This window comes from Quercus lobata, chromosome 5 (assembly GCF_001633185.2).
Source record: "Quercus lobata isolate SW786 chromosome 5, ValleyOak3.0 Primary Assembly, whole genome shotgun sequence".
Taxonomy (NCBI): Eukaryota; Viridiplantae; Streptophyta; class Magnoliopsida; order Fagales; family Fagaceae; genus Quercus; species Quercus lobata.
Window position 1 is genome coordinate 74521143 of NC_044908.1, and position 67087 is coordinate 74588229.

At 34.7% G+C, this 67087-nt stretch overlaps 4 protein-coding genes and 1 long non-coding RNA gene across 8 annotated transcripts; all 5 read right to left on the reverse strand.

The window, feature by feature from the left end:
* Nucleotides 1–7820: 7820 nt before the first annotated feature.
* LOC115991458 lies at nt 7821–11301 on the reverse strand. Its single transcript, XR_004092189.1, has 3 exons — nt 11223–11301; nt 10808–10860; nt 7821–7904 (listed from the first exon to the last, which is right to left on the reverse strand). It is a non-coding gene; the product is annotated as an uncharacterized LOC115991458 (long non-coding RNA).
* Nucleotides 11302–13684: 2383 nt separating this feature from the next.
* LOC115988394 (F-box/LRR-repeat protein At3g59190-like) lies at nt 13685–15883 on the reverse strand. 2 transcript variants are annotated; one of them, XM_031111939.1, is made up of 4 exons: nt 15780–15883; nt 14372–15352; nt 14079–14231; nt 13685–13984 (listed from the first exon to the last, which is right to left on the reverse strand). In XM_031111939.1, exons 2-4 carry the CDS (start codon nt 15335–15337, stop codon nt 13703–13705), a joined length of 1401 nt encoding a protein of 466 aa, XP_030967799.1. In that variant the 5' UTR covers nt 15338–15352; nt 15780–15883; the 3' UTR covers nt 13685–13702. The 2 variants fall into 2 exon arrangements, with proteins under 2 accessions (XP_030967799.1, XP_030967798.1); XM_031111938.1 differs by having other exon boundaries at nt 14357–15352.
* A 5014-nt stretch (nt 15884–20897) lies between these two features.
* Nucleotides 20898–23762, reverse strand: LOC115993073 (F-box/LRR-repeat protein At3g58900-like). Its single transcript, XM_031117353.1, has 4 exons — nt 23617–23762; nt 21604–22615; nt 21350–21505; nt 20898–21258 (listed from the first exon to the last, which is right to left on the reverse strand). The coding sequence occupies exons 2-4, from the start codon at nt 22597–22599 to the stop codon at nt 20914–20916; spliced, it is 1497 nt and encodes a 498-aa protein (XP_030973213.1). The 5' UTR covers nt 22600–22615; nt 23617–23762; the 3' UTR covers nt 20898–20913.
* A 13167-nt stretch (nt 23763–36929) lies between these two features.
* Nucleotides 36930–39793, reverse strand: LOC115992286 (F-box protein At4g22280-like). Of its 2 annotated transcripts, XM_031116439.1 has the most exons (4): nt 39644–39793; nt 37888–38896; nt 37611–37766; nt 36930–37517 (listed from the first exon to the last, which is right to left on the reverse strand). In XM_031116439.1, exons 2-4 carry the CDS (start codon nt 38878–38880, stop codon nt 37272–37274), a joined length of 1395 nt encoding a protein of 464 aa, XP_030972299.1. In that variant the 5' UTR covers nt 38881–38896; nt 39644–39793; the 3' UTR covers nt 36930–37271. The 2 variants fall into 2 exon arrangements, with proteins under 2 accessions (XP_030972299.1, XP_030972298.1); XM_031116438.1 differs by lacking the exon at nt 39644–39793 and having other exon boundaries at nt 37888–39629.
* Nucleotides 39794–45085: 5292 nt separating this feature from the next.
* On the reverse strand, nt 45086–47649 carry LOC115992850 (F-box protein At4g22280-like). Of its 2 annotated transcripts, none has more exons than XM_031117084.1 (4): nt 47383–47649; nt 45845–46847; nt 45561–45719; nt 45086–45466 (listed from the first exon to the last, which is right to left on the reverse strand). In XM_031117084.1, exons 2-4 carry the CDS (start codon nt 46829–46831, stop codon nt 45149–45151), a joined length of 1464 nt encoding a protein of 487 aa, XP_030972944.1. In that variant the 5' UTR covers nt 46832–46847; nt 47383–47649; the 3' UTR covers nt 45086–45148. The 2 variants fall into 2 exon arrangements, with proteins under 2 accessions (XP_030972944.1, XP_030972943.1); XM_031117083.1 differs by having other exon boundaries at nt 45086–45469.
* Nucleotides 47650–67087: the final 19438 nt, after the last annotated feature.

Below are 67087 nucleotides of genomic sequence, written 5' to 3' on the forward strand. Positions count from 1 at the left end.
TCATGGACGCTTTCTCGGGTTATAACCAGATCCGCATGCACGAGGCCGATCAGGAGAAGACTTCGTTCGTAACCAGCCAAGGACTATTCTGTTACAAAGTAATGCCATTCGGCCTGAAGAATGCGGGGGCAACATACCAAAGGCTAATGAACAAGATGTTCGCGCAGCAAATCGGAAGGAATGTCCAAGTCTATGTCGACGACATGCTGGTGAAGAGCCGGAAGGAGGAAGACCACCTAGAAGATCTTAAGGAAACATTCGGTACGCTTCGATCTTACAACATGAAACTCAATCCGGGAAAGTGCGCATTCGGCGTAACGGCAGGCAAATTCCTAGGGTTCATGGTATCCCAGAGGGGGATTGAGGCTAACCCGGACAAAATCCGAGCCATAGTAGAGATGGCCCCCCCGCGAAATGTGAAGGAGATACAAAGCCTTAACGGCAAGATAGCGGCATTAAACAAATTCGTGTCGAGAGCCACGGACAAGTGCTTGCCCTTCTTTCGCACATTAAAGAAATCCTTCGAGTGGACGGACGAGTGTCAGCGAGCGTTCGAGGAATTAAAGGCATACCTATCTTTACCACCCCTATTGAGTCCCTCGCAACCTGGTGAAGAACTTTTCCTCTACTTGGCTGTCTCCTCTGTCGCCGTCAGCGCGGCCTTAATTAGAGAAGAGGATAATGCACAGAAGCCTGTATACTACGCCAGCCGGGCGCTCCGCGGTGCCGAAGAAAGATACCAACCTATGGAGAAACTCGCTTTTGCATTGGTCACGGCGGCTCGCAAGCTCAAACCCTACTTTCAAGCCCATACCGTGAACATAATGACCGACAAGCCCTTGCGAAAGGTACTGAGTAATTCTGAAGCCGCAGGTCGACTGACGCTGTGGGCAATAGAATTGAGTGAGTTTGATATCAAGTACCGTCCGCGTGTGGCCATTAAAGGACAAGCTGTAGCCGACTTCATAGCAGAGTTTACGCGTGACGAGGACAAGGGGGCAGAAGAACCCCCCCAGTGGAGCATCTATACCGACGGATCATCCAATCGGCGAATTGGAGGGGCCGGCATAGTATTGCTGTCACCTGAAGGAGACAAGATCGAATGTATGGTCCGTCTCGACTTCCCCATTACCAACAATGAAGCAGAATACGAAGCGGTGGCGGCAGGACTCGACCTAGCCAAAGCCGCCGGAGCTGAAAGTGTGGTCGTTTATTGCGACTCTCAAGTCATGACCAATCAAGTAAACGGAGATTATGAATGCAAGGGGGAAAGGTTGAAGAGATATCTTGATCAAGTAAGGGCGAGAGTCAACGGGCTAAAAGCGATGGTTGTCCAAATCCCCAGGGGAGAAAATGAGCTCGCCGATCAGCTAGCCAAAGCCGCTTCAGCAGAACATATGACGACACCGGGTAATGTACTTTCCTTTGTTCAACTCTTTCCACTAATAGACCCCGACAACATGCAGGAGATACGTTCCGAAAGAAACTGGACTACACAGATAACTTCATACTTGAAGGACGGGTTACTGCCACAAGAGAAGGAGGCAGCGAGAAAGCTAAAAGTCCAAGCGGCAAGGTTTGTCTTGATAAAAGACATTCTTTACAAGAGAGGTTTCTCCCGCCCTTATCTAAGATGCCTCGGGGTTGAAGAGGCAGACTACGTAATGAGGGAAGTACATGAAGGGATATGATGGAACCATTCTGGATCGCGGTCGTTGGTGCACAAGCTGGTACGAGCTGGGTATTACTGGCCAACCATGCAGAAGGATGCTGAGTCTTACGTTAAAAGCTGCGACAAATGCCAGAGGTTTAACAATTTTATCGGACAGCCAGCTGAGGAGCTGACCCCTATAACGGCTCCATGGCCGTTCGCTCAGTGGGGACTAGATATCATGGGACCTTTCCCAACGGCGTTAAGGCAGCTAAAGTTCTTGGTAGTGGGTATTGACTACTTCACAAAATGGGTAGAAGCGGAGGCCTTGGCCACCATTACAGAAAAGAACATTAGAAGTTTTATTTGGCGGTGCATCGTATGCAGGTTTGGTATTCCTAGAGTCCTTGTCTCAGATAACGGGAGGCAGTTCGACAACGGCCACTTCCGGGATTTCTGCACACATCTAGGAATAAAAAACCACTACTCATCACCCGCCCATCCTCAGGCTAATGGCCAGGTTGAAGTCACGAACCGATCCCTGCTAAAGATTATCAAGACTCGGCTCGAGGGGGCAAAGAGCATATGGCCCGAAGAATTGCCGAGCATACTGTGGGCATACAGGACAACGGCGAGGACTCCAACAGGAGAGACGCCATTCCGACTGACATACGGGAGTGAGGCGGTCATCCCAGCAGAAGTTGGGCTCACAAGTTATAGGGTTCACAACCATGACGAAAGTAGGAACGACGAATCTATGAGGCTACAACTGGACCTGATAGATAAGGTAAGGTCGGCGGCGGAGCAGAGAATCGCTAGATACCAGGATCGCATGGCCAGACATTACAACTCCCGGGTCCGACACAGAACCTTCCAAGTAGGAGACCTTGTACTCAGGAGGGTCATAGGTGCAACTAGAGACCCTACACAGGGAAAACTCGGCCCCAACTGGGAAGAACCTTATAGAGTCACGGCATGGAAAAGGAAAGGAACATACCACCTGGAGACAACAGATGGAGAGAAGCTACCGCATCCATGGAATGCCGAGCATTTGAGAAAATACTACCAGTGATAGTAACACGGCGAACGGCAACCAATTTTCTTTTTGGCTTTTTAAGCTTTTTATAAGTTTTTCTTTTAACTGTGTTTCTTTTGCTACAATCTTGTCGTGCCTTTTTTAAGCCCAAAGGGGCAGGCACTTTTCCTTTACGCATCTCTATAATTAGATACAATTATGATCTTCTACTTGGATGTCATTACAATTGTCCACAAAGTTAACGAAAGCTAGTTAAAAGTCCACGAGACGGACACAAAATAAAGTCCACAAGATGGACGGAGCATCCCACAGGGATGATAACATCCTACGGGGATGATAACTTAAAGTCCGCAAGATGAACGGATATAAAATGATGTCCACAAAATGGACGGACCACCTTACAGGGATGATATCATCCTACAGGGATGATTACTTGAAATCCACAAGATGGACGTCCGACGGATCGTCCCAGAAGGATAACTACATAGTCCACAAGGTGGACGGATCGCCATAACAGTAAAAGAACGTGTCCGCAAAGTGGACGGACGACGACCATATAAGAACTGCCCACAAAGTGGATGGGTCACCGAAAAGGTGAAAATATTTTGCAAAGTCCGTAAACCGGACGGTGTAACTGCCACAAAATGGACGGACGACGACCATATAAGAACTGTCCACAAAGTGGACGGATCACCGAAAAGTTGAAAATATTTTATAAGTCCATAAATTGGACGGTATAGCCGCCACAAAGTGGACGGATCACCCAAAACGGTGAATAATTTTACAAGTCCATAAAGTGGACGGATCACCCAAAACGGTGAATAATTTTACAAGTCCATAAAGTGGACGGTATAGCCGCCACAATGTGGACGGATCACCCAAAACGGTGAGTAATTTTACAAGTCCATAAAGTGGACGGTGTAACCGCCACAAAGTGGACGGATCACCCAAAACGATGAATAATTTTATATAAGTCCATAAATTGGACGGTATAACCACCACAAGGTGAACGGATCATCGACTCGATAAAAAGCTACCCACAAAAGTGGACGGACCATAAAAACGGCTGAAACAATTATGCTCCCAAAACGGACGGTTCTAAAACGCCCACGAAGTGGACGAACAACAAGACGATAAAGGTCAGCCACCACAAAGTGGACGGATAGTATATCCTATCCGTAATAGACGGGTCCGATTAGAGGTGAGAAAAGCTTTTTAAAGTGGACGGATCAACAGACCAGTTTGTCCAAATTAACACTTAACATACAAGAAGACGGAGAGAAAAATCCTTAACGGATACAAATACTTAACCAGCAACAAAAATATGCGTAAACATATAATGAAAGAAAAATATTGTTCGGTACAAAGGCTAACTTAAAACAAATCGTCTTCAAAGTACTAAGAACATATAAAAAAGGGGACGGATCCTCCTCAACATTTACAAGAGATTAATCTACTTTCTTGGGGTCGGCAACAGGAACCTCCTTCGGCACAGCGGACTCTCCATCACCCTGAGCTGTTTCGTCTCCGAAGAGGTCCTCCGTATTTTCTGAAGCGACGGGCAGAGCAGATGTCTGATCTTGATCACTGACGGTTATCATGGACACGTCCAAATCTGGGTAGGCCTTTTTTATCTGACGGAGTGCATCGTCAAAGCCTTGAAGGAACGATCCCCCCAGCTCCTTCAACAAAGCCTCAGAGTCGCGATACTCATTGACGGCGTCCTCCCTGGCCTGACGGAGTTTCTTCTTCAAATCCTTTACCTCATCTTCTTTACCCTTCAAGGCCTTCCCAGCTTCCTCTGTCCTCTGTTCAAACTCTTTCCTGGTCTTCTCAGACAGTTCGAACTTCTGCTCCATTGTGGACTTCCACTTATGTAGTTGGCTAAGCTCCTCCTCCGTCTGCCCAGCTTTTGACCGTACACGTTCCAGAGCCACTTCACGGTTGAGGCAGCGGTCCATCAAGCCCTTCATCATAACCAAGGACTGAAATAAACAAAATTAAAAAGGTGTTAAATAGAAAACTAAGAAGAGTGGACGAACATACAATGACGGATAAAAAAGGTTACCTGTGCAACGGCGAATAACCCCGTCTCCCCCATTGCCTCCGTCGAATGATTCACCAGATCCTCGTAATCCTCTGCGGAAATTATCGACGAAAGCTTCTCCAAAGCAAACTTCGAGTCGTCACGGAGAAGGGGAGGGGGCTTCTCCTCGCTGACGGGTGGGGCTTGCATTAAGCCCTTACCGGATCCATGTTTGGCTGGGGTGACGGTCTTAGCACCCTTAGCCATCAAGCCCACAACGGGTTCCAATGAAACCTTCGGCTGCTTGTATGGACGGTCAGACTTTGGCGGCTGCTTCCTCTTAGCCGACGACCCCGGCACCTTGGGAACCACAATCTCACCCGTCTTCTTTTGCTCGACGGCTAGAGATTTTATCATTGCCCTTCTCTTTGCGTCGTCCATTTCTGCAATACAGGACGGATGAAAATGTTTTCTCAAATTGAAGGCGAATTTCAAGAGTAAAAATTGACGGACTCACGTTTGTGTATTCTTTCGTCGTATCTAATAGCCTCTTGGGTGGGCTCAGGATCGTCACAGTACCAATGAATGGTCTTCGGATTCACCAATTTAGCCCAGGTCCTTTCCTCCGGCTTAGTTTTTCTGCAAACCTTTTCAAGGAAACTAAATTCCTCGAGGCTAACTTGCGGGCGCCGTCTACCTGCAGAGAAAGACGATTAAGATGTACACATAAAAATGGACGGATATGAAAAGTATTGCAAAATTAAGACGGGTGCATACACGATTGATTTATCACTGCCCAGGTTGTGTCAACGGGCAGGTACTCCGTCTCCCCTGGACGGTTCATCCATCTGTCACCCTCCAGGAAAAAGTAACGACTCTTCCAGTCTCTATTTGAGTCTGGGGTCTCAAAGATCACCTTCAACAAGGAGCTCCGACTAGCAAAACTATACATCCCCCTTGACCCAGAAATCTCGTCTGGACGGTAACAGTGAAGAAATTCACGGACCGTCAGTCTCCTTTCTCCATTCGACATTGCACCATAAAGAATCTCCATGGCTATGAAGACCCTCCAGGCGTTAGGAGATATCTGTGTGACGGACAACCCTAGATAGTGCAAAAGTTCCCTATGAAGTGTAGAGAGCGGGAACCGAAGTCCTGCCTTCAACGCTTGCTCGTACACTCCGACACCTTCTACCCTTTCATAGTAACACTTCTCCGACACATAGGGTAGACAGATGGAAATGTAGTCCGGGATTTGGAAGTTTGTTCTAAAAGTGCTGAAATGTCTCTCCCTGATGACGGATGTGAACCTATGCACTGTCCACTCTGGCAACATGATGAACTGCCTTAGTCCATCAGCACCTACAACGGACTCCAGTGCTTGATTCCCGTCGTCATCAGAACCCTCTATTTCAACTATCTCCACATCCTCATTTGTTGAGGACGAAGAGAAGGCAGACGGACTCCTATCTTCGCCGGGGCTCTCTTGGTCTTTATGACCGGACGGGTATACATCTTCGTATTCCGTCCCGTCACGAACCACCGAATGGTTACTTGACGCACTAGACATTTCCTACAATTGACGATGAAACCTAAGACTGACGGGTTTGAAAGCATTGACGGGTATAGTAAGCCTAACAACAATGCAAGGACGGAAATGTAACTTGATTATGGTATTAAAGTAAATACTTACCACACTTGGCGGAAGATGGGTGACGGTTGTTTTAATCGGTAGATACTCGTCCTCGACGGAGTGCTCTGACAAGGTTGACGGCTTCGCTCTGACAGACGATTTCTGGTTGAAAATTGTGAAAATGGGAGAGTGAGGCGCCTTATATATATATAGGAGATGCACCGAAGACGAAACGACGCTTCAATCCTATACAACGGCCATTCAGAGATTGACACGTGGCATGCTCAATAAATGTTGACAACCTGTCAGCATGCATCAACAGATTGTACCCTTCATGTAACCGTCAACTTGATGAATCTTCTTCTGACGGGTTGATCCATCTGGAACCGTCCTCCTATCTTGCATGAATCCGTCAATCAGTTTAAACCTTCTTTTTGTCTCACGGATCCCATTCCGTCATACCCCTACGTTAGGATCGTCACCCCATTGATCCTTTGACCTAAAAGCGGACGGACCATTGGGGTGAAGGGGGCAACTGAAGATGATAAAATATAGAGCCTGATTGGCCTACCTTAATGGGCCTGACGGATTGGAACTGTTGGGCCTGTGTAAAGATGGTCCCACGCGCTTTGAAGGCCCATCGCTGACAGACATAGTAAGGGCCCGTGATCCGAAATCTCTATCGCCTAGAAAAGCCCTAAGATCCAAAAAGGGAAAGCCTTGCTCACCACGCTTTGGAGAATTTGTATTAGAGTCCCACATTGGAAATATCTGGAGGTCAAGAAGAAAAGCCAACTCTCTACCACTATAAAAGGACTAACACTTTCGCAAATCAAGGTACGATTAATTGACCCTCTCTAGCGCTCTAAAAGTGAAGAAACGAATTCTGACTTGACCTTCGGAGAGTGTTTGGCCGGCACCACACCGGTGCTCTCTAAAGGTTTTCTTTCGATCGTTCTTGTTGTGCAGGTTCGCTTTGAGTCGCGAGTACGGTGTGACCTATTGGTGACAATTTCCAACGTCATCACCTGTGAAACCATTCACAATAAAGATCTCTGAGACAAAAGTGGCAAAGCATCTACTTGATAATTCCATCCCCTCAAAATTCTCAAACCGATTTCCACAAACCAAGAGTCATGACCAACTGAGTGTCCTTACTTTATAATCTCCCTCTGTTATCTCCAGCCCACATAGATAAATATAAATTTCACACATTCCTTAGAGACAGAGAAAAAATCACAAAAGGATTTTCCCAGATTCTCTTTATCTCCTGAGGTTCTGATGAGCATTGTTATGCAGAATTGAATGAGGGAATGAAGGAAAGTGAGGTTAAAGCGGATCTCATTAGAACAATTTGAAACCACAATGCATGTAGAAAAGATCCAAGGAAACTCAATAGAAAATCACCAAATCACCATAAGGGATGTTGGTGCAATTTTACCTGTAGTAAGAAATTAGCACCAGCAACAGTGCTAGCTATTTCATCCACTATATCAAAAGTAATGTCGAGTCTATCTCTGAAAACATCAGCATATTTATATGCTCCACCACCTGTGGCCTATGTGAATAGGAAAAAGTAATTAAAAAAAAAAAGTTATACAAACAAGGAATAAAGTTCCAAAAACCATATTAGTAGTATTTACTAAAATCAGTTGCAACTGGGTCGCAATATAATGGGAATGTAAATATTAAGATTTCAATTTAATTATCTTCTGTTAATTTTTTTAAAAATATTGTCAGAATTGGCTAAATTCATCCCTCAAATGCAAGGTTAATTATCAAAAAGAATTTGATTAGTTATTCAAGAGATTTTACAAGGATTGGAAAGTGGTTCTCCTCAATCTCTTCAATCAAAAGTAGCATGTATGTGAAATAGCGTTTCAGGGTATGAGTTAAAAAATCAATTATCAGTGAAGTTCACAAATGGAAAGACATTAGTAGAATAACAATTAACGGGACAATCAATCCTTCACAAAAATTTAGCAAAACCAAAAGCACAAATAAGACACTTCAGCCTTTCATTATCAACACCCAGCGAGCTATGCATATTTAAATTTCAAGGGGTGGTGCAAGCAGAACCCAATAAATCCGAGGTAGTTCAGAGAAATATAGGAAAAACGTATTACTCCTTCCCCATAAAGCTTACAGGCCTTGAACTGGAAAATTAAAAATAAAATTAAGCTCAAGTGCTTCTTGGGCCAGAACTTTTAGACCCAGTTTGCCTTTCATCTATAAAAGTCAGTTCCTGCACTGAACCTTGCAACTCTGTCTGCTTTTCTCCTAGTTACAAGGTCAATAGGAACCTATATCTAGATTTCTAAAATCTAAAGTAAAAAAGATTACAATACCCATAGTGAAATTTTAGCCAATTATCTATAGAAGATCTCCATAAAACATAACTTCACTGACTAATGAGACCCATCATGTAAATACTATTGGGTCAGTTCATGAGGAAACACTAAATTCCTTTACAAACCTCTGATATCTCCTATCACAATCAGATTATTTTCCTTTTCTCAAATCTCTCTCTCACCACTCTTCTTTTCTCTCCTTCAAACCTAATACCTCATTCTTCACAACTTAATTAGTATCATCAAAACTACTTGTGGTGAGAATGTGAGACAGAACCTCAGGCATATCTCATGTTATGTGGTTCTAAAGCAATGAACAAAAATAATTGGGGGGGGGGGGGGGGGGGGGGAAGAGATGTGTACAAAATTGTTCATTTCTGCTTATGTAGACTAAATTCATCAATCAGATGAGGACAAATATCAACTATACAGAGAACAGTTCATGGAGATGAAGCAAAAAAAAAAGGAAGTAAATAGACTTGGAGGGTCATGTCCTAATGTATTACTAATTGTCTTCCTTGTTTTGTGGTTGATAGAACAATAAACTCCTACATTCCAGTTTTCATCAACCTATCAATAAATAAATAAAGAGATATCTAAGATAAGGTAAAAAAATCACACAAGGGGGGGGGGGGGGGGGGGGGAGAGGAGTGCAGAGACTTAGTCTCCCATGAAAATAAGCTGTGGGGTTTGGAAAGAATCAATGATGTTCATGCTAAAAAACTCAATACTTGAAAGTAGCCTGAGATTTTTATTTATTTATTATTTGGATTTTTGGTTCCAACTATTCAGCATGAGAGAACCCAAAAAACAGTTACCATAATGCTTATTGGTCAACTTGCTTATGATTAATAAACTAGCATGGAAACACTAAGAAAAGATCCTAAAAGGATAGTAGATAAAAGCAAACATGGACAAATAAGTTCAAGCAAGGATCATGTTACATCAAGAAATCAGGAGTGATATTGCTAAAAAAACAAGCAGCAATTGATATAGCTTCAGTCCAAGAAGAATCAAAGAACATCCAAAGAAAATAAGAAGGCGCTGAAGCCTATAATCTTTGGTTTTTTTGTAACTGTCACAATCATTTTAATCCCTATCTTAAAGTAATAGAAAGTTATAACGCCATATGCATTACTGCACTTCAGCAGAATACAGACACATATGAATGAGCCATCAACTTTGCAAGTTTTGTTGCTTGGAGAATAGTAACCTATTGGTGAAACTTTGAAAATGTGTTTGTGTCTGGGTGTGTGTTGGGGGGGGGGGGGGGGGGGGGGGGGGGGGGGACTGGGGGTGTGTGTATGTTTGTGTTCCTAAGAATGGTATAATTGCTATGGCAAACTTGACAAAGTACTAGAATCAAAGTTCTAATATGCCAACACTCTCATCCAAGTGAACAGCGATGAAAGGCAAGATACTATAGTCATAAAGGAAAGATACTAGTTCTGCATATAGAACATAAAATGTCATTAAAATTTTGTCTAAGATTTTATTTAAGGCATCTCAGGCAACCTCCCTTACTAGAAAACTATGGACTGAATTACGTCATGGCATTCTAGAACATTTCAAACTAAACGATTTTGCTTCTCAGTTGTATTACACTACTCAAGCATTTAAAAACACGTGATTTCAGTGAGAATAAGAAAAAAGTATAACGCAAGGAGCACAATCAATTTTATTTCATAATTTATTATGTTTCCATGTCATTTTTGAATTTTGAACATGTTTTCTTTTTAAATTTGATCTGTAATGTTGAGGATTTTATAGGATGTTTTTCAGCCTATCAAAAAGACTCTCTAGCAATAATTTGAGACTTGGCAATACAAATTTAACTTTTCTGATTGGGGAATGTTTCTCTTGCTTGTGGTCATTCCAAGCACCCTTAGGCCTTAGGTGGTGAAGCCTAAGGTTTTCAGGAAAAGTCTGGTTTCAGCTTAAGATTTGTTCGTGCTATCTTATTTTCCCTAATTTCTATTTTCCAAACTAATCTGTCCTGCATCAGAGAAATTTCCACACAAGTTTGGCAATGTCTACAAAGTACAAACATAAGAAGAGAATACTCATCAAACTATTGCACACACAGAACAAGTCCAAGCATGAAGTTTACCTTAATAGTCATATTTTTGTGAAATCCGGTTGGTTGCACATCTGAACTCTCTCCTGAAAATGAAAAATTTATCAACTTTAAGAAACTATACACATTGTAAGACCAACTATCAAAATAGGTTAATATCATCATCACAGAAAGTTGCAAAAAAAAAAAAAAAAAATCAAAAGGGTTCAAGGTTAAGAAACACAATTGCTAATTTTATAGTTTGATTTTGAAAGTAGCGTGTTCCAGTTTGCTAAATTAGTAAAGTCTATTATCGTTGAATAAAAAATCTGGGGTTCAAAGTTCAAAACCCGCTTACAGCAAAAACCAATTGGTCTATTGGTTTGACTATAAAGAGAAATGATTATGTGTTAGATGCAATAGGTTGAAATTTTGTCGAAAAAGTATAGTTTGAAAGTGGAAATCGTACCAGCAAAAAAGAGACGTTGAGAGTGAAGAAACTGAATCCATTGATTGAGAAATTTAGTCTCAAACTTAACGAAATTTAGGGTCCCATCAAGAATATGGCACTCTATTGAACCATCGCTGCAGCTTGTCATGCACTTCTTGTTCTCCCTTACAAGGTATACTACTTTAACAAGTGTTCCTGAACTCAGAAACAAAAGCCAGTACTTAAAAAAATAGTTAAAAACTTTCATATTTAGAAAACAAAACAGGGAATCTAGCAATAAGAAAAAGCATTTCAAAAACCAATAAATAAAGCAAATTATTACCTCCAATATCTAGAGATATAAGGGAGCTATCATTATCAATGGGAAGTTTGGGAAAAAGTAGTGTTGGATTTTGGTGATTGAATGGTTGCTGCTGAGTGATTAGACCATTGAATCTAAACCCCTCCACCTCCTCTAGTTGTTGACACTTGGAGCGTTCCATGGCAATGTACCTACACTACAAAAATTCTGTATTGTGGATTTGGGAATTTTTTAGATATGTTTAGGATTGAATTTGAACCAATGACGAATGATGATCGAACTAAGACACCAATTGATTTTTGAGGTTTGAAACTTTGAACATGGAACCCAGTTCTCTTGTTTACAACAAAAGACTTTACGCAATCTTTCTAACAACTGGTTAAGATATGTACAACAAAAGATTTTACCGAAAACTTGTTAGATATGCCGTTTTTTGGATTGGGAGGAGCTACTGGCCAAGGAATGGGCCCTACGCAATCTTTCTCTCTCTTTTTTGGGTGGTTCTTTGTATTTTCCTTTTTTTTTTTTTCTTTTTTCCTTTTTCTTTTTTTTGGGATTTTTTTAACCAATCTTAAAATTTGAAAAAAAAAAAAAAATAGAGGAAGGCCAGAATGAATTTTGAGAAGGATACATATAATTTTTTTTTTTCTCAAGTCACTAAATTTTAGTATGATTTATTATTTTTTCAACACTATTTCAGCAATATTCATGAAAACTTTAAAAAGTGTGCCTTAGCTTTGCCATCAAACAGGCTTGCTTCAAGTAATATCTCTTGAATCCACCGGAATATAAAAGAAGAATTTTTCAGAAATTTTGTTAATGAGTAAACCGCATTGCAGAGGCTACAATTTAGGAAAATGAACCCTAGAACTACCATCTATATTCCTTAAGATGGCTAGAAGATATTGAAAATTGTAATTTGTGTGAGGAAAATTGACCAAAAAATGCATAATTGAGAAAATTACAAAATCAAATTTTGACAAAAACGGCTAATTAAAGGCCTATGTAGAGGAATCTGCCTGAAAAGCAATGTAGGTCATCATTGATCTAATAGTCAATGAGTTTTGATCCTCATGATTATTCCCTTCATCTCATTAAATTTCACGCCAATGATTTCCTCTAATACTTGCTACTTTTTGGATTTCTTGCGTGTTTTCTTCTAGTGATCACCCTATACAAAGAAAGTTTGTATTGTTTGCTCTACATCAATAAACTTTTGTGCATGGCTAATCAAAATTAGTTATTTTCTATATATTTCTCCTAATGTTTTTAAGTTTTCTTTGGCAATACTGATGGACTAATAATCAGAGAATTTGCATGACATGATATTTTATAATACCCATATTTTGCATTAATAATTGTCAATTTTTGTGAAGAGCAAGACTTAAGTATAGTATTTAGGTATTATTCCTTAAGTTCTCTTAAAATTCAGGCATATGGCTTTTTTCTCATGGAATGAAAGATTATTTTTTAATTAAGTAGCCACATGGCTGAATTTTAAGAGAGGAACCTAAGGAACAGTACTTAAAGTACTATACATAAATTTGTCCTTTTGTGAATATTAACCTGATCAATTTTCAAAGAATTTCCTTCAAGCAAAAGTGCATAAGCAGGAATGATGTCACCAAGTTTAATAATTAAGCGATGCTCGAAATACAACAAATTTTACTACATAAGTTTTACATATAAGGTGTCACAGATAAATAAATAAATCAAACATTCATTTTGCTGAATCACTCCCTAATTCGGCATTATTTTACCCAACATCCTCTCTCTCCTAAATAACATCACACCTGCCAGAATATATTCTACCTGTGCCAAAAAAAATTTCTAGTATTAGAATATATTCTATCAACTAGTAGATCCACATCCAAGTAATTTAAGGTCTACAGCAACTGACCATGTAATATAAATTTTCGGCCTAGATGTTTGATGGAAACTAAATTTTGCATTGCACATCACAAGGGTGATGCCTGAAGTTCTCAAAACATGAACTGTACAGCTTGAAATAGTTAAAGCTACTTGGGAATCAGATTGCAAAAAGAAATAAAGAAAGAATCACAAAATCTGGTAGGATAACAAAGGCAAGAGGTAAATTATATAACAAATTATAAAATATGCCATTATTTTTCATATGTCAGATAGCATAATATGGAAACTTGAGAATGGTGATCTACAATTGAAACCCAAGAAACATTCAGCAGAAAAATATTGAACAACTTGACCCTTTAGGGAACGACAGTATTTGGGCAGAAATCTCCTTTAGCTTCATTATGTCCCCACTGCATTCAAAATCAAATGCATCAAACGAAATGCTAATCCTCTTCAAAACTGACGCAATTTTAAGCAAAATCTTTATGGCATGAATCTCTTTTTCATCTCCAGATAAACCAAAAATATTGATAGTCTTGAGGTGGGTCACGAGACACGAAGGCATTCGATCCAATATCGAATCAAAAATTCCATGATATGTAATCCCCTACATGGTTAACAAACAACACAAAGTTAGTGCAGTGGCAATTCAACAGTGGTCAGGGCACTGTATCAAAAATTGCAGTTCAAAAAACAGTTACCATTGCTAGTTCAAGAAAGTCAAGACAAGGAGAGTTCCGAAGCATGGTCAGTAGACGAGAAAATTCAATTGGTAATTCACTGCCCAAAGTGAGACTGGTCAAATTGTTGAAAACAGGAAGAAGGGGAAATAACTCCTCTGCATAATTGAGAACCTACAATAACACAAAACATCACCATTAAAAAGTTTCAGGTGAGCCTCTTAATAAGTGAATAGATAAAAGGAATCCTTGCTACAAAGGGATTCATTTACACAAGTAATTAGCAGTTGTGAACATACCTCGAGAGAACTAACCTGTAGTCTCAGCTTTTCTACATTACCGAGCCCATCTAGAAGCTTATATAGACGATGAGCATCTTGAACATCTACGTAGAAATCTTCATCATCTCTTTGAAAGACTTCAATAGATGCATCAACAACTGAGGATGAATTTAATAAGCAGAAATCATTTAGGTGGTCACCACTGAAAGAAAAAGATTCCAAACTATTACCAAAAATCTTAACTTGACAACTGTTTGATTCATTCTGACCATCTGCGTCAGCATTCAGGTCATCTTTATTCTCATTTGCATCACTAATATGTAGAATTCGAAGCATTGGAGGAGCGATATACACAGCCTTGACATTATTCCAAATGCAGTCAATTATAAATAACTCCTCCAGAATTGGGCAACCTGAGAAGAGCTGTTGTGTTGAATTATCATCCGGAAATATAACTTCCATAAGAATCAATTTCTTGAGACTTGGAAAACTGACACTTGCAGTAGGGAGTTTGAGGTAATGGAACATGGAAAGTGTCAACTCTTTTAATGATTCACATGTAAATAAGCGAGGCGTCAATTCTAATGATTCCTGAAAGTTTGCAAGACCCAAATATAACACCTGAACCTTATGCTTCACCACAGCACTTATCCATGAATTAATGCGATGTATTTCACATTCCACATCACATGAAAGAGAGAAATCTTTTATATTTGAGGAATCACGAAGTGCAAGCGCTCTTTCCACAAAATTCATGAGCATCGTCTTCCTATCCGGTTCCTCTTCATAAAACTCAAGTTTGGGAATGGATGTCCATAGGTATTGCCATCTTTTCGATAATATGCTTGTTCTGACAGCATCTTTGGTTGATAGGTATGACAAAATGTGCTCAAGAATTGCATCTGGTAAGTTGTCAATACCGTTTCTGCTCTTAATAGCATTCTGTTTCTTTCTGAACTTTATCTTCTTGACATTTTTTAATTCAAAACTTACATCCATAATTTCATGATTTTCCTACACCACATTACCCATTGTCAGATTTGTCTTTAGAATTCATAACAGCCCCTTTTGAGTTCTAAAATAAAATATAGATTCCTAAAACAATTTTTATGAACTCCTATCATGGAAAACTAATAAAACAAAAATTAAACATTCTAAATCCAACCCAACTTTTTATTATTATTATTATTATTGATCTGTTCGCCACAACAAATAGAAGAAAAACTAAAGCAAACCTCATTAGTGAATGCTAATCTATCACCCCATGTATTTAACAATTATCCTGAATTCATCCAAGAAAATTGAGAACCCATCCAAGAAATTCATTCAATAATGGAAACCACCATTAATTACCATCAAAACTAAGTTCAGAGACCCACATAACAATTTTTACTTATTTAAGCACAAAACAGAAATTAAGAAACATAGTATAGAAACTGACCTGAAAGCACCCTGGTATGTAGTCTGGATGTTGACCCAATTCCTGAGAGTACAAAATGTAGATTTTGTTATGGATTCACTTGTACCCAAGTTTAAGTATCTTCCTCTCTGTCTTCTATAACTGACTAACTACTCTCAGTAACTGTTCCAAAAATCATAACTGTGGAATGGTATTGGACTTTTGGTGGGCTTTTTAATCGTAGGTTCTTGGCTGAAAAATATTTATTATCAAGTGTACCATATAACATGTATGCAAAATAACCGTATCAACATTTCATTATCCTTCTCAAAAAAAAAAAAAAATCATTATCAAATGTTATCCCAAAAAAAAAAAAACCATATCAACATATTGCTACTATTAGGGTATTAGTGGGTGGTTATTTTTGTGTACTTTTCTCTTATTTGCGAGAAGTGCTACATCTATATGATATTTTTATGACACTTTCACAACAAATTATAAGTGATTCGTTGTTATTGATTTTAATTTAGAAATGTGCTACGTCTACAACATTTTTACAACAAATCATAAGTTGTTAGTTGTTATTAGTTTAAATTTGAACCTGACAGTAAAATTACTTTTTTGGCCTAACAATAACAACTAGTAACAACCTATCACTTGTGATTTATTGTGAAAATGTTGCAAAAATATCATGTACATATCATTTCTCTTTAATTTAAATCTGTCTCATAAATTACTTTTTTGCCTACTAATAATAATCAGTAGCATTTGCCACTTCAAATTTATTGTGAAAATTTTGTGGATATAACATTTCTGTTTATTTATTGGACTTTGATACAAACCCGACGGTTGATAACAAATAGTCTCTTTTCATGTTTAGATTTGGGATTGGGTTTGATAGGACGACAGTGAATGGTCCCTTTCTATTAATGGTTTCGAAACTTAGAAAGGCCTTACAGAAGGATGACGACTTCGCCTCTAAAGTAAATAGGCATTTTATTTTGGGTTACTGACACCAATCACATTGTTACCACAATATAAAGTCGCCTCTACAAATGTTAAAAACAAATGAGATCTTTTTACTCATTCTGGACTTTCAGTCAGGTCCACGTTTTTAACTTGGGAAGCACGGTCGGTCTTTTTTTATTTTATGTGTGTAGAATTCAATATGATTTAAGTTATAAAATAGATTAGCAATGAATTCTTTTGTGTCTAGACATAGCAAAAGGTTAAGACTTGGCAATGAGAAGTAGGAAAAAGCAACAACTATAAATACAATAGTTTCTCAAAAAAAAAAAAAAAAAAAAAACTACAAATACAAAAAATGCATAAGTTCAATTGGTAATAATAAGTAGGAAAATACCTCACCAGCAGTTTGAAGTGTTATTAGTAATATGCTTTCCACCTTTAAAAAGGGATAGAGTATGTACATTCTACAATAGAATGAAGAGTAATTATTAGGCGCTTTCGGAACATTGTGACACAGCACTCCTTCTGTCTTTCATTTGCCTTGTATTGAAGATTCCACTAATTAAATTTATTGTGAGATCTATCGTAAATATGAGACAAGGGAGCGCCATGTCACCATGCTCCTAGAGGTAAAATTCAAGTATATCATATCTCAAGTAGTGTGTTTTCGTTCAAGTATATCATTTCTCAAGTAGTGTGTCACCATGATCCTAGAGTCCATCCTCGTCCTTAGTTCCTCTTGAAGGACCTCTAATGGAACCCCGAACGTGTATTGCTCGTCTGTAGTGTTCCCTCCACTACTACTACTATCACTACTGCTACTATTACTACCACTAGAGCCACTATCACTAGAGATATCATGATACTCATCTATCTCCCTATTATCACTATTGCTAGACAAAGACACTATGATTTTAGACATTTTGAAAAAACTCAAGGAAAACCTAAAGACGAGATGGAGAAGATACCTGGCTCTAAACGAAGAAGGCCTAAGGACACAGGAAGACTTCTAGATAAGAATGGTAACAAGCGGGTTTCTTTATGCCCGGACCCGACTTGCAGGCCTATACCCGGCCTGTTTAATAAATGGGTTTTTTTGTTGCACTAAACCTGCCCCGTCGGGCCCCACAGGGCCTATGGCCCCTAGCCCAAAATCACAATCCCAGAAATCAGAACAAACCCAAAATAAAAAACCACAAAATATACATGTAATTTTCTTGGCAATCACAGCATTTTCTTGGCATCCAAATAGATGCCAAGATCTAAGAAACCAATCTATACAAAAAAATCCAACAAATTACAAATCCCAAAAATTTTGCAAACCCAGAAATAAAATTAGCAAATCTGAAAATCCCAGCAACAAAACACCAAAAAAACCCAACAAATTTGGCTCACAAAAAAAAAAAAAACCACACTAATTGTGGATCTATGATGGGTGAGGGGTGGTTCACGGTGGATCTGTAACAAGCGAGGTGCTTGATTGTGGCTGGGCTTGTCGGCGACGATTTTCTTGGATCTTGTTTTCTAGGCTTGGTTTTGGCTGTGGTGGCTTGGGTGAGTTGCTAATTTGGGTGGCTTGGGTGAGTCGCCACCAGTCGCCGATCTCTATTTTCATTGAGTGCTTGAAGCGTTAAAGCTGGTGCTTGATCGCTTAACGGAGCACTTGAGGGAGGGCGGTGATAGGGCTTGACCGACGGTGACAGCTTGGGCCGACGGTGAGATTGAGAGCCAGTGAGAGTGAGTGGGAGAGGAGAGTGGGCGACTGATGAGTGACTAAGTGTGTATTGTGAGATGAGAGAGGGTTAGTTTTAGGGTTTATAAGTGTATATATATATATATATATATATATATATATATAAGGGTTTTTTTTTGTAATTGTATTAACTTATAATCGGGTCGGGTTTTTATCGAAACCTAGACCCGACTTGGACCTGTTTCGGGTTTTTTTTTTTTTAAACCCAAACCTAACCCTATTTTTTATCGGGCCGAGTAAAACCAGACCCATTAGGGTCAAGTCGAGCCGGGTACTCGCAGGTCAGGTAACAATTGTCGTCCCTACTTCTAGACGAGGCGCTAGACGACAAGTGTCAAAGAAGAAAAAATGGAAAATGTGAAAGGGTAGGAGAGGAATTCTACTATTTATAGACAACAAAGCTGGTCATAGGAAACAACACAGCCAACCAGAAGAAGCCACTTGGTACTTTTCTTAAAGGACGAAGCGACATGACTAATGAACTTCAGGATCGCGCCACATGTCAACAATCAAAGGTAAAATTCAAAAATTCAAAAAAAAAAAAAAATTTGATAGACAACACAAGGACAAGGGAGCAACTGATGGCGATAAACAAAAGTATTGCTTGTCCTTGTCTCGTTGTCCAAAGAAAGCCACACTTATATCAGCTCGTCCAAGAACGAGAACATACAAAGACACTCATCCATTGACGACCGAGTTATACAGTGAAGGGAGCTCTCCATAGACGAGTTTATCTACAGACGACAAGTACATGGGCGAACAAAATATACTTGATGAGTTTTGTGGAAAACCTTCCATTAGATTCACATAAACAAAATACAACACGTTGCTTGATACGTGGAAGGAATTCCATGTACTACGCTCCATATAGCCCATTTTCTTTATCAATCACCAACATCACCCATGATGGTGATGGATCCAAGTAAATAGACTCACATCTAACTCTCTATAAAAGGGGTAAATCTTATTCATCCAAGGTAAGTTCTAATCATTCACTATTTTCCATTCTTGTGTCCTAGAGAAAAAACTGACTTAACCGTTAGAGAGTCTTTGGCCGAGTCACACCGGTTACCTTTGACATCCTTCTCTTTCTTTTCAGAATTCACAGCCATTACCAAGTCCGAAGTATTTCAACTTACTAATTTTCATGCATCATCAACAATCATTTACCTTTGTGTTAACCTGTAATCTCTTTTCCAATGAAAGCTTTCAATTTATCCTCCCCAAGTCTAATTTCATACACCTTCATCCATTTAGGAGGCGTTTAGTTTGCTGTAATGTGTCTTTAATATGATGCATATTACGATGATGTAACATTAAGATTTTTGGTTTATTTTATTTTTTCTAACATTATCATAATCTAAAATTAATTACAAAATATATTATATCACCTTAATCTCATCACCTTCCTAAACAATATAATGTTGTATTCTTGTATTGAGATTATATTAATATAAAATTACAATAATGTAATATTACAGTGTAATGTGACCTCATGGCAAACCAAATGCCCCCTTATTTGTTTCTTTTACTACCCCAACTGAGTGATTGCATTCACAAAATCCATATGGCAGTATGTTAGTCCTTTTGGTCTTTTCACTAGAAGATTCTGCCATAATTTCTTTGAGCAATTACATTTTAAAGTTGTTCAAGCTTCTCTCTTGTTACATCTTTCTAGAAGACCTGTTCCAAGATCAGTATCTGCCTTATTCTATCTCTTTAAATGCCAATTGTTGAAATGAAGATGATTTGTATGAAGCATTGCATTTTTCTTTCAGATCCTTAAGTCCACCCAATCTATAGTGGTTATCACCCCTAGTTTCTCCAATGCCTAAACTCTTTTAAAGAAGAATAATGGTTGAAAGAAATATCCAATTCCTAGTATTTCCCCTCCTCTCCATTGGCCAAAATATAAAGAGAAGAATAAAGGAGACAGCACTGTGCACTTAGTAGAAACTAGAGCAGCACGTTTAAGAGATATCTTACTCTATTTCTGGCCAAGGAAACATAAAACGCAATTTAAGCTGCATATTGTAGGTTTGAAACTTAAGTAGGTGTTTCAATATCCCAAAAAACCAATATAATGAGAGGAGTTGGGACTTTGACACACCATAGATCTCCCTAGGACAAAAAGAACCAAACAATAAAAATCCTAGAGTATTAGAATTTATTCTACCTAATGGTAGATCCACATCCAGGCACCTTTAGGAGCACGACAACCATTACGTAATATGAACTTTGAGCCTAGATGTTCAAGGGAACAAACATTGCATTACATGTCACAAGGGTGACACCTGAAGCTCTCAAAACATAACTGTATAGCTTGAAGGAGTTAAAGCAACCAACACATTACTTGAAGAGTCAAAGAAAGAGAATCACAAACTTTGGCAGGATGACAAAGGCAAAAGGTAAATTAGGAAGTTAAAAAATATGCCATAATTTTTCATGTGTCAATTAGCTGCAATTTGGAAACTTGAGAGCGGTGATCTGTATTTGATTGAAACCCAAAAAGAAATCTACTGCACAGCTCATTGACCCTCTAGGGAACAACAGTATCTGTTTATAAATTTCCTTTTGCTTCTTTAAGCCCCCCCTGGATTTGAAATGATAATCATCACAAACAATGACAATCCTCTCCAAAACTGATGCACTTTCAAGAAAAATCTTTACTGCATGCATCTCTTTTTCATCTCCGCGAAATTCAGAAATTTCAATAGTCTTGAGGTGTGTCACAAAACATTTAGGCACTTTATCCAATACCCAATCATAGTTTTTATCATATCTGGGTAGGCAGAACACCTACATGGTTACCAAACACAAAATTAGCTACAGTAGTAATTTATAAGAGGTCGGGACACTGTAACAAAAGTTGCAGTTCAAACAAAGTTACCATTTGAAAATCAAGAAAGTCAAGACAAGGAGAGTTTTGGAGTATGGTTTGTACTGCTCCACAAGTAAACAAGGATTCCACACTTTCCAAGCTGAGTCTGGTCAGTTTGTAAAATACAGGCACATGGGCAAATAACTCTTCTGCATGATTCAGAACCTATGATAACAGAAAACATCTCAACAAGTTTCAAGTGAATAGAAATGACTGCTACAAAGGGATATATTTATTCATGTGATTAGCAGTTGGGAACATACCTCAACAGTACCATTAGATACTGTTAGCTTTTCCACACTACTGAGCCCACTAAGAAGCTTATAAACACGATGAGCATCTTGGTAACAATCTACTTCATTTCTTTCAAAGACTTGAATAGACACATCAACTATTGAGGATGAGTTGTAGAAGCAATAATCATTTATGAGTTCACCATCAAAAGAAAAAGATTTCAAACTAGTTCCAAAAATCACAACTTGACAACCATTAAAATCATTCTGATCATCTGCGTCAGCATTCAGGTCATCTTTATCATCATTTTCACCATACTTTTCAGTGAATAAGTATCTATCACTTATGAACAACCTTTGAAGCATTGGAGAAGAGATACAAACAGTCTTGACATTTTTCCAAATGCAGTCAACTATAGATAAGTTCTCCAGGATTGGGCAACCCGTAAAGAGCTGTTGGGTTGAATGATCATCAGAAAATATAACTTTCCCAAGAGTCAATATCTTGAGACTAGAAAAGCAAATACTTGAAGGGAGCTTGAGAGAGTGGAACATGTGAAGTGTCAATACTTCTAATGATTCACAAGTAAATAAGCAAGGCGACAATGCTAACAATTCCTGAAAGTTTCTAAGATACAGATTTAACACTTGAACCTTATGCTTCACAACAGAACAAATCCACGAGTTAATGTGAGATGTATCATATTGCACATTACATGACAGAGAGAAGTTTTTTATATTTGAAGGATCATGAAGTGCAAGCACTCTTTCCACAAATTTCATAAACATCAACCTCCTATCCAGTGCCCCTTCATCAAAATCAAGTTTGGGGATGGATGTCCATAGGTATTTCCATCTTTTTGATAATATGCTCGTTTGGATAGCATTTTTGGTTGAAAGGTATGACAAAATGTGCTGAAGAATTGGGTCTGGTAAATTGTCAATTTCCTTTCTGCTCTTATTAGCATTCTGTTTCTTTCTGAACTTTTGTTTCTTGGCCTTGTCCAAGGGAAAACTTACATCCATAGTATTGACGATTCTCCTACACCACATAACCCATTGTCAAATTAGTCTTTAGATGTCATAACAGCACCTCTGTTCATTCTGAAAAGAGTTCCAGAGAAGGATACACTTTTGCGTATGCCATTGAAATATTGACCCATAAAATAATTTTCAGGAACGTTTTGTGAATCTAACAAAGATACTTTGCAACAACAACAACTACAATAACCAAGCCTTTAGTGAATGTCATTGGCATTGCTTGCGCTCGTTTATGAGGAGAACCTGGGTTTGAAGCCCTCTTCCTCCATTGTTATAACTATCAAATTATATAAATATATATATATATATATATATATATATTTCCTAAAAAATTTTAGTTGGCTATAGATGTATTCTTTTCCACAATTTTATTTTAATCCGTTTGTTTCGATAAAAAATCATGTGTAAGAATAGCTTTTCGCATTTTTTAATGTTTGGTAGTATAAAAAAAAATGAGTAAAAATGAAAACTATCTCTAATAATCATAAAAAGTATAGCTTACTTTTCATAAGTTTTTATCTACTAAAATTTTTAAGAGATCATTCTCTAAAACTCATTTAAGATTGTTACCAAATGAAAATGAGATAGTTTTATAAAAAATATTTTTCAAAAAATGACTCATTTTCTAAAAAACATTAATGTCAGAACAACAGATCCAATTAATCCTCAACAACCATAGATGCTTATTAATTATATATATATATATAAAAATGGAAATCTTCAACATTCTGAATCCACCCAAATTTTTTTTTCTTTCTAATATTTTCTGTGCTTCTCTTTCCTCAAAACAAAATGGAAGAAAAACTAAAGCAAACCTAAAATACTAATCCCTCACCACCATGCATTTACCGATTATCCAGAATACCCATAAAGTTTCCAAGTCCTAAACTTTCTAAGCAAAGTGAGAAAAAAATTCACTCAACATTACCATCAAAACTAAGTTCAGAGACCCACATAGCGATTCTTATTCATTAGCGGGCAAAAAAAAAAAAAAAAACTGACCTGAAATGAAGCAGTCTTATTTATGGTTCTGAAAGTTAACCCAGTTCCTGAAAAACACAAAATGAGTCAAAAAAATATGTTGGGTTTGGATTGATTTTTTTCACTCGAACCCCAAGTTGGGAGTATCTTTCACAGAAATCTGTGTCTTTATTTGGGTTTTTTTTTTTTTTTTGCTGAATTTTATTTGGGTTTATCTTTAGCATTTGAAGTGCGGGAGCAAAAATATATTTTAGAGGTTGAAATTTATTAAGACGAATTATAAATAAAGAATAAAAAAGTTGTATAAAATTACTCCATGTCCTATAAAACTTCCCACTACTCCATTACGCAACTAAAACTACCCCATGTTCCTATAAAAAAATAAAAAAAAAATACCCCATGTTCTTAAAAAAATAAAATAAAATAAATAAAAACCTACATAGAAAAGCAGCCTCATTTAAGCGCAAAGTATATTTAATGAGGCTAGTACTATTGTAAGGAGATATTGATGTGTTGTGTCGTTACTAAAACATGATGACTGTGATTCGTCCCTTTAAATTGTTTTGAAACACATAGATGCAGTATCTATACTACTATTTAGATCTTTTTTTAAAATTTATTTATGGTAGTTATCATTTTTTGTTTAAGCCCCTAGATTACGATATTCATCACAAACGATGACAATCCTCTCCAAAATTGATGCACTTTCAAGAAAAATCTTTACTGCATGAATCTTTTCTTCATCTTCATGAAATTCATAAATTTCAATAATCTTGAGGTGTGTCACAAAACATGTAGGCATTGGATCCAATACCCAATCATAATTTTTATCATACCTGGGTAGGCAGAACACCTACATGGTTACCAAACAACACAAAATTAGCTACAGTGGCAATTCATAAGTGGTCGGGACACTATAACAAAAGTTGCAGTTCAAACAAAGCTGCCATTTGAAAATCAAGAAAGTCAAGACAAGGAGAGTTTCGGATTATGGTTTGTACTGCTCCACAAGTAAACAAGGATTCTACACTTTCCAGGCCGAGTCTGGTCAATTTGTAAAATATAGGCACATGGGCTAATGACTCTTATGCATGATTCAGAACCTATAATAATTGAAAACATCACAACAAGTTTCAAAAAAATCTACATATCCACAATAAGTCTGCCTAATATTTTAAAATTTTAAAACACCAAAGATTAGGCCTTCAAAAAATTCTTATTATCCACAATAGGTCTACTTAATATTGTTTTTATTTTTACAAATAACCTGATATATATCAACTAACTTTTTAAAAATTTTATACATAATTTAAATAATATAAAAGGGCTAGTAATATATTAATTAAGATTTTTTTTAATATAATAATTAAGTAAAAATATCATTAACAATAAACATAAACATGAAAAAATTATTTTTTTAATTTGACAAACATGTGTTATTATTTATTTAAATAGAAGCATAGAAAAATACGAAAATTTCAATGTCAACATTTGAATTATATAATGCATGAGCTACAAGCTCATATTATGTGGCTTCGAAATTAGTGGAACACTTCGCGATACTATTAGGAATCACACTTAGAAGATCACTTATTAGTATTTATATAATGCACATATGTAAAAGAAGTCAAATGATTATAAGTTCAATATTATTAATGATCATGGATTTACGGTTTTTAGCTTTTTGATATCCCTAAAATAGGATCTAAAGCTTCACCCTAGATTTCCTTACAAATTGTTTGGATTTGGGTGGGAGTTTAAATGTTTGTGGGGATTTTACACAAATTTCTTTAATACATTTAGTACTTCATTCCCAGTATCGAGGGTTTCTTCTCTCCCAACAACAAGGATAGTATAGGAGATCAATTAAAAAAACATTTGATAGGATAAATACATACCACAATTGCAATAATAATAGTGGCAAAGTGTACAATTTTATATTTTAATTTAAATAAAATATTACATTTCAGAATGTCATTTAATTTTAGTTAAATAATTATAATTTATTTTATTTTACTTTGTATGTTTATTGTCATGCTTTGCATATAATCGTGATATTTGGCCAATTTTTACACATACCCTTAAAAAATAACACTTGCTTAACAATGCCTTAACTACTTACGTTTGTTTGATTAAACAAAGAAAGCCAAACGACGAAACCAAAATATAGAATAAATCAAAGAAGTCAATTTCGTACCAGAGGTTGTTTTGATTTGGTTAGAGGAACAAAGTATTTTAATATCAATTGATAATGATGTATAGTTTTGGGATCACTACTATTTATATACTTTCAAACATATGTTTTTAATTATGTACATATGTATGCATTTATTTTTATGTTTATAGGAATGAACGTTATCAATGTAGAATTACCAAGCCCTATATGATAGAATGGTTACATATGAAGCTTGATAAACCATATATCACCTCGTGTTTAAGTGGGCATGATATAATAATAATAATAATAATAAACTCAGCAAGACTACATGTTTTTATCCACATACCATGCACACATGGAGAAATTTAATCACATGAAACGTCCATGCACCCAATAGAAATTAGAACATCATATACTCCCTTTTCTAGCTAGCCATGGGCACACCAAAAAACGTTTTAGCTACTTATTGTAACTTGAGTAGGTGTTTCAAAATCCCAAAACCTAAAGAATGAAAGGGCCTGAGACTTGTTATTCACCATAAATTTCCTTACGGTAAAAATAAGTAAAAAAAAAAATCGTAAATATTTTATATATAGGTGTCTATAAATTTGGTTGTAATATATGTAAGTTTACTTTGAAAAGTAAAAATGATAGATTGGTTTTGAAATTAAGGTTTTCTTAAAAGTCACTTAAGTGAGCCTTATGTGGTTCATTGTTGATGAAATACTGATTAACCAACAAATCACTTTTTATGGTGTTGATCGGTGAGGAAATAAGCCTGTGTGAGCGAAGTTGAGCGGGGAAGCTGATTGAAACCTAGTCCTGTCAAGCATCATTAAAGCGTGCTTGAGTAGAGATCAGTAAGGTATGCTTAAGCAATCCCTAGGTAAAAAGTTTTATTTTTTTTTATTTTTTTTTATTTTGTAGAATATGAGTTTTTCTTGTCTCAAGCAACTACTAAAGGCCTTAAAATGAATTTTGGGACTTGAACCAACAAAGTTGACTCTCCAAATTCATAATTTTACCAAACTTTTCCACCAATTACCAATAATTTAACAAAATATTCTCTTAAGTTGCTACTTACAGTATTCTTGGCTTAATTGTACCCCACAGACAAATTGGCAATAATCTTTTAGCGACACTTGTGGTAGGGGCAAATATTTTCTAAGAACAACGTTGATTTGTGCCTCTAAGTGATTGTGCAATGGTTGTAATTATAATATCAAAATTTTGAAAACTTCTTATACAATCAAGAGTGTAATGAGGCTAACTTCAAAAAATTAACACCAAAATAGCATTGAAATCACAAAATTATGTTTTGCAATCATTTTCAATTGGCATTTTTTGTTTTTAGTTTTTCTTTTTTTTTTTTGGGTTTAAAAAGCTTCATAAAATTTAAATGTTACTAAAATGTTTAGATGAGTGACTAAAATATAATCAAATAAAAAAATTAGAAAAAGAAAAAAATTGGAAAGGTGGTAAAGAGATAAAAGAATTAATTACCATCTATGTAAGGAGAAAATTCTGGGTGAGACGGGCATATACGACAGTCTCACTCTCACCTAATACCTTCCCCTATGTAAGAGTGGGGAATGGAATTGGTGGAGCCAATGCCAGGATTAGGCTTGTACCGGAGGCTAGAGAGGTATTCAATTTATGGGCCTCAATCATTTACAATTCACATTAAGGCTATTCTCTAAAGGAACGTCTTTTGAGTTTTCATTCTGCAGTTTTCTCCTTGCTAGTGATTCATCTCCATCATCTCTCTCGTTGTTGGGGGTGATACTGATGGTTATATTTAATATCCAAATTGTAATTGTTGCATTTACGGTGTTGAGAGTTAAACCTGTGTTTGTATAACCCTTAAATTTAGGATTTTAAAATTTTTAGTTTTACTTATTTATATCCCATGAGTTTCAAACCTGTAAATGAGTAGAATGGTGGTATTTTGGGATAGAAAAGAAAAATTCAAAAAAAGGAAGTTTCTTGAATAGTAGTATAGAGTATATAAGAAAAATAACATGTATACAAAATTTGAAAAACGATAATGTAACGTTTACTCAATGACCAACCCTACTAATAAGTAATAACCTTAGAATATATAATAAAACTTATCACTTCCATAAAATAAAAATAAAAGACTTATCACCAAGTAACAAAAAGAAAATTGATTAATTATTAGTTCTTTTTTTAACTGTATTTCAAGTATAATACAAAACTTATCACTTCCATAAAATAAAATAAAAACTTATCACCAAGTCACAAAAAGAAAATTAATTAATTATTAGTTCTTTTTTAACTATATTTCAAATATATTACAATTTGAAATGGCACATTAAAAGATTTGTTTTGTTTTTATTTTTTATAGAATAGAATTTCAAATGATGACTAATTTTATCACAAGACTAAGATACTAGTCAATTTTAAATAAATAAATAAAAATTGAGAGATAATTACATAGGCCCCAATCATTTTGTACATGGGAATGTGTAATTTAGCTATAAGAACCTTGACATTATGTCAAAATTTTAAAAACTACTTAGAATTTAAAATCTAATCCTAATATAACTCAAAGTCTTACCTAAAACCGAAACCCAATAGAAATAGGAAATAAAATCTTAAAGCGAAAAAAATAAGTTTCACAAAGTCCTAAACTAAATGAAAAACTAAACATTAATAATAGGCGAAACTACACTGTTGGTCCTTCAAATTTATCCTATGTGCGCAATTGGTCCCTCAAGTTTCAAATAAGTGCAATTTGTTCCTTAAGTTTTCAAAATGAGCCATATAAGTCCTTCTGTTAACTTCCGTTAGTAATGTTGCTTACATGGCTAATGGAATAATGATCTATAATTTTTTTTAATGACATGGCATTTCTTTTTATTAACAAATTAAAAAAATAAATTTACACGTAAAAGAAATCTAACCTGTTCCAATCAATTCTATAATTACACTATCTTCGTCTAAATACAATTAGAACAAGAGAAGGTATTACTAAAGTTTATATGCAAAAATGGCCCCAATACCACTGGTAGAAATTGCCAAAACAACTTAATCTAAACAGCTTAGCTAATCAGATTTCTAAACAATACTAGAAATTAACATATTCCTATACCATGCAAAAGAACCTATCAAACTCAACAATCGTTATCCCTGAGACCCTAACTTCTCAACTTCTCAAAGTCACCAAGAGCTTCCATTGATCTTTGCCATAGACACATATAGCCTTTGACGTAACACATTCTTTCTCTCTGCAACTTTTATTCTCTTCATTTTCTGTGTCCCAACCTCCATATCTGAACCCCTGTTTTCTCTCTTACACATACATATGCCTTTTGACACTCCAACAATCTTCAAAAAGTCTCTAAAAAGCATAACAGCACAAGAACCATATTCCTATCCATAGAATCCAGTCACTGCCGCCACCACCACCATCACACCTCTGCCCTGCGGCTTTGCCGAAAGTCGAAGTGAGATCCAACCACCCCACCAAGTCGGAAACTCCTCTGTCTCCGGCCACCAAAAACAATTGTATCGTTCAGTTGTTGCGAACACTGTAGTCGTTCTCATCTTCTTCTTCTTCTTCATGATCGATATCGAGCTCTTTGTCTTTGCTTTGAAAGATAATGGCCGGCTTGGAACGGTTCAATATCGCTATTGTGGGTTTTACTTGAATTAGAACAGGTCAATTTTTTTTTTTTTACTTGTAAATACATTTTTGTAATTTTTTAATAAAAAAGTACCACGTAATTAAAAAAAATGATATGTCATTATTCCGTTAAACACATAAGCAACATTACTAACAGAAGTTAACAGAAGGACTTATATGACTCATTTTGAAAACTTAAGGGACTAATTGTGCTCACTTGAAACTTACGGGACTAATTGCGCATACAGAGTAAACTTGAGGGACCAACAGTGTAATTTCGCCTTAATAATAATAGAGTCTTGTCCCAATTAAGTCTGTGTGTCTAGTATCCGCTATTTATATCCTCAATCTATAACTACAAAAATTAGGTCCTTTGTAGTTGTACTCTGGTTAAATAATGTATTATAAACCCAGTTTAAAATACTAATATTACTATTTTCGTGTGTATTCTAATAAGTATTATTGTTTACTCAAAAAAAAATTTACAACATTAAAACCAAATAAAGTACAAAAAAATAAATTAAAATTAAAATTAATTTCCAGAACACTCACACAGTCGGTGGAACTCAGTCGGTTTAACTTGCAAACCCTAGCTTGGGGACCAAGCTAACGCAATCTTATAAATTAATTCTCTCGTTACTATGTCTTAATTCGTCTAACATAACTCAGTCGGTGTTGTTGTTCTTGTTCTTTTTGTTGTCGCTGTTCTACTCTCTTTGTGAAATCTTCCGATAATCTACCATGACGGATGCGCTGTTGAAGTGGGCTGATCAAGAATGGAGTGAAGGAAACCAAAAGAAAGCCTACGAACTCGTAGAGATGGCCATCAAACTCGACCCTTATTTTGGAGGCGTGGCCAAGTACTACACTGCCTTATATATCCACCATGCCGGCGAGTTCAAGAAGAACAGGGTCGGCGGAGTTGATCTCTACGCAGTCCTCGGCTTCACGGCTGCTGATCACCTATCAATCACTCATGACTCCATCAAAGAAAGGTATTGCAAGTTCGCAAAGTTGGTGCATCCCAACGAGTTTCCCTCCCCAATGGCAGATGGCGCTCTCAAACTCATGGACATGGCGTGGGCGATCCTGGGTAACGAGTATAGCAGAGAAGACTATGATGTTTGTGTTGGTCTTCGTTGTCCAAAGCCAAGGAATATTGATATAGTAGAGGAGACTAGGAGTACTACTACTGATCAGAGGCCAAAGGTGGTTTATGTGAAAAGGTGTGCTGTTCTTGCGGCTAATCAGTGATCGGATGGTCCGAGTAAAAAATAGGATTATTATTTTCCTTCTTTGTATCTGTACAAAGAAAAAGATAAGAGTGAACGAGTATCTTGTATATATTTATGTAAAGATTCTTTGAATATTCAATGAAATTTTAGATGTTTTTAGCAAATTTTCATAGCAAAACAAATTGTCCGCGGTTTAGCAATACATTGGTTATTAATAGTGATGTGCATCTAATACATCAATCCAATTAAAATTTATCCAACCCAACTCAATGTTGATTTTTGTGTATTGATGATCAGTTACGTTGGACCTACTTTCACCCATCACATATATAATTTTATCTTATAACCTTTATTTAAGTTTTCTAGTTTGATTTATTTTGGTATTTTTTTTAAAATTGTTTTGATGACTTTGTAAATTTGTAACATAATTTAGACGTATTATTTAATACAATTTTATTTTTGAAACAACTATGGTGCTGTTGATCATGAATGCATTAACTCGTAATTGAGTATGCTCTAAGTCTCTGACCTTGTGAACTGCATTTAGGAAAAGAATAAAATTCCAATATCATGTCTCTCTCTCAAAAGTACAAAATATTTTATACAAAATTTTAAGTATGTTCTTATTTTTAAGATGGTGTAGAGATAAAATGAAATTTCCCATATTTCCTTATTTCTTAAATTTCCTCAGTGATTAATTTAAATTCATAGGCAATTTGGCCATAAATAAAACAGATATATCATATAAGAAAGTGCCATAAACTCGGCATCTGTCATGATACCAGCCCACCATAACATCACCTGTCACAAGTCACAAGTAAAATTTTTTCATGAGACTTGGTAGATCAATCAAGTTGGAAAAAGGAAAATTATGCTGTTACAGAAACAGAACATTTGTACTTGCTGCATGAATTAGATTCTCAATTACGGATCTTTTAGCTAAGTTGTTTAAAGAAGATTGGGGATACTTATTCCTAATAGCTGAATGGTTCAATACTTCAAGAACTCTTAACTGCATGGTCTAGCTAGTCATCTGCTTGGATATAGATGGTATATGTCATTGACTAATCTCCGCTTTTCATTGTCCAAGGCCACTTTTCATTGTTTTCAATAGCTATTAAGTTTCAATTTATCATGACCAACGTGAAGGAAGATAAAAATCTCAGCAACGAATGATAAGGTTGCAAAGTCTGCATTAATTGTTAGACAAATTTAAAATTTAGCAGAAGACAAATGGATTCAAATGGCCAGAATGACTTCTAAGATCGCATACTTGGTAGTAGTGCTGAAATTACTGCAAATGGATTCAATTGGCCAGAAAAACTTATGTTCAGACTTCACACTTTACACTATTGGGAGTCTTCTACATTTAGTTTATCTTAAATTACTGCAAATTTGAGTAATCATGTGTTACATGGGAGTGAAGAGAGAGGGACTATTGATCATCATATAAAGATTAGGATTATGAATTATTGGAACATCCCTGAGCATGAGTATGGTCTTGTTCTTAGCTTGAGTGGAGGGTCTGCTTTTAAATTGCTAGCTGAATCATACAATGGCTTTAGAGTGCTACAGAGATAGGTGCTAAGTGTATGGTGCATTGTTCAAATGGCCAGCATTGAAATTGTTCTCCACTATGTTACAAGCTTAAACAGGACCGGAGAACGGAAAATATGTTATGGGGATATGCTCATGTATTTGAGCTAGTCCACATTCTACACAGAAAAGGAAGAAAAGTAGGAAAATGAAGAAGAATAAGAGAGAGTTAGTACTTAGTGGTTGATTTTTTCCATGGGTTTAGTTGTTAGTGGGTCTGTGGGTGTACTCGGATAATTTGGGCTTTTGCTGGACAAGCTGCAGCATTTAAAATGTTTGAGACAATTAAAAGGAAGCCACAAATAGATGCTAAGGACACTAGTGGCCTTAAATTTGATGATATTCATGGAGATAGAGAACTAAGGGATGTGTGTTTCAGTTATCCTTCAAGACCTGAAGTCTGAAGAACAAATATTCAATGGATTTCTCTTTCAATGCCTGGTGGTACAACTGCTGCTTTGGTTGGACAGAGTGGAAGTGGGAAATCAACAGTTATCAGTTTGATTGAGAGATATTATGACCCGCAAGCTGGAGATGTTCTTATTGGCAAGATTAACCTCAGAGAGTTCCAACTAAAATGGATCAAACAGAAAATTGGCCTCGTCAGCAAGGAACCTGTATTGTTACTTGTAGCATTTAAGACAATATCGCCTATGGGAAGGACAGTGCAACTACTGAAGAGACAAGAGTTGCTGCTGAGCTTGCCAATGCTGCTAAATTCATAGATAAACTTCCTCAGGTTTAATTCTTCATCTAATCTTTCATTTAAAATGATTTATTAGTTTGCAATTCCTCGTGGAATTTTATATTTTTTATACATGATTGTATTCTCATGTTTTTATTTACTCTCTCTGTAGAAAGATAAACATATATGTGAATTGAGTTTTACAGAATTTAAAGTTTTTCATAATGTGGTTTTGTGTCTGACGTATTCAGGGACTAGACACTATTGTTGGTGAGCATGGAACTCATCTATCTGGGGGCCAAAAGCAGAGATACCATCTAGGTAATCATCACCAATTAGTTTTAAAATGTTGAATTATTTCCTTATCATTGTCTTTTTGTATTCTATATAAACCCTAGCCTATACGGGTTCTATGTAATGCATCTAAAATTATATCAATAAAGTTTCATTTAACTTATCCTACATATATAGTATTAGAGCAGGTTGATCCAGACCTATGAATAATCTTTCATAGCTTCAGCATTTACATTTTTGTTACCCCCAAACCTCTCATCCAATGAATGCTATATCTATCCTCCCCAAGTCCAACTACACACACTTTCATCCATTCATGCATTCACAAAATCCATAAATGTAATTTTTTTTAATCGTCTTTTTATTTGAAGATTCTGTCACATCAATTCTTTGGGTATTACACTTTGAAGTTGTTCAAGTTTCTCTCTTGTTACATCTTTCTAGAAGACATGTTCCAAAATCCGTATCTGCCTTATTCTCTCTCTTTGTTTGAATGCCAATTGTTGAAATGAAGATGATTCCTTATTCTCTCTCCAAAATCCATTTTTATTTCAGATACCAAAGTCCACCAAATCTATAGTGATTACATCCATAGTTTCTCCCCATACCTAAACTCTTTTAAAGAAGAAAAATAGTTGAAAGAACCATCCACTTCCTAGCATTTCCCCTCCTCTCCATTAGGCCAAAATATATACAGAAGAATAGAGGAGACGGCACAATACAAAACTACACGTTTTAGCCCAACCAACATACCATCCATACAAGGAGAGATTTAATCACGGGATATGTCCATGCACTTAATAGAAACTAGAGCAGCATATTTAAGACATCTCTTACTCCATTTTTGGCCAAGGGCACATAGAAAGCAGTTTAAGCCGCATATTTTAAGTTTGTAACTTGAGTAGATGTTTCAATATCCCAAAAACCAAAATAATGAGAGGAGCTGGGACTTGGATTCACCATAGATCTCCCTATGATAAAAGAAACAAACAATAAAAATCCTAGAGTATTACAATTTAATCAGCCTACTGGTAGATCCACATCCAAGCCCTTTCAGGTGCACAGCAACCAATACGTAATATGAATTTTGAGCCTAGACGTTCTTGGGAACGAACATTGCATTACACATCACAAGGATGACACTTGAAACTCACAAAATATATCTGCATAGCTTGAAGGAGTCAAAGCAACCAACACATCAAATTACTTGAAGAGTTGAAGAAACAGAATCACAATAATTGGCAGGATGACAAAGGCGAAAGGTAAATTATGAAGTTAAAAAATATACCATAGTTTTTGATGTGTCAGCAACAATATGGAAACTTGAGAGTAGTGATATGTATTTGATTGAAACCCAAAAAGAAATCTATTGCACAGCTATTTGACCGTCTGGGGAACAACACTATCTGTTTATAAATTTCCTTTTGCTTCTTTAAGCCCCCCTGGATTTGAAACGGTATTCATCAAAAACAATGAATATCGTTATTGTGACATAAAACATTATTTATTCCCACTCATCATACGGGTCTGCGACTAGTATATAATAAAACTTATCACCAACACCAAGTCACAAAAAGAAATTTGATTAATTATTAAATCTTTTTTAACTGTAAATTTCAAGTCTAATACAATTTGCAATGGCACGATAAAGGTGTTTTTTTTTTTTTTTTTTTATAGAATAGAATTTCACCAAATAGGGTTCACTTCATGATGATTGATCTTATTATATGACTAAGACACAAGCCAATTTTTGCAAAATATTTAAAAGCTTCGTTTATAGTTTAACTGAGTAATTGCTTGGAAAATAATGGTATACTTTTAGCAAAATATTCACAAAGTCCTAAACTAATAAATGAAAAACTTCACATCAAAAAAAAAAAAAATAAATGAAAAACTAAACATTAATAATAATAGATTCCTGTCCCAATTAAGCCTCTTAAAAATTACAACATTAAAACCAAATAAAGTACGGAAAAAAAAAATAAAAATAAAAATTAATTTCCAGAACACTAACACAGTCGGTGGAACTCAGTCGGTTTAACTTGCAAACCCAAGCTTGGGGCCCAAGCTAACGCAATCTTATAAATTAATTCTCTCATTACTATGTCTTAATTCGTCTAACATTACTCAGTCGGTGTTGTTGTTCTTCTTCTTTTTGTTGTTGCTGTTCTACTCTCTTTGTGAAGTCTTCCGATCATCCACAATGACGGATACGCTGTTGAAGTGGGCTGATCAAGAATGGAGTGAAGGAAACCAAAAGAAAGCCTACGAACTCGTAGAGATGGCCATCAAACTCGACCCTTATTTTGGAGGCATGGTCAAGTACTACACTGCCTTATATATCCACCATGCCGGCGAGTTCAAGAAGAACAGGGTTGGCGGAGTTGATCTCTACGCAGTCCTCGGCTTCACGGCTGCTGATCACCCATCAATCACTCATGACTCCATCAAAGAAAGGTATTGCAAGTTCGCTAAGTTGGTGCATCCCAACGAGTTTCCCTCCCCAATGGCAGATGGCGCTCTCAAACTCATGGACATGGCGTGGGCAATCCTGGGTAACGAGTTTAGCAGAGAAGACTATGATGTTTGTGTTGGTCTGCATTGTCCAAAGCCAAGGCATATTGATAAACCAGTCGAGACGTCAATGACTACTGCTGATCAGAGGCCAAAGGTGATTTATGTGAAAAGGTGTGCTCCAGAAGGGGTGTAGAGTCTGTAGACTGAGCAAGGCCAAGAGAGGTTTTGGGGGTATAGCAAGTAAAATAGATAGGAATTTTTTTTTTCGTTGTTTGAAATTTCCTATTAGTTTTCGTCTGTACAAAGAAAAAGATGGAGTGAACGAGTATCTTGTATACATTTATGTAAAGATTCTTTGAATATTCAATGAAATTCTAGATGATTTTAGCAATATTAAAAAATAATAATTTCCATGGTTTTTTTTTTTTTTTTTTTTAATTTCCATGGTTTTAATAATACATTAGGGTGTTCAGGTTATTACTTATTAACAGGGATGTGCATCTAATCCACAAGTTGGAATCTTATTAATAGTCCTAACTATATATACAACTTTATTTAGTGCTTAGTGGTTGATTTCTTCAATGGGTTTAATTGTTAGTGGGTCTGTGGGTGTATATCTATCATTTCTTTGGGCATTACATTTTGAAGTTGTTAAAGTTTCTCTCTTTTTGTTTGAATGCCAATTGTTGAAATAAAGATGATGTGTATGAAGCATTGCATTTTTCTTTCAGATACCAAAGTCCACCAAATCTATATTGGTCACTGGTCACATCCTTAGTTTCTCCAAATACCTGAACTCTTTTAAAGAAGAATTATGGTTGAAAGAACCATCCAATTCCTAGTATTTCACCTTCTCTCCGTAGGCCTGTCCTACATGTTTTAACCCAATCCACGTACCATCCATACAGGGAGAGATTTAATCACAAGATATGTCCATGCACTAAATAGAAGCTAGAGCAGCATATTTAAGACATACCTTGCTCTATTTCTGGCCGAGGGCACATCCAAAGCAGTTTAAGCTGCATATTGAAGTCTGTAAGTTGAGTAGATGTTTCAATATCCCAAAAAACCAATATAATGAGAGGAGCTGGAACTTAGATTCACCGTAGATCTCCATAGGATAAAAAGAACCAAACAATAAAAATCCTAGAGTATTAGAATTTATTCTACCTACTGGTAGACCCACATCCAAGCCTTTTAGGTGCACAGCAACCATTATGTAATATGAATTTTGAGCCTAGATGTTCATGGGAACATAACATTGCATTACACGTCACAAAGGTGACACTTGATGACCCGAAGCTCTCAAAACATAACTGTATAGCTTGAAGGAGTTAAAGTAACCAACACATTAAATTGCTTGAAGAGTCAAAGAAAGAGAATCACAAAAGGTAAATTAAGAAGTTAGAAAATATGCCATAATTTTTCATGTTTCAGTTAGCCGCAATATGGAAACTTGAGAGCAGTGATCTGTATTTGATTGAAACCCAAAAAGAAATCTACTGCACAGCTCATTGGCCCTCTGGGGAACTCAGTATCTGTTTATAAATTTCCTTTTGCTTCTTTAAGCCCCCCCTCCTCCCTTTGGATTGCAACATATTCATCACAACCAATGACAATCCTCTCCAAAACTGATGCATTCTCAAGAAAAATATTTACTGCATTCATCTCATTTTCATCTCGTGGAAATTCAGAAATTTTGATAGTCTTGAGGTGTGTCACAAAACATGCAGGCACTGGATCCAATACCCAATCATAATTTTGATCATATGCAGGTAGGCAGACCACCTACATGGTTACCAAACAAAACAAAATTAGCTGCAGTGCCAATTCATAAGTGGTCAGGCACAGTAACAAAAGTTGCAGTTCAAACAAAGTTACCATTTGAAACTCAAGAAAGTCAAGACAAGGAGAGTTCTGGAGTATGGTCTGTACTGCTCCACAAGTAAACAAGGTTTCCAGACTTTCCAAGCTGAGTCTAGTCAATTTGTAAAATACAGGCAGATGGGCAAATAACTCTTCTGCATGATTAAGAACCTATGATAATTGAAAACATCACAAGAAGTTTCAAGTGACCCCCTTAAGAAGTGAATTGATAATAGAAATGGCTGCTACAAAGGGACACATTTATTCATGTGATTAGCAGTTGGGAACATACCTGAACAGTACCATCATATATTGCTAGCTTTTCCACACTACTGAGCCCACTAAGAAGCTTAAATACACGATGAGCATCTTGGTAACAATCAACTTCGTTTCTTTCGAAGGCTTCAATAGATGCATCAACTATTGAGGATGAGTTGTAGAAGCAATAATCATTTATGAGTTCACCATCAAAAGCAAACCATTCCAAACTAGTTCCCAAAATCACAACTAGACAACCATTTGAATCATTCTCATCTGCATCAGCATTCAGGTCATCTTTATCATCATTTTCACCATATTTTTCAGTGAATAAGTATCTATCACTTATGAACAACCTTCGAAGCATTGGAGAAGAGATACAAACAGCCTTGACATATTTCCAAATGCAATCAATTATAAATAAGTCCTCCAGGATTGGGCAACCCGTAAAGAGCTGTTGTGTTGAATGATCATCAGAAAATATAACTTTCTCAAGAGTCAATCTCTTCAGACAAGAAAAACTAATACTTGAAGGGAGCTTGAGAGAGTGGAACATGTGAAGTATCAATACTTCTAATGATTCACAAGTAAATAAGCAAGGCGGCAATGCTAACGGTTCTTGAAAGTTTCTAAGATACAGATCTAACACTTGAACCTTATGCTTCACAACAGAACGCATCCAACCATTAATGCGAGATGTATCATATTGCACATTACATGACAAAGAGAATCTTTTTATGTTTGAGGGACCATGAAGTGCAAGCACTCTTTCCACAAATTTCATGAACATCATCCTCCTATCCGGTGCCCCTTCATTAAAATCAATTTTGGGGATGGATGTCCATAGGTATTTCCATCTTTTTGATAATATGCTCGTTCTAACAGCTTCTTTGGTTGAAAGGTATGACAAAATGTGCTGAAGAATTGGGTCTGGTAAATTGTTGATTCCCTTTCTGCTCTTATTAGCATTCTGTTTCTTTCTGAACTTTTTTTTCTTGGCCTTGTCTAAAGGAAAACTTACATCCATAATATTGATGATTCTCCTACAACACATAACCCATTGTCAAATTAGTCTCTAGCTATCATAACAGCACCTTTTGGCTTTTGACATTCTGCAAAGAGTTCTAGAGAAGAATACGCCTCTGGGTATGCTATCAAAGTATGCATTCATAAAAAAATTTTCAGGAACTTTTTGTGAAAATACCATAAAGGATTTACAACAACCAATCCTTATTCCCAAAAGCAAATAGCCTTGTAGCCCAACGGCATTGCCTGCTCTCCTTTGTGGGTTCTAAGTCCCCTTCCTCCATTGTTATAATGATCAAATCATCAAAAATAAATAAAATTACTCCCAAAATTTTGGGGTAGGCTATAGATGTATAATGAATTATTTTCCACCATTCTATTCTAAATCCAATCCTCTAACACATAGAAGATTTTATTAAAAGAATAATAATAATAATAATAAATTGAAAACTAATATTGGAAATTTTCAACATTCTAAATCCAACCCAACTTTTGTTTTTCATTTCTAATATTTTCTGTGCTTCTCTTTTCTCAGAACAGATGGAAGAAAAGCTAAAACAAACCTAAAATACTAATCCCTCTCCCCCATGCATTTACCGATTATCCTGAATACCCATAAATTTTCAAGCCCCAAACTTTCTAAGCAAAGTGAGAAAATTTCACTCAACATTACCATCAAAACTAAGTTCAGAGACCCACGAGGCAATTCTTATTCATTTGCGGACAACAAATACGTACAATAAAATAAAAATAGAGGAACTGACCTGAAAGCACTCTTATTTATGGTCTGAATGTTAATCCATTCCCTGAAAGAACAAAATGAGTCACAAAATGTTGGTTTTGGACTGGGTTTTCACTTTTCACTCTACCCAAGTTGGAGTATCTTTCACAGAACTCTGCGGTACTGGTATGCTTTGAAGTATGGGAGCAAGAATATATGAAAATTTTCATATATTTTTGCTCAAACCTTTTTTTTTTTTTTTTTTTTGGCTCAAACACGGTTTTGTGAAATTTACCCGGTTTATTAATACTTAATAGCATTCTAATCTGCAAAAATTTATGGTATTTTAGTTTAAGAAATTACTTTATTTATTTTATATACTTAAAAATTAAAATAATTCATGTTAAATTATTTATTTTACATTGCATTTCATTAAAATATAAATTTTTTAAAAAAATAATTCACGTTTGATTATTTATTTTAGACTATATTTTGTTAAAATATAATTTTTTTTTAATTTTTTTTCTTTCTTTATATAAAGTACGTAAAATAAATACAAAATAATTAGTGTCATCAACCACATTGTTACCACTAAATTTGACAAAACTGTTGGTTAGTCCAACATGGAAATCAGATTGTTATTTAGTCATCATTCGCATAGGAATAGGATGCTCCAAGCCTACGTTTTGGCCCATTTAAGATGTTAAAAATGGATAAAATTATCGGGTTTATTTCGTGGAATTCATATAGTTTCACCACAATGTTAGTTTTTTTTTTTTTTTGAATCCAAACTTCCATCACTTTAATGCCCCTGCATATGTTATAAGTTCACGTTACTGAACTCAGCATATAGTCTAAATTGGGAAATTGGTTTTCATGGAGTCCATGCAATCATTTGATAGAGAAAAGCAAATATCATCTACTATGAATAAAATGATAAATTTATATGAATTGAATGGTTTATGTACACTTACATGATTATTTAAATTTAAGGTACATTGCTTAGAGTCTTGTGATTGAATTGACATATTTTAGTGTTTCCTAAAGAGACGTCCAGAATTTAAATCACCCTCCCCTATTGTAACTATCGAATTATCCAATAATAATAGTAAGGAATGTCCTTATTTAATAAAATTTCATAAAACTAAATTTTAATTCACATCCTTAATATTTGAGGTAATTTTGATTTGCTCCTTAGTTTTAAAATTTAGATTCATACCCCTAAAATAATTTATCAATTAAAACTACCCCTACTATCCATGTGCGTTGATGACTAATCTCCACCCACCCCCATTTTCCTTCCCTCTCTCTTTTCACACCAACCAAACAACTAAAAATCTCATTTTCCTCTCCCATTTCATCCTCTATTTTCCATTCTTTCCCTTTTCACCCAAGAAGGTGAATATTTTTTTTATCTAAATTGTGTATTTTTTCTCATAACAAAATTAGAACATTCTACCAAAAGAAAAAATAAGGGAAAATGGGAAATTAGATATAAAAAGATATTTTAAAAAGTGTTAAATATTTTGTTTATGGACAAAGTTTGGAGCCTTGAGCTCCAACCTCCATAAAAAGATGACAATTGTCCTTATCATATACAATGCACATGACTATTTAACCTAACCAACCAAGAGAGTCATGTGTATTGCACATAACATGACTTATATCATTTTCCTATTGGTGGTCAAAACCCAAGGCTTCAAACATGTTTAAAGAAAAAAAAAAATATATATATATATATATATAAAGTTATTTATTTATTCATTTATTGACATGGACAAAACAACATAATATTTAAGAAACAACTTACTAAAAGATATGGATACAAAAGCTTCTTCCAAACGTTCACTAATGTTAGGAGTACGGATCAAAACATTAATACTTTAGGGAATAAAATCAAAATTATTTTAAATTTAATGACGTAATCTACAATGTCACCATTTCCTAATTAATATTGTTGTTTTTGGATAAATACAATAAGATTTCAACCTAATTAATATGAAAAATGATATGTCTACAACATTTCTACAACATTTTTACAACAAATCCTAAATGGCAAGTTGTTACTAGTTATTATTGTTGGGGCAAAAAAGTAATCTTAGCGTTAGTTTGAAATTTGAACCAATAACCACTAACCACCTGTGATTTGTTATAAAAATGTTGTAGAAATGTTGTAGACGTAGCATCTCTCAATTAATATTACTCTTTAGTGAATGCAAACTCTAACAACTTTTTTTTTTTTTTTGGGAAAGTTTACTCAAATATAGATTTTCTTTTAAAAAAATTATCCATAAATAATTAAAAGTAATGATTAATTAATTTTCTTTACAAAATTATCCATAATTAATTAAAAGTAATGATTAATTAATTTCATCACATTTAAGATTATAATTACATTTTTTCAAAAAAAAATTAACAATCTAACATGATTTTATACTAACTAATAAGCAACTTAACAAAACCTTTCAATTCTTAAACTAATATTTTTTTTATGAGAATTTCTTAAACTAATATGATATTGAATTAAAACTTTCTAAGAGTGATATCATAACTAAAATTATGGTGTTTAAGACATTAAATATATAATACACTTTTACTTTGTTAGCCAACTCTAAATCATGATCAACAAAGTACTCTTAAGAAAGAGATACATTAGGGTGAGGCTAGATAATCTTTGAGCTTGGAAAATATTTTAAAGCTTTAAGACATGAAAGATTAGGCCTTCAAAAAAATCTACACATGCACTATGGGTCAGCTTAATATTTTTTTTATTTTATAAATAGTGTAATAAATACCAACTAACTTGTTTCTATTTTTAAACATAATTTAAAAGGGTTAGTAATACATTCATTAAGAATATTTGTTTAATATAACTCTTAATCAAAAACATCATAAATATAAACATAAACATGAAAATAAATATGTTTTATTTGAACCCACAAATTTATGTTATTGTTTATTCAAATAGAAGCATAGAAAATATGGAAATTTCAATGTCATCATTTGAATTTTATAAAGCACAGGCTACAAGCTCATATCATGTGGCTCCTAAATTAGTGGACCACTTTATGATACTATCATGAATCACACTAAAAGATCACTTATTAGCATTTATATAACGCGTAGGTGTAAAAAAAGGCAAATGGTCATAAGTTCAATATTAATAATGATCATAGACTTAAGGTTGTTAGCTTTAATGTCCCTTGAAATTGGATTTAAAACTTCACTCTAGATTTCCTTACAAATTATTTGGGTTTTCTCCTTATGATATTTATTATTTTGGTTCTCGAAATCAAGCCGCCAGGGATATCAATAGAATAAGTATATACCATACAGTTGCAATAACAATAGAGTCCAAATGATCCAGAGTCTAAACAACATACCCACAAAATTAAAATCCCACAGTAATTGTCAAAAAAAGAAAAAATACAACAGTAATAAAATGGGTTTAGCTTATTCATAGACGTACCCTTTATAACATGAACGTTAAATTTTGCAAGGACAATCGTGTCATTGTATCAACAGATTATCCCCTCGCTTATCTTAAAGAGAGCTGCTTGAAGGAAGTACAGTTCAATTGAGATACTACAGTTTGAGATGGCAACCCCAGCAATTGATGAGTTCCTAGTTATTCTGCTTATAATGATTATGAAGTCATTCAGTTGTAGTGTCTTGGTAAGGCTGAAGTAATCATTGAGGAATAGTCCAGGGTGTATAATTTTATATTGTAATCTAAATAAAATATTACATTTCATAATGTCATTTAATTTTAGTTAAATAATTATATTTTACTTTGTATGTTTATTGTCATTCCTTGCTTATAATCGTGTTATTTGGCCTATTTTTACATATACCCTTAAAAAATAACTCTTGCATAACAGTGCCCCAACTTTTATTTGTTTGGCTAAACAAAGAAAGTCAAAGCAAAACCAAAATATAGTATAAACCAAGGAAGTCAATTTCATACCAAAGACTGTTTCAATTTTGTTAGTGGAAGAAAGAATTTCAATATCAATTAATACCGATTTATCATTTTGGGGTCACTACTATTTATATACTTCCAAACATATGTATATGTTTTTAATTATGTATTTATTTATTTTTAATTATGTTAATAGGGGTGAACTTTATAAATGTAGAATCCACCTCTATGTAAGAGAATGATTACATATAAAGCTAGACAAACCATATACCATCTCCTATTTAAGTGGGCATGATATAAAAAAAAAAAAAAAAAAACACACACACAATATGATAACAGAAATGGAACTTTGCAAGACTACATATTTTTAACCACATTCAATCCGCACATAGAGAAATTTAACCGCATGATATGTCCATGCACCCAATAGAAATTAGAACATCATGTATAAGAAAAATCTTACTCCATTTCTAGCCATGGACACACCGAAAGAAGTTTAGGCTACATGTTATAACTTGAGTAGTTGTTTCAAAATCCCAAAAACCAGAAGAATGAAAAGGTCTAGACTTGGTATTCACTATATATTTTCCTAGGGTAAAAAGAACTAAAAAATAAATATTTTGTATATATAGGTATATACAAATTTGGTTGTAATATATGTAAGTAAGTTTACTTTGAAAAATAAAAGTGACAAACAGGTTTTGAAAATTAAGGTTTTTTTGTGAGTCACTTGAGTGAGCCTCATGTGGTTTATTGTTGACAAAATACTGATTAACCAAGAAATCACTTTTTATGGTGCCGATCGGTGAGTAAATAAGCTTGCGTGAGCAAAGTCGAGCAAGGAAAGTTATTGAAACCTAGTTTGGTCAAGCATCATTAAAGCCTGCTTCAAAAGCGCTTAAGGCATGCTTAAGCTAACCCTAGGTAGAAAGTTATTTTTTAAAGTTTGTAGAAGACGAGTTTTTCTTGTCTCAAGTCGCTAGCAAAGGCCTTAAAATGATTGTTGAGGCTTGAACCAACCAGGTTGACTCTCCAACTATGCCTTTTGAAGGACCATGCCCCCATTGTTTATAAATAATACTTCCAAACTATTTTTTTTACCAAACTTTTCCGCCAATTACAAATAAATTCACAAAAGTTCTCTTAGGTTGCTACTTATAGTATTCTTGGCTTAATTGTATCCTATGGACAAATTTGCAATAACCCTTTAGTGACACTAAAGGTGGGGGCAAATATTTTCTAAGGGCAACGTTGATTTGTGCCTTTAAGCCATTTGTCCAATGTTTGTTTCATTGTTTACCATTTGAGTTCCAAAACTAGAGTGCTAGCATTTATTCCACCTTCTGGTAGATCCACATCCAAGCACTTTTTAAGCTCTACTACAACCATGTAATATGAATTTTGAGCCTAGATGTTCATTGGAATGAACGTCGCATTGCGGGTCACAAGGGTGACAGTGACACCTGAAGATCTCAAAACATATACTGTACAGCATAACCTAGTTAGAGCAACCTACACATCAAATTGCTTATTGGAGTCAAAGAAAGAACCACAAAATTTGGTAAGATGACATAGGCAAAGGTTAATAAAGAAGTTTAAAAATACGGCATAATTTTAATGCGTCAGTTAGCCACTATAACGTGGAGCCTTACAAATACCCAGAAGGAAATGTACTGTACAGCTCCTTGACCCTCTGGGGAACAACAGTATCTGTTCAAAAATTTCCTTTTGCTTCTTCTTTAAGTCCCCATGGGATTCGAAATAAAATTCATCACAGATAATGACAATCCTCTTCAAAACTGACGCACTTCCAAGCAAAATCTTTACTGCATGCATCTCTTTTTCATCTCCACAAAAGCCAAAAATTTCGATAGTCTCGAGGTTTGTCACGAAACATGAAGGCACTGGGTTCATTATCAAATCATGATTTCCACAATAGCAGACCTGCTACATGGTTACCAAACAACACAAAATTAGCTGCAATGTTGATTCAATAGTGGTCAGGCATTATGATACAAGTTGCAGTTCAAATAATTACCGTCCCAAAACTAAGAAAGTTAAGAGAAGGAGAGTTCCGGATTATGGTCAGCAGTGCCTCAAGATCAAATTCTATTGGAAACACACTTTCGAAACTGAGACTGGTCAATTCATAAAATACAGGCAGATGGGCAAATAACTCTTTTGCATAACTGAGAACCTATGATAACAGAAAACATCACAACCAAAAAGTTTCTGGTGAGCCTCATAATAAGCGAACAGATAAAAGGAATGGCTGCTACAAAGGGATACATTTATTCATGTAATGAGCAGTTGGAAACATACCTTAAGAGCATCAACATCTAGTGTCAGCTTTTCCACATTACCAAGCCCGCTAAGAAGCTTAAATACACGATGAGCATCTAGGAAATCATATTCTGCGTCTCTTTCGAAGAATTGAATAGACGCATCTACTATTGAGGATGGGTTGTAGAAGCAATAATCATTTATGAGTTGACCATCAAAAGAAAAGGATTTCAAACTAGTTCCAAAAATCACAACTTGACAACCATTAAAATCATTCTGATCATCTGCCTCAGCATTCAGGTCATCTTTATCATCATTTTCATCATCTAATAGGTATTTATCAGTTATGAAAAACCTTTGAAGCATAGGAGAAGAGATACAAACAGCTTTGACATTTTTCCAAATGCAGTCAATTATAGATAAGTCCTCCAGGATTGGGCAACCCGTAAAGAGCTGTTGTGTTGAATGATCATCGGAAAATATAACTTTCTCAAGAGCCAAAAACTTGAGACTAGAAAAACTAATGCTTGAAGGGAGCTTGAGAGAGTGGAACATGTGAAGTGTCAATACTTCTAATGATTCACAAGTAAATAAGCATGGCAGCAATGCTAACAATTCCTGAAAGTTTCTAAGATACAGCTTTAACACTTGAACCTTATGCATCACGACAGAACAAATCCACGCGTTAATGTGAGATGTATCATATTGCACATTACATGACACAGAGAATTTTTTTATATCTGAAGGATCATGAAGCGCAAGCACTCTTTCCACAAATTTCATGAACATTATCCTCCTATCCAGTGCCCCTTCATTAAAATCAAGTTTGGGGATGGATGTCCATAGGTATTTCCATCTTTTTGATAATATGCTTGTTCTAACAGCTTCTTCGGTTGAAAGGTATGACAAAATGTGCTGAATAATTAGGTCACGTAAATCGTCAATTTGCTTTCTTCTCTGCTTAGCATTCTGTTTCTTTCTGAACTTTCGGTTCTTGCCACTGTCTAATGGAAAGCTTACATCCATAATTTTGCAGATTTTCCTACACCACATAACCATCTGTCAGATTTGTTTTTAAATTTCACAGCAGCACCTTTTGACAGTCTGAAAAGAGTTTAAATGTAGAATAGGCTGCTGGATATGCCATAAAAATATAGATTCCTCAAACAATTTTTAGAGACTCCTTGTGAACCCCTCTAAATCACAATGAAAATTTTTAAAATGGGAAAAACTAATATTGGAAAATTTTCAACATTCTTCATCCTACCCAACTTTATATATTTATCTTCTTCCCTCTGCTTCTCTTTTCCCACAACAAATGGATGAAAAGCAAAAGCAAACCTCAATACTCATTTCTCACACCCAATGCATTTACAGATTATCATGAATACCCACAAAGGTTTTCAACACCTAAACTTCCTAAGCAAAGTGAGAGAACACATCCTTCAAAATAGCTCAATAAAAGCCACCATTACCATCAAAACTAAGCTCAAAGCCACACATTTTAGCAATTTTTATTCATTTGATGCAGAAAAAAAAAAAGCATTATAAAATGAAATTATAGCATAGAAACTGACCTGAAAGAGCACACTTATTCCTGGTCTGAATGTAACCCAATTCCTGAAAGTTCAAAGAGAGTTCGAAATCACGGTTCTTGGTTTGGGATTTCACTTTTTTAGTGGTACCAAGTTATGGAGTAATCTTCCACAGAGCTCTGTTTGGAAACTCAATTCCATAAAAATCAGAACTTTATTTCCTGTAGAGCGCTTTGAAGTGTGGGTACAAATATACAAGAAAGCCCTTTGTTTTCCCGCATTTTTAATTTTTAGGGTTTTTCTACTGAGTTCTGACTTATCATTTTTTATTCTTTGAATTTTTTTGAATCGGAAATCAGAAAAGGCCTTATAGGAACAGGGTTATGCAACATTACCGCCGCAAAAGGTCCGTTTGATTGAAGAAGTGAAAAAATAAGAGGGTAAAAAATTGTGAGAATATGCAAAAGTGAGATAATAGAAAAAAATATTAATTTTCCTCATTTTTCTTTGGTTAGAAATGGAAAAATTGAGAAATAAAAAAAATGAGTTTATATAAATTTATGCATATATCCTTACTAAAAAAATAATGCCCAATTAAAACTCAAAAATTGATAAACGACCAAAAAAATGAACCACCTAAATTTAGTATAATAAAAAAATCATGTCCATTAAAAAATCACATCTAAAGCAAAAAAAAAAAAGAAGGAGGCAGGCAACGCCTGCCCAATAAATCAATGGTAAAAAGAAGAAAAAAAAAAAGGATAATTACAGCAAACACCTGGGGTTTTGCCCGTTTTCACTTTACCTACCCGTGGTTTAAAACTTAACACTTTGCTCACCTGAAGTTAGTCCCGTTAGCCTTCCGTAACCCACCTCTCCGTTTGCCATTAAAAAAAACACATTTTTAGGCAAAAACAAATATAACAAGAATCAAAAAGTTGTTTGTTTTGATTGCTTAAGAACTTCTATAAGAACATATTGAAGGAATAGCAAACCACGAGATAATTTGAGTTCAAAAACAACATTATTGAACAAAATAAAATGAGAAACCACATTACCCCATCACGATTAAACTCAAAAACAACAAAATCCCAAGAACAAACATAAGTGGCAGCATAAATTAAACAAAACCACAATTTCGCAACAAGAACATAAGATTTATAAAATACCCAAAAACTCAAAATTCCATACAAACAAGCATTATTGAAGTAGAACCACAATAACCCAATAAGAAACAAACAAACAAAAAAGACCTAAAAGCCGAATCATTATAATTACCACCAGACAACAAAAACCCAGGAAATAAAAAAGAAGAAAACCCCATTATAGGTGTGAGTCAGACCGTTTTGGCATCAATGGTGTGCTTGTCCTGAAGAACCCTATCGAGAATGGAAGGATTTGCAAAGACAACAAAGCCAAAGCCTCTGGGTCTACTAGTGGTCTTGTCTCTCATAACCACAATCTAGACCACATCACCATAGTTCTCAAAGTACTCCTTCATCTTTTCCTCAGTGGTCTCCCATGAAATCCCACCTATGAATAGCTTCCCCTGATCTGAATCCATTTCCAACAATCCATCGACAGGCACTCTTTTCCATTACGGTAGTTCGGCGCTTCAGCAAACCGCGACAACCCATCAAGCCCAAGCCCATCTTTGCCGTCGTTCGGTCTCGTCGGAAACGACCGTATACAGAGACAAAACGACAGCAAAAGAAGCGACACGAGAAGAAACAAAACAACAACGCTTAATCTGAAAAGAAGCATTACTAGGTTTTTTGGGTTTTTTCCATTGTGGGTTCTTGAAGAAGAAGAAGAAAGAGATGGGTTTTGGAGATTGGGTATAATGAAGTCTAAGGCTATAATAAATTTCTTTCTCCTTCTTCTTCTTCTTTTTGAGAACTTCCATGAGAGGTTCTTAAGCAATAAAAAACCCTCACTTTTTTATCTTTGTGATGTGAACTTCTATGTTGTTGTGAAATTGTTGATATTGTTATAGATTAAAAATAATTTCATTGAGCCATTTGATTGGTGTGTTGTTCCTCCACTTTGTGTTCTTGAAGTTCATAAGTAATGAAAAACCCTAGCTTTTTTATTCTTGTTATATTTGTTTTTGCCTAAAAATGTGTTTTTTTAATGGCAAATGGAGAGGTGGGTTACGGAAGGCTAACGGGACTAACTTTAGGTGGGCAAAGTGTAAAGTTTTAAACCACGGGTAGGCAAAGTGAAAACGGGCCAAACCCCCAGTGGGTTTGCTGTAATTATCCCAAAAAAAAAAAAAGAGGCAAGCAACGCCTACCCTGTAAATAAAAAAAGAAAAAAAAAAGTGCGAAGAAAAGCAACTTGGGTGAAGGTGCAATTGTACTTAGAGTCTATTTGGATATCGCTTATTTTGCTAAAAATTGAAAACTGAAAACAATAAAAAAATAATAATAAAAAAGTTACTGTTCACTCTACGATTATTGTTCATATGCCTTGGTGCACTATTCATGGAGACATGAACAGTGCACCAGGCGCTGGTCCAAAAAAAAAACTGAAAACAAAAAAAAGGCCAAACGCAGGGAGTATCCAAACGCATACTTAGGCATTTTCGTCTAAAAATGATGTCCAATTTCTCTCCATTTTGGAGAGAAAACTTTTTGGTGGGTTAGGGGAGAAAACACCTGAGTCCCACTATTTATTTTCCTTCCTCCCCACCCAACCAAATACACTCCAAAAAAGTTTTTCTTCCCCTTTTCTCTCCAAAGTTTTCCATCCACCCTATTTCACCTCCAAACAAATACACTCTAAAACTATATAGTTTTTTATATACTAGCCTCTAAGCATGCACTCACGCGCGTGCTTAGAGGCCCTTCTATTATTTTGGGAAAAAATTAATAATTTGTATCTATTATAATTTGGAATTACTACTGTAGGGTCACAATTTGGAGCCCAAGCCTAAGAGGTATGGGGTCTTGGTCCAAGAAGCCCAGAAACAATGAATTTGTAGAGAATGGGCCGTAGAACTAGGTCTTAGCAAGTTGGACAACGGTTAGTATTGGGCTATACAACGATTGAACACAAATAAAACATGCTAACGTCCATAGATCTTTAGTCCGAGGAAGTTAAATGAATATATATTGATCATTGTTTGAGTATTATGGCTGTTTATATTGCTACAGTATTCTCTTTCCTTTTTTCTCCGTCCCCTTCCTCATGGGGACTCCCCCATCTTATATAGTTTTCTTGAAGCCATCATGGTCTTACACTTGTCGATCATCTAAATCCTTACTTGAATACTTGTCCCATCAGACACCCCCTTTCAATTCATCACGTCCGAGGAGGAATCACGTCCGAGGAGGCATTCCTCCTCGGACCGTCCTCCAAATGCCCCTTGTCTATGAGAGCTAAGTCGGAAATCCCTTTAGCAACCATTTCCTCTCCTCGGACTTTACTAATCGTCTCGGGTGAGGCCCAATGCCCGTTACATGATTTGGAGTCTTTGCCCCTACAACTACATTTTTCAATCACAAAAATACTTAGGTGTGTGATGAAAAATTATTTCACCTGCTAACGCATAATACTCATTACACCTCTAGGTTTTTTTGTAATTAGAAAATATAGTAATTCTAAATTATAATGGATGCAAATTATTAACTTTTTCCCAAAAAAATAGAAAAGCCTCTAAGCACACACTCACGCCCGTGCTCAGAAGCTAGCATTCCGTAATATCATCACCATCAAAATAGATTGTGGTGAAGAATTAAAGAAAATGGGATTAAAAGAAAAGAAGGAAAGGGGGATAAATATGGAGCAGAGAAATCGAAGAGGAGAGGAAATATAGAAATATCGGGTTGGGATCTGAATGTAACGAAACAAAAAGGGAAAGTATAAAACAAGGAGCTAGCTCCTAGTTTTAGGGTCCGTTTGGTTTCAGGAATGGAAATGTGAGAGAATAGAAAATAAAAAGAGGATAAAAAAGTGAGAGGATAGAAAATATTTTAGTTTTCCTTCTTGGTGTTTGGTTTAGGGTCCGTTTGGTTAGGAGGATGGAAAAGTAGGATAGAAAAGTGGGAGAATAGAAAAAATTTTGGTTTTCCTCATTTGTGTTTGGTCGGGAGGGTGGAAAAGTGGATGAATAAAAACTTTTTTGTTTGTTGAAAATAAAGTTTACATAAATTGACCATTATGTCCCTATTAAATAAAATAAAAGATAACACATTATATTTTTTTAAAAAAGGTTTTTGTTAACGGGGTTGTTTAGCACCCGTTAAAATTGATTTTTTTTATTAATAAAGTATTGTTGCTTTTCGGGAGTAGAAAAAACTTGGTAAAGTAGCAGTTAAAGTGCCAGAGGAGCATAAAAAATCGCACATTTTACAACATGACCGAAATACCCTTTTAAATTTCTTCCCTCTTCCTTTCCTTTACCAAAATTTTCAACTTGGTTTTGTACTCTCTTTTTTTCCCAAATCTACAAAACATCCACTCAAATGCCCCAAATTTCAAACCCAAGCCAAATTGTCAAAGCATTTTCACATCCCTAATTGAACCCAATCACCAAAACAACCTAGATACAACCAAAAACGGAGGAAGGAAAAAGTAGAAATAAAGGCAGAGAGAAAAAGGGGACGCCAACGGTCACTAGTGGTGGTGGTGGCGTAGGTGAGCACCTCTACTAGAAACAGTGGTGGAGCTCAAGGGTTCGGCCATGGCTGAGACGAGAGAGGGAATCCGAGATAGCAAAGAGAGGGACTGAAACGGATCTGGTTATGGAGGGTTACAAATCTAGTGGGTGCGATGGTGGTGGTGTTTTTGTTTCTTGGATTGAAGCATGATAAAGATTGAGAAAGAAAGGAGTGAGACAAGAAGAAGAAGAATGAGAAGAGAGCAGTTTCAGACGTAGCAAAGACTAAAGAGAGAAAATTGAGAAGAGTTAAAAGAAGAAGAAGGGTATTTTGTCTTATAAGTAGCAAATTTAACTTTTTAAAAATGTTTTTCTTTCCTTAGTAAAAATAGCTCCACGTGTAATTTATTTATTATTAATTTCCTTCTTAACAGGTGTTGTGCAGCACCCGTTAATAGGGTTAAAAAAATTATGTATAGATAGACACTAATTAAAGGATAAAAAAAGCATAACAAAATGTTTTCAAAAAAAAAAAAAACAACCAAAATTAACGAGAAAATAAACATATGAGCACACAACAACAACCAAAAAAAAAAAAAAAAAAAAAAACCTACACATCCAAAAAAAGTCAAAGAAAGTAAAAAGAAGAAAAGAAAAAAAAGCTACGTTAAGACAAAAGAAAAGAAGAAAAAAATAATAAAAAATGAAAACCATCACGTCAATATAAAAAATAAAAATAAAAAAAAGGTCAAGGAAAAAAAAGTCAACACGTCAGTAATAAAGGAAGAAAAAATGAAAGGAAAAAATAAAAAGTGAAGACATTGGAGATTTGAAGGTGAATTTTAAGGGCATTTTTGGAAGCTCGTTTCATGAGCTTCTTTCTCTCGATTTTCTCTCCATTTTGAAGAGAAAGCTTTTTGGTGAGTTAGGAGAGAAAATACCTAGGTCCCACCATTTATTTTCCTTCATTCCCATCCAACTAAACACACTCTAAAAAAGTTTTGGGTAAACTACATTTTTGGTCCCTAATCTATACACCATATTTCAATTTGATCCCTAACCTTTCAATTGTGTCAATTTGGTTCTTAACCTTTCAATACCATATCAATTTAGTCCCTACCATTATCTTTTGGATGAAAATTGATAATGTGTATAATAGTCAAAATAAAAATTAGCTTCCGTTGATGTGAGAATAAACTAAAATTTTATTTTGTCCATTTATCATGTTAGCAATTTTCATCCAAGATATAACGGCAGTGACTAAATTGACACAATATTAAAAGGTTAGGGACCAAATTGACACAATTAAAAAGTTAAGGACTAAATTAAAATATGGTATAAAGGATAGGGACCAAATATGTAGTTTACCCAAAACTTTTTCTTCCTATTTTCTCTCCAAAGTTTTCCATCCTCCCTATTTCACCTCCAAATAAACACACCATTAAGGTGAAAAAATGAAAGGATAAAAAGTGTAGTTTGTATAGATATACTTTTATGTCCCTACTAAATTATAATTAAAAATAATAATAAAAAAGGGATGAACCCAAAAAAAAAAAAAAAACCAAAGTAGGAAATGAAATATATTATTAAAAAAAAAAGTTACGGTTGAACAGAAAATGACCCAAAAAAAAAAAAAAAACCAAAGACAAAACCCAGTTTGCTTAAAAAAAAAAAAAAAAAAAAGAGTAAACAAAAGGCAAAACTACACTATTGGTCCCTGAAGCTTACCACAATTGGTCCCTCAAGTTTGAAATGAGCACAATTAGTTTCTTAAGTTTTAAAACTGAGTTGTATTGGTCCTTTTACTAACTGCTGTTAACGGTGTTACTTACATGGCTAACGGAACAATGACTTGGTATTTTTTAAAATGATGTGGCATGTTTTTAATTAAAAATTTAAATAAAAAAAAAAACAGTTTCCACGTTATATGAAATTGAAAAATCAGACTGGATTAAAAACAAATTTGATATTTGTTTAACAAAGGCATGACGGAGAGAGAGAAGGGGAAGCAAGAGATTAATAGCCACCAGAACTCAAATGGAATTTCCAACACAAGCTCTTTTTTTATAATTAAAAAAATTCAAATCTAGAAAACCACTCCACTAACTAATAGTCCATCTCCCCCACCACAAATTCGTTGGGCTTGTTATCGTTTTAGCCATGACTTACTTTAAGTGATTTTACTTGTCTGTTTTCGCAACTTTCATTACAAGAAGGAGAATTCTAACGTTGAATCATAGAGCTACGCCACCAAAATCCAAAGAGATTTTTAAGAAAAAGAAAACAAAGATTTGTTTTCTCGTTCTATCTCAGTCCTTCTCTTTGTCTCTGTTGCTCTCAGATCCTTCTCTTCAATCTCATATCCTTTTCTTCAATCTGATATTCCGGCTAGCCAAAATGATGCCGTCGGAGCAAATCCTTCGCCTACAATGCTCAAAAACTCAGCGAAACCGCCGAAGCAACATCCTTCGAACCCAGCATTGGAGCAACATCCTTCGCCATCACCCTCATCCCCTGCGTCGTCTTCCTCCTCGACCTCGGCAGAACTATCGTGCTCACCACTCTAACCGTTGGCCTCATGGTCTCCTACATCCTCGATTCCCTCAACTTCAAACCTGCCGCCTTCTTTGATGGTTTTGATGATTTTTGGGGTTTTGATGGTTTTGATGATTTGTTTGATCAGAGGGTTAAGGGAGAGTTTGATGATCTGGGTTTTGATTAGTGGGTGATGATGGTGCACGGTCTGCAGTGGCTATGCTTGATGATGGTGGATTGATCGTTGATAGGAATTTAATATATCAGATTTGTTTTTAACCCAGCCAATATGATTTTTCAATTTCATTTAACGTGGAAACTATTTTTTTTTAATTTTTAATTAAAAACATGCCACATCATTTAAAAAAAATGTCAAGTTATTGTTCCATTAGCTACGTAAGTCACACCGTTAACAGCAGTTAGTAAAAGGACCAATACAACTCAGTTTTAAAACTTAACGGACTAATTGTGCTTGTTTCAAACTTGAGGGATCAATTGCGCACACAAGGTAAACTTCAAGGACCAATAGTGTAGTTTTGTCAAAACAAAACCCAGGTAACGTTGAGCAACAGTTGGGGTTTGGGTATTTATATAGACATGGACCCATCACGGCGTTTTCTATTTCTCGTTTGAGCTTGTTGAACAAAAAATTTAAAAAGTAACGGTAAATCCTGTGTGTCCGTTAGTGGGAAACCATTGAGAGAGAGTAAGAGTACTTAAGTTGAACAACAAATGATCTTTTTTTTCTTTTTTGAGAAAAAATAACAAATGGTCTTAAGCAGGGGAGGACAGTAAGAGCATTCTCATCAGGCCAACTAAATGCTATAAATCCTATTTTTTAGCAGCTAAACCCCAAAAAACACTCTCCATCAAAACTGGTAAATGCTATAAAATTTACAATCCTGCTACAGTGCACTCTCATTTTTTAGAGCGCACTGTAGCTGTATTGTAAAATAAAAAATGGTTTTTTATTCACCAACAGCTCTTTCTCATTTCTCACTCTTTCCTCTCTCACTTCTTTCATCTCTATTCTCTGTTCTCTCTTCTCTCTCTGTGGTTCATGGTCTGTTGTGCTCGTCCCCGATCTCTACTCGTCGTCGGTCTCTCTGCTCTCAGTCACTTGATCTCTCTCCTCCTTGGCCACAACGTCACCAGGTCGCCGGTGGTGGCTGAGATTTGGTTCGATTTTGGGTTTTGTGGTGTTGTCTTTGAATCTCTGGTGGTGGATGCTGTTGTTTTTATGGGTTTTGTGGTGAATCTGTGGGTCTCCGTTGATCACCGATTTTGGGTTTTGTGGTTGCTTTTGTTTTCTGGGTTTTGTGGTGAATCTCTATGGGTCTCCGTTGGTTTTTCTGCATCTGCTAGTGTTTTTTTTTTTTTTTTTTTTTTTTTTTTTCCAGTGGTGGTGACTGGGATGGATATGGGTTTGCTAGGTTGAGATGGAAGAGTGTGAGTTTGTTGGATAGATAGGTGGGTATGGGTGGTTGGTGTTTTTTTCGGGTGGTGGTGGATGGGGTGGGTATGGGTTTGCTGCGTTGAGATGGTCAAGTTTGCTGGGTTGAGAGTGACAGAGAGGAAGAGAGAGAAAGAAATATAATTGAAGAATAAAGAAATAATAAAAAATGAATATTTAAATGAAATGGTAAAAAATATAGAATGTTTGATGTTAGGTGCATTGTAAAATGAGTAGTTAAAAGCTAAAATTTTGGGTTTTGAGGTGGTATATGCTAAAAATTTTACTCACCTTGATGGGAATGCTCTAAGGGTCCACATGTCTAGGCCACGTAAAGGTACTAAGATGCAGGATTAAGTGTGTGTTTGGATACTGCTTATTTTGCTGAAAACTGAAAACAATAAAAAAAAATATTTTGGTTATTGTTCATTAATGAAATCACTGTTCATTTGCCTATTTGCACTCTCATGAACAGTGTAAGAGGTGCTAGACTTAAAAAAAAAAAAAAAGGGCCAAAAAGGCAAACCAAATGGACACTAATACTTGTTTTTGGTGAAACTTAGGGCTGTTTAATCATTTTTGACAGTTTCAATGTTTAAACAATATTATACGTATTTTTACACACTTTTTTATCTACATATATTTTCAAAAAATACAAATAATATTACTAGAACAATATTACCAAACAACTTAATATTGTATATTTGGCGTGCATTTGGATTGGGATTATAAATCAAAATTATTTCACTATTTAACTTATTTTTGCTACTATTTATAGGCTCCACTACACTTTTGGCACTATTCATGGGCTTCACTGTACTATTTCTACTAATTTTTATCTTTATCTACCATACTTTCAATAATCATTTTTCAGTTTTAGCAAAATAAGCGGTATCCAAACAGACCTTGATGTTGTAAATTAGAAATTATTTATTTATTTATTTGAATTTAAATAAATTTAGTTTGTTTTGAATTAAAATATTTTTATTTTTCACAAAAATATTACTTTCTCAAGAGTCAATCTCTTCAGACAAGAAAAACTAATACTTGAAGGGAGCTTGAGAGGGTGGAACATGTGAAGTATCAATACTTCTAATGATTCACGAGTAGATAAGCAAGGCATTAATATGCTTGTTCTAACAGCTTCTTTGGTTGAAAGGTATGACAAAGCGTGCTGAAGAATTGGGTCTGGTAAATTGTTGATTCCCTTTCTGCTCATATTAGCATTCTGTTTCTTTCTGAACTTTCTTCTCTTAGCCTTGTCTAAGGGAAAACTTATATCCATAATATTGATGATTCTCCTACAACGTCACATAATCCATTGTCAAATTAGTCTCTAGCCATCATAACAGCACCTTTTGGCTTTTGACATTCTGCAAAGAGTTCTGGAGAAGAATACGCCTCTGGTTATGCTTTCAAAGTATACATCCGTAAAATAATTTTCAGGAACTTTTTGTGAAAATACCATAAATGATTTACAACAACCAATCCTTATTCCCAAAAACCAAGAGCCTTTTAGCCCAATGACATTACCTGCTCTCCTTTATGGGTTCAAAGTCCCTCTTCTCCATTAGTATAATGATCAAAAAATCAAAAAATAAAAAATAAAATTACTCCCAAAAATATGGGGTAGGCTATAGATGTATAATGAATTATTTTCCACCATTCTATTCTAAATCCAATCCTCTAACACATAGAAGCTTTTATTAAAAGAATAATAATAATAATAAATGGAGAACTAATATTGGGGAATTTTCAACATTCTAAATCCAACCCAACTTTTGTTTTTCATTTCTAATATTTTCTGTGCTTCTCTTTTCTCAGAACAGATGGAAGAAAAGCTAAATAAAACCTAAAATACTAATCCCTCACCCCCCAAGCATTTACCGATTATCCTGAATACCCATAAAAGTTTTCAAGCCCCAAACTTTCTAAGCAAAGTGAGAAAATTTCACTCAACATTACCATCAAAACTAAGTTCAGAGACCCACATAGCAATTCTTATTCATTTGCGGACAACAAATACAATTTTTTTTTAAAAAAAAAGAGGAACTGACCTGAAAGCACTCTTATTTATGGTCTGAAATGTTAATCCATTCCCTGAAAGAACAAAATGAGTCACAAAATGTTGGTTTTGGACTGGGTTTTCACTTTTCACTCGTACCCAAGTTGGAGTATCTTTCAAAGGTATGCCAACTCCAAGTATGGGAGCAAAAATATATGAAATTTATTAATAGCATTCTAATCTGCAAAAATTTATGGTATTTTAGTTTAGGAAATTACTTTTTTTATTCTATGTACTTACAAATCAAAATAACTCAGTTTAGATTATTTATTTTACATTATTATTTTATTAAAATTTCTTTTTTTTCTTTTTTTTTTCTTTCTTCACACAAGATATGTAAATATATATATAAATAAAATAAATACAAAGTAAATAGTGTTAGCATAAATTTACATGATATATTATAGTAATCACGTATTTTTACACAATTCTGCATTACTTGATATAGTTGAATTTTGAGCATGATTGGCTAAAAAGCCTAAAATGATATTTTTTCTATTATACAGGCATTTATGAGAGTGCCCTAATATAATAACGAGATTGATATATCATTACTAGAACATTATAAAGGCAACTGTGAATCTTTCTTTTAAATTGTTTTGAAACACAAAAAGGTGTTTCAAGTTGAATGCATTCTAGGTAGTGTGTCCACACATGTATATAACAAGTTTTTCCACACACAAAAAATAAATAAGTAGGTATTTTGTTTCAAGTTACGATATCAACTATTGGGCTTTGTGGAGCCTAGTTATGTTTGATACGGTTAACGACCCAATCCAACCAGAAATAATGTTACGTGGTTTTTAATGGGAGATTTTCTGAGACTTAGGCCTAAGCCAGGAAAATTTTTTGACCCGTTTTGTAGCTCATTGTGAATCCTATGTGCAGGATATAGAAAATGTTATTTTGGTGATTAAGGTTTCTTGTTGTTGGTTTTTGAGAGAGAGAAAAATTGTACTACTGCTCTTTGTACTTTTCCCTGATAATAGTGAAATCCCTTCAATTTCGTGGACATAGGCAAATTGCCAAACCACATAAATACTGTCTTGTGCATGTAATTATTTTTTTTTTTTGACATGTGTTTTTTCTCCATTTTTGTTTCTCACAGGTTGGGAATTTCGTGTTAATTCTCTACAATCAATGTTAGAATGCAGGAGTATGTTACTGAGTGAGAATATGTTACTGAGTAGGTGAGGTGTGTGGTGATGTTTAGCTATGCGTATGCTGTGGCATGTGGGGCGTGTGATGCTACATGTGGGGTGCTGGTGAGAGGCGTGTACAAGTTGTTGATGAGGCATGCAGGAGTAGCTGATGAGGTAGGCATTCAGTAGTGCTGCCAGTATGTACTCTGGTATTAGAATAATAAGTGTAATTGGTTAGTTGATGTTATACACTGTATTCACATTAGTGATGGTACCAAATAAGAGTTAGTTAATAACGGTTAGTTGTTAGAATATTGGCAGCTGGTTAACAGCTGGCTTGGCAGTTAGGCAGTTAGAGAGTGAGGCATTGAGAGAGTATTAGAGGTCTGGAAAGGAGGAAGCTGGTATCAGATAATCATTCTAAATTCCAATTCTCTCAATTCTATGTTCTTTCCCTCTCTCTGATTCTCTGTTCATATCTCTTCTCTGTTCTTGGAGGCATAGTTGTCCTCGAATTCAACTATTCAACTCCTCTGTTCTTAACAATCAACCACATTGTCACCACAAAGTTTGGCTTTCCTTCACAACAAGAATGACACGAAAGTCAAACAACTTCGTTTGTTATTTACGAGTTGGAAGCTTACTTGGATTTTTAGTTGATTTAACAAATTTTAAATTGGATTACCTAAGTCACACTGTGAAAATTGCAACTTAATAAATTGCAGGTAATATGATCTCCATTATAGCACCTCCACAAACTAGATAATTAGGCAACCTGTGAATTATATTGCAGATAAATTATTTTAGGGGTATGAACCTAAATTTTAAAACTAAGGAGCAAATCAAAATTACCTCAAATATTAAGGATGTGAACTAAAATTTAGTTTTATGAAATTTTATTAAATAAGGACATACCTTATTATTATTATTATTATTATTATTATTGAATAATTCGATAGTTACAATAGGTGAGGGAGATTTAAATCCTGAACATCTCTTTAAAAAATACTAAAATATGTCAGTTCAGTCATAAGACTCTTAGCAATGTACCTTAAATTTAGATAATCATGTCAGTGTACATAAACTATTCAGTTCATATAAATTTATCATTTTATTCATAGTAGATGATATTTGCTTTTCTCTATCAAATGATTGCATGAACTCCATAAAAACCAATTTCCCAATTTAGACAATATGCTGAGTTCAGTAACGTGAACTTAAAACATATGAGGGGCATTAAAGTGATGGAAGTTTGGATTAAAAATAAATAAATAAATAAACAATCTAACATTGTGGTGAAACTATATATGAATTCCACGAAATAAACCCGATAATTTTATCCATTTTTCACATCTTAAAAGGGCCAAAACGTAGGCTTGGAGCATCCTATTCCTATGAGAATGATGACTAATACAAATAACAATCTAATTTCCATGTTGGACTAACCAACAGTTTTGTTAAATTTATTTATTATTAACACAATAATTTAAAATTCAGAATTAATTATGCATTTTTCTCTCCCATTTTCATCCTCTATTTTCCATCCTTTTCCTTTTCACCCAAGAAGGTGAATATTTTTTTATCTAAATTGTGTAGTTTTTTTCATAACAAAATTCGGACATTCTACCAAAAGAAAAAATAAGGGAAAATGGGAAATTCGATATAAATCAAAAATTTTAAAAAGTGTTAAGTATTTTGTTTATGGACAAAGTTCGGAGCCTTGAGCTCCAACTTCCATAGAAATATGACAATTGTCCTTATCATGTACAATGCACATGACTATTTAACTCAACCAACCAAGAGAGTCATGTGTATTGCGCATAATATGACTTATATCATTTTCCTATTGGTTGTCAAAAGTCAAGGCTTCAAACATGTTTAAAGATATATATATATATATATAGTTATTTATTTATTCATTTATTGACACGGACAAAACAACTTAATATTTAAGAGACAACTTACCAAAAGATATCGATACAAAGGGCTTCTTCCAAACGTTCACTAATGTTAGGAGTACGGATCAAAACATTAATACTTTAGGGAATAAAATCAAAATTATTTGAAATTTAATGACGTAATCTACAATGTCACCATTTCCTAATTAATATTGTTGTTTTTGGATAAACGCAATAAGACTTCAACCTAATTAATATTACTCTTTTGTGAATGCAAACTCTAATAACTATTTTTTTCTTTTTTTGGGAAAGTTTACTCAAATATAGATTATCTTTTTAAAAAAAATTATCCATAATTGATTAATAGTAATGATTAATTAATTTTCTTTAAAAAAATTGTCCATAATTAATTAAAAGTAATGATTAATTAATTTCATCACATTTAAGATTATAATTACATTTTTAAAAAAAAAATTAATCTAACATGATTTTATACTAACTAATAAGCAACTTAACAAAACCTTTCAATTCTTAAACTAATTTTTTTTTTATGAGAATTCTTAAACTAATATGATATTGAATTAAAACTTTCTAAGAGTGATATCATAACTAAAATTATGGTGTTTAAGACATTAAATAATACTCTTTTACTTTGTTAGCCAACTCTAAATCATGATCAACAAAGTACTCTTAAGAAAGAGATACATTAGGATGAGGCTAGATAATCTTTGAGGTTGGAAAATATTTTAAAACTTTAAGACACCAAAGATTAGGCCTTCAAAAAAATCTACACATGCACTATGGGTCAACTTAATAATATTTTTATTTTTATACATAGCGTAATAAATAACAACTAACTTGTTTCTATTTTTAAACATAATTTAAATAATTTAAAAGGGTCAGTAATACATTCATTAAGAATATTTGTTTAATATAACTCTTAATCAAAAACATCATAAATATAAGCATAAACATGAAAATAAATTGTTTTTAATTGAACCCACAAATATATATTATTGTTTATATAGAAGCATAGGAAAATATGGAAAATTCAATGTCATCATTTGAATTTTATAAAGCACAGGCTGCAAGCTCATATCATGTGGCTCCTAAATTAGTGGACCACTTTGCGATACTATTAGGAATCACAGTCAAAGATCACTTATTAGTATTTATATAACACAGGTTTAAAAGAAGGCAAATGGTCATAAGTTAAATATTAATAATCATCATAGATTTAAGGTTGTTAGCTTTAATATCCCCTGAAATTGGATTCAAAGCTTCACCCTAGATTTCCTTACAAATTGTTTGGGTTTGAGTAGAGCTTTTGAATGTTTGTGTGGCGGGGGGGCGGGGGTTTCTCTACAAAAAAAAAAAAAAAAAAAGGTTTGTGGGGGCTTTCAGCAGTTCTCCTAATGATATTTATTATTTTGGTTCTCGAAATCATATTTTGGTTCTCAAAATCAAGCCGCCAAGGATATCATTAGAATAAGTACATACAATACAGTTGCAATATCAATTGAGTCCAAATGATCCAAAGTTAGAACGAAATGCTTACAAAATTAAAATCCCACAGTAATTAAAAAAAGTCCAAGAAAATTGGCAAAAAAAAAAAAAAAAAAAAAAAAAAAAAAAAACTACAACGGTAATAAAATGGGCTGTACCTTATTCGTAGTCGTACCCTTTATAACATAAACAATAAATTTTTAAAAGGAAATCGATATATTGTACCAACAGATCATCCCCCTTTTAATATTAGGGGGAGATGCTCGTGAGAGGTAAAGGGGTGTTGAGTTCCCAGTTATTCTGCTTAAATAATTATGAAGTCATTCAGTTGTAGTGTCTTGGTAAGGCCGAAGTAATCATTGAGGAATAGTCTAGAGTTTATAATTTTATATTGTAATCTAAATAAAATATTACATTTCATAATGTCATTTATTTCTAGTTAAATAATTATATTTTACTTTGTATGTTTATTGTCGTTCTTTGCATATAATCGTGTTAATTGGTCTATTTTTTCATATACCCTTAAAAAATAACTCTTGCATAACAATGCCCCAACTTATATTTGTTTGGCTAAACAAAAAAAGTCAAAGTGGAACCAAAATAGGATAAACCAAGGAAGTCAATTTCATACCAGCGGCTATTTCAATTTGGTTAGAGGAAGAAAGAATTTCAATATCAATTAATACCGATTTACCATTTTGGGGTCACTGCTATTTATATACTTCCAAACATATGTATATGTTTTTGATTATGTATTTTTTTTTTTTAAGTATGTTAATACGGATGAACCTTATAAATGTATAATCCACCTCTATGTGAGAGAATGTTTACATATGAAGCTAGACAAACCATTTACCATCTCCTATTTAAGTGGGCATGATAAAAAAAATAAGATAACGGCGATGGAACTTTGCAAGAGTACATGTTTTTATCCATACATAGAGAAATTTAATCACATGATATGTCCATGCACCCAATAGAAAAATCTTACTCCATTTCTAGCCATGGACACACCGAAAGAAGTTTAGGCTACATATTATAACTTGAGTAGGTGTTTCAAAATCCCAAAAACTAGAAGAATGAAATAGACTTGGTATTCACCATATATTTTCCTAGGGTAAAAAGAATTAAAAAATAAATAGTTTGTATATATAGGTATATACAAATTTGGTTGTAATTTACGTAAGTAAGTTTACTTTAAAAAGTAAAAGAGACAAACAGGTTTTGAAAATTAAGGTTTTTTTTGTGAGTCACTTGAGTGAGCCTTATGTGGTTTATTGTTGACAAAATGCTAAATAACCAAGAAATCGCTTTTTATTGTGTTGATCGGTGAGTAAATAAGCTTGCGTGAGTGAAGTCGAGCGGGAAAAATTATTGAAACCTAGTCTGGTCAAGCATCATTAAAGCGTGCTTGAGAAGAGCTTAAGGCATGCTTAAGCTAACCCTAGGAAGAAAGTTATTTTTTAAAAGTTTGTAGAAGATGAATTTTTCTTGTCTCAAGCAGCTAGCAAAGGCCTTGAAATGATTTTTGAGGCTCAAACCAACCAGGTTGACTCTCCACTATGCCTTTTGAAGGACCATACCCCCATTGTTTATAAATAATACTTCCAAACTAATTTTTTTACCAAACTTTTCCACCAATTACAAATAAATTCACAAAAGTTCTCTCGGGTTGCTGCTTATAGTATTCATGGCTTAGTTTTATCCCATGAACAAATTTGCAACAACCTTTTTTAGTGACACTTCTAGTGGGGGCAAATATTTTCTAAGGGCAACGTTGATTTGTGCCTTTAAGCCATTGTCCAATGTTTGTTTCATTGTTTACCCTTTTAGTTCCAACACTAGAGTGATAGCATTTATTCCACCTTCTGGTAGATCCACATCCAAGCACTTTTTAAGCTCTACTACAACCATGTAATATGAATTTTGAGCCTAGATGTTCCTTGGAATGAACGTTGCATTGCAAGTCACAAGGGTGACAGTGACACCTAAAGATCTCAAAACATATTATAACGATCCCGCCCCAACTGTGTAGATATTGTCTGATGGGTCTCATACCCCTCACGGTTTTGTTCTCCCCCAAAGCACACAGCAGTAGAGGAAAAGGCCTCTACACATTGAAGGGAGGTCATCTATATATATTAAACTGAAACTTCTGAAACTCTCACAATTTTCCACATCAGCATTTTTAATTTATATTTTTTTTAGACTCAAATAATCATTAATTAGACTATAATCATTAAAAATACTCACGTCAGGATTCAAAGCCCAAAACCCTATCTTCCCACCTCAAAACCCTAGCAAACCTATCCCTCTCTCAAATTTAAAAAATAAACCGACCATTCCTACAAACTTTCTCTCTCCAAACGTAGGAAAAACACTCTGTAGCATCACCCAATTATGGCTTCAAGATTTACCACACACCCTCATACACATGGTAAGTATTTTGCAATCAATCTTTTGGTTATCAAATCCTTGAAAGAAAGAAAAAAAGAAAAAGAAAATATATTTTCTGGGTTTTTGTTTGTGATCTAATTCAACTAATTGAGATTAATAAAGCTATATTTCTTAGCTGTATTTGCTAGGTAGTGATCTTATTTCGTTATATATTTGCTAGGTAGTGATCTTTTTTCGTTATAATAAAGTTATATATTTCGTTTGTGATCTAATTCAAAAATCGCAGTTTAGGGTTCATGAATTAGATCACTACCATATCAGATCCCTGAAAGAAAAAAAGAAAAGAAAATATATTTGCTAGGTTTTCGTTTGTGATCTAATTCAACTAATTGAGGTTAATAAAGTTATATTTCTTGGATGTATTTGCTAGGTAGTGATCTTATTTCGTTATAATAAAGTTATATATTTCATTTGTGATCTAATTCAAAAATCACAGTTTAGGGTTCATGAATTAGATTACTACCATCGAGATTAATAAAGTTATATTTCTTGGCTATATTTGCTAGGTTTTCAGCAACAAGTTTAACTTGGCATTTTGAACCTATGGCTGAAATTTATGCTGTTCTTTGGAAGTTCAAATTTGAAATCTTTTCTTCATTCATTGTGGTTTTTCATTGAGTGATTTCTTTCTCTCTTACTCCTCTTGATGAGTTTTTCCTTTTCACTACAATTTTATCAGGTTTGGTATTTGACTAGAAGAAAGTTTTTTAGCATGAAGCACCTATTTCATTCTATTTGTCCTCACCACAAGGAAAACATTAAGGTAAGACACATAATCTATTTTAAAGTTTGAATGAAAATTACCATATCATACAAAGTACAAGAGATAAATTTTTAAAGGATGAGCTTAATTGTTTCTTATATATAACCAAAGCCTTTGACTTTTTTTAGACATCAGCATTATTTAAATAAAAAGAAAACAAAATTTCTGATAGGACTCAAAAAGAAAAAAGAAAAAAAAGAGACTCGCGTATATATATAACTATTGGGATTCAACACAAAAGATAATGGAATTAGGTATTATAATTTTGATATTGTTCCATATTTTGAATTTTCTATATTATTATTACTATGAGAAATTCATATTGCTACTTAAATTTGAAGCTTGGTGTGTCTTTCTCATATCATGGTCTCTGTTTATATCTTTGCAATTTATATTAGTTTTGAGTGTGTGTATATATATAACTATTGGGAGTTTTACTTTATTAATTGAAGAATTGCAAATTACTTTATAAGTTCCAATAACTATGTACTTGCAACTCAATAACGTTTTATGTTAGACAATACTTCTAAACTATGGAAAGGCATCAAAGTTAAATACTTCTTCATTTTTAAAAAATATTAACTAGCAAAATGTCTATTTACTCATTGTTGGATTTTTTTTTTTTTTAGTCAAAAGCTTTTCCGTGCATCACACGGATTTGTGACTAATTCCTTAGAGTATTAGTATTGGAGAATGTTAATGTCAAATCTAAGGACAATTTGGCATTTTAAGCCTCAAAATGCTTTGCATCAGAGAATGGTAAACCCAACTATTGCAAATTTTTTTGCAATACTGCTACAGTACAATTCTAAAGTTAGAATTGTACTATAGCAGTATTCTAAAAATATATATATATATTTATTCACTTTTTCTCCCAAAATTTCTCTCTCCTCTATCTCATTATTTCAGTTCTCTTCTCTCTCTTCCTTCTCTGTTTCTCCATTTGCTCTCTCCTATCTTCAGACCCAAACACCATTCTCCTCCCAACATCAACATTACACATCACAATGGCTCATTTTTTCTGGTGGGTTACGATCCAGCGGTTCTGTGGTTGCTCTTTTTTTTTTTTTTTTTTTGCTGTTGTAAGGTTGAATTTAATCAACCATCTTATTGGGTTTATTCCGTGCCAAATTTGCTTGTATTTCAGCATTTAGTAACCCTGTATTTAGGTGGGTTTGTTGTAAGGGTAGTGAGTGAGATAGAGTGTTAATTGCTCAAGAGTGTGCAAGAAAACAGAGACTCGTGGCTTGATCTCGCGGGTGACTCGCGGCTGCAAGCCGCCAGATGCAGCACACGTGCCAAGCATGCTAGAAGGTGAACAGTCA

Bases quoted from the DNA above. Each gene is read 5' to 3' on its own strand.
- LOC115988394 (XM_031111938.1), bottom strand. From the start codon at position 15,337: ATGGATGTAAGTTTTGAATTAAAAAATGTCAAGAAGATAAAGTTCAGA. The intron at 14,232-14,356 runs GTATGTTCACAA...GTGTTATTGTAG, and splicing joins TACAGGTTAGTTCTCTCGAG to GTTCTCAATTATGCAGAGGA. The intron at 13,985-14,078 runs GTAACTGTTTTT...TTAACCATGTAG, and splicing joins ACTTTCTTGAACTAGCAATG to GGGATTACATATCATGGAAT.
- LOC115992286 (XM_031116438.1), bottom strand. From the start codon at position 38,907: ATGTGTTGTAGGAGAATCATCAATATTATGGATGTAAGTTTTCCTTTA. The intron at 37,767-37,887 runs GTATGTTCCCAA...CAATTATCATAG, and splicing joins TATATGATGGTACTGTTCAG to GTTCTTAATCATGCAGAAGA. The intron at 37,518-37,610 runs GTAACTTTGTTT...GTAACCATGTAG, and splicing joins ACTTTCTTGAGTTTCAAATG to GTGGTCTGCCTACCTGCATA.
- LOC115993073 (XM_031117353.1), bottom strand. From the start codon at position 22,599: ATGGATGTAAGTTTTCCCTTGGACAAGGCCAAGAAACAAAAGTTCAGA. The intron at 21,506-21,603 runs GTATGTTCCCAA...CTGTTATCATAG, and splicing joins TATCTAATGGTACTGTTGAG to GTTCTGAATCATGCAGAAGA. The intron at 21,259-21,349 runs GTAACTTTGTTT...GTAACCATGTAG, and splicing joins ACTTTCTTGATTTTCAAATG to GTGTTCTGCCTACCCAGATA.
- LOC115992850 (XM_031117083.1), bottom strand. From the start codon at position 46,831: ATGGATGTAAGCTTTCCATTAGACAGTGGCAAGAACCGAAAGTTCAGA. The intron at 45,720-45,844 runs GTATGTTTCCAA...CTGTTATCATAG, and splicing joins TAGATGTTGATGCTCTTAAG to GTTCTCAGTTATGCAAAAGA. The intron at 45,470-45,560 runs GTAATTATTTGA...GTAACCATGTAG, and splicing joins ACTTTCTTAGTTTTGGGACG to CAGGTCTGCTATTGTGGAAA.